This window comes from Chenopodium album, chromosome 18 (assembly GCF_948465745.1).
Source record: "Chenopodium album chromosome 18, dcCheAlbu1.1, whole genome shotgun sequence".
Classification (NCBI taxonomy): domain Eukaryota; kingdom Viridiplantae; phylum Streptophyta; class Magnoliopsida; order Caryophyllales; family Amaranthaceae; genus Chenopodium; species Chenopodium album.
Window position 1 is genome coordinate 35,133,152 of NC_137851.1, and position 71,293 is coordinate 35,204,444.

Consider the following 71,293-nt stretch of genomic DNA (forward strand, 5'->3'; position numbering starts at 1 on the left):
TAAATTATTTAAGTATTTATAAAATGTATTTTTAAGGGCTCAAGTATTTTAAACAAATATGTTAAAGGGCTAAAGTATTTTAATTATAAAATAATAAAAGTAAATTATATTTTGGGCCAAACGTTTATTAATTATATGGGCTCAATTAAATAATCGTATGTAAACTCTTCCTACATACTCTTATTGGACCTACCCATTTTATTTAACTAAGCCCAATTCTTTATTTGAACCCTTTGGGTCAAATATTCCATAATCAAGCCCATTTATTTATTGAGCCCAAACTTAAACCCTATTCTCTACTCTATAAATGCCTCTCAAAACCCCAAAATTTTCCCACACAAAGAGGCTCAAGAATCATATTGGGGTATGTATTATTTCTTTTCTTTTTCCTTTATTTCTTTTCTTATTTTTCTTTCTCTTTTCCTTTCTTTTCTTTCTTTCCCTTATTTCTTTTTTTTTTCTTTTCCTTTCATGCGTGGGATTGCTGCCACCCACCTCACGTCCACCGTGAGTTGCTGCCACGTCACCCAACGCTGCCGGCCACCTTTGGCCGCCCAGGCACCGCCGGCGAATCACGACCAGCCTAGCCACCATGTATGGTGTTGCTTTCCTCCCTCTCTCTCTTTTAATTTAACTTGTTTTTAATCATACAATTTCATGTTTTAGTTTTGATTTTTAATGATAAAATATGATTAATATGTTTTATAATTATGTTTTGATGATTAAAGATTGTAAATTTTAGAGTATAAAGTGTTTTAATTTCTGATTTTATAAGGTATTAAAAGTTAGTGTTTTAATTATAAAAGGATTGAGTTTTAGGGTTCTAACTTGCAATTGATTTGGGAGTTTTATATACCTATTAATTGTAAGTGGCTATAAAACTTAAAGATTGTATCTTTATGAAGTTTTAATGGATTTTTGTTATAATAATAATGCTGCAATTTTATTATAAGTACTACTTTTGTGTTTTAATAAAAAGGGGTTTACTACCCATAAGTAGAGAAGGTTTTAATTGGTTTTAATGGATTTTTCAGATTATTGTAAGGGTTTAAAGCTTAAAAAGTATGCTGGAAATTTTATATAAACACTATAATTCAGATTTTACTTGGGGGTTTTAATTACCCACTTAAAGAAAGAGTTTTAAAGGTTTTAAACCAAAATTTAAACTAATTAAAGAGGTTTTTAAGTGTTTAAAAGTTGGTTTGTGTAATCAAGGGATTAATTGAGTTTATGTGTTTGGCATTGTAGGAAACTTTAAGTTGAGTAATTTCTAGCATTGTGGCTAGTTGGAAAGACAAATTGTGATACGTATGCGCGTAGGATATATTAATTGTGCATAGTACCATGTTAGGAAGTTAAATTGGTATCAAGTATGAGATTAGTATCATGTTAAGTTATATTGTGATACTTGAATTGATTGATTGGTTATCCATGTCTTAAATGTGAGCATGTGAATATATTGGAATAATTATTATGAGCTTGATACAAGTTGAAAGTAATTGAACCATGTTATATTATTTATTGTTCATTATCAAGAAGGCATGTAATTAATAAGCAAGGCTTATGTTTATTGAAAAGAGCTAAACTTATATTTACTGAGTATGATTCATGATTTTATTCTCACCCATTTATTATTGGAGTTGAGTCAAGAAAATTAGTTTATTTATTTACTCACCCATAAAAGTTGAGGTCAAGTCAAGAAGTTAGTTTATTACTCACTCACATAAGTTGAGATTGAGTCAAGGAAGTTATTAGTGCATTTTATGCACCAAGGTAGTAATCGTGCAATTTTGTTCACAAAACTAGGCAGGGAACCTTAATTAAAATGAATAGTATGTGCTCACTAATTAATTCAAGAATGAATTGGAAGTATGTATTGAATGTTGTTATGTTTGTTCTTGATTGATTGGTTGGAGTCATCACAAGTTAAATTGGTAAATCACGTAAATTGTAAGAGGATACGCACAAAAATTCTTGGAAAGTATATACCTTGAGTATGAACATATGGGGGGAGTTATGGGGTTTTATATTTAACCATACCTTCTACAGGGGTACATGACGCTGTACTTTCTTTATTTATTATTATGCACTGGAATTCAGTCAAAAGGTGACACTTATTGGTAATCTCTTGGTTAGCTCCAAAGTGAGGGTTACCTTATTATTTTAAGGGATATGATAGTTAAGGCAAGGAAACTCGTTCGATGCGTAATCCAAAACTATTATTTAATAATTAATATTGTTAGTTATGAGTCAAAGGTAAGTTGACTTGTGTTGTATGACAAGCATGTTTTATTTATTTATTGTCTATTGCTAGGATATTCATGTTAGTGTGATCATTCCTATTGGTGCATATGTACCCAGCTTTTGCTGATTCGTACTTTGTTGTTTGTGTTTGGCTTTTCTTTGGATTAACCCTACTATGACCCATTTTATATGGCGAGTAGTGAGGTTAAATTAAAGAGAAGAACATGTAGAAGGAGTATATCAAGCATGATGGGATTGAGCGAAGAGGGTTATATGTTTCATTGTATATTATTTATTGTATCGGATTATCTATGTAATTGTTGACACTAACTTTAATTATTGTTTTAATATTTTAGTTTGATTTTAAAAAAGGGCCTCTAATGGTTCCAATTTATTTGTTTAATGTAAGTTGATTTTAAAGTTGAGTTTGTTTTATTAAACTTTATTTTATTCGAGTTTTTGAAAGTTAGTTTTCCGTTGTGTGACTTTGAAAATAGTCTTATCCGTTATCACGGTGGCGGTAATACTTTGGACATTTTCTAAAAATGAGTTTTATTTAGAGTAAGAAGGTATTTTAAAGGAAGGGAATTTCCAAGGTATTACATACTTATTGATTATGCTTTATTTGGAGATGTAGTTGCCTTTGATACTACCTTTGGTACAAATAAAGAGCATAGAACACTTAGTGTATTTGTCAGTTTTAAGTTTTTAACCATTTCAGGAGACAACAATTTTTGGTACAGGTCTTCTATACGACGAAACAACTGAATCTTTTCAATGGTTGTTCGAAACATTTCTAGCAACACATGGCAACAAGAAGCCGAAGACTATTTTCACCGATAAAGACATTGTTATGGGAAAGGCCATTTAAGAGGTGATGCCTGATGTGTGGCATAGATTATGTACTTGTCATATTACAGAAAATGCAACCAAGCACATATTACGTGCTGGATAAGATGTTCTTCGTGCATTCAAAGCTTGCATGTATGATTACAATGAAGAAGCGCAGTTTAATAAGGTATTCAAAGCATTGCGTGGCAAAGTCACCAAAGGTACTGCAAAACAACACCACAAAGATGATGAAAAATGGATTATAACACTAGGAGGGAAAAAACCTTTTTGGTTTGAAGCATTTAAGCTCCTCATTGTTGGTTTGCAAAGTTGACCACGACTTTGAAAAGTTATGGCTTTAAATAGTCATATTTCGTTCGATCATTCCCTAACAAAAAGGGAAAATGAAGCTTAATGTGCTAGTTTATGTTGATGATTTAATTATTGCACGAAACGATCAGTCTGCCATGATTAATTTTAAGGCATATTTTGGGAACTGTTTCAAGATGAAAGACTTGGGCGTTCTAAAGTATTTTTTGGGGCTAGAGGTAGCCCGAAACAAACAAGAAAATTTCATGTGTCAGAAAAAATATGCATAGGATATTAGGGCTGTTAAAAAATATTCGATCCGAATAATCCGACCCAAAAATCCGCCGATCCGATCCGAAAATTTGGATATCTGATCCTAAATTTTGGTTTCGGATATTTCGGATCGAATATCCGAAAAAAATACCGGATATTCGGATCGGATCCAGATTGACTTTTTTCCCAATCGGATATCCGAAATTATCCGAAACTAATTTGTCTTTTTAAAAAAAAATACTTTTGCACGTGCTTTAATTTAGCCTGCTCTTTCCTTTAGGATTTAGTTTCTCAGATTCTCGTTTCCTCTTACTGCGTCACTCTCTTCTCAAAGACTCAAAGGTCTCAAACCCTAATCATCGCACCGTTCACTCCCAAACGCAGCACCGCGAAGTCGCCCACGGCCACCAGCCCTCTAGCCGTTGTCGACACCATACAAGCCGCCACACCACCAATTGGTGCCCAGACCAGCCGCATAAGTGCCCTCTCAAGTTTTAGCCCTGAATATGGAATCAAAAGTGATTTTCAACCTTTGATTCTTGTAATTGTTCCATTAATTTACTAGATGATCTGAATTTCAGTAATTTTCTTTACTTACTAGTTAGTAGTTACTAGTCTTACTACTTAGTTAAGGTGAATTTGGGGTATTTTTTTAGTTTTAAAAATTCCGAAATTTCTCACTCCTTTGTGTTAGAATTTCTGAAATTATGCTCCTTTGTGTTATTGTGTTCATATTTTTTATGGGTTTTGTCTTGTAGGTTGTCCCATCAAGTATTGATGAGAATGAAGACCATCAAAATATACATACTACTGAAAGTCTTGAAATTGGCGATGAAAATGACGATGATTCAAATAGAAAAGGAATCCCAAACAAAAAAAAAACAAGAAAAAAAATTCGGATTCGGATATTTTGGATATCCAATCCGAAAATTTCGAATAGGATTCAGATCGCAAAATCCCTTATCCGAAATTTCGGATCGGATTGGATCCGATATCCGACATTGAATAGCCCTATAGGATATTATTACAAAAACAGGTTTGCTAGAAGCGAAATCCACATATTTTCCTGATGTGTCTATTTTATATAATGGTTCACCCCCATTTCTTGGTCATAATTAGGAGTATTTTTGGCTCTTTAGGTCCGCTTTTATTACTAATTTGTGTTTTCTAGTGTTTTCGTAGTCTTGGTTATGTTTTATAGGAAATTGCGTATTTGGAGCTTTTCTCGGGTTTATTTGGAGCAACTATTAGCATTGAGGGAGCACAACCATTTTTCGTAGCCCAAGGTCGGTTGGAGTCATCAAACCGGTGATTAAAGGCTCGGCATATGAAAAGCCGAGCCTATGGGCCGAGCGATTCAAGCCCCAAGGAGGAAATTAGCGTTTGGGCCAAGATAATAGCCCAAACGGAAGTCCAAAGAAGAGCCTAAGGTTTCGCCCGTGCGGATGAGGCCTCGCCCAAAGGAGCGCCAGGGCGGGGCGGAAGGATAATGAAGCACTCTTCGCCCTGTCTCGCGCCCGGTCGGGCAAAAGAGATGCATTGAGGATCGAAAAGGTGGGCCTGGCCGGGCGAACTGGCGCCCAACCGAGCGCGTGTCATGGAGCTATTTTCCGGCGATTTTTACTTAGGTTTTAATGAGGATTTTTATGTTGTATAAATACGTTTTAGTTGCTTTTGATACGGGATCTGCTTTTCATTAGTTTAATCTTCTCTTAAGCCTAAACTTCTCTCTTATTTTCACTCTCTACAACTCTTGGTTTAATTCAACCCATTATTTCTGTTAACTTTGGTAACAATTTCTTTTCTTTTTTATTTCAGTAATTTATTTGCCTTGGTCTATCATGTTTTGCTTAATTGCTTTGATTTGTTTAGATTTAATTATGCGTGAGTAGATTATTTTCTAGAGTTGTGGAGATCCATAAATAATATAAATGGGTAATTTATTATTGTTGATTGTCAATGCTTGATTAATTTCCTATTGATTGATTTAATGTTATGCAATTAAATTAGGTTTGGTTTAATTGCATGAGTTTTACAATATTGATTCGAGATTCGACATATGAGAATTGATGTTTAGGCTTAGTTTTAATAGGCAGGTTAATTTATAAATAGTTAAGTCAAGATTCGAAAAATGCGATTTAATACCGATAGATTAATTCTGTGATTGTAATACGTAATGAAAGCCCTTTATGATCTGATTAATTAATGCATTGATGATTGATTATTATGTTTTACCCTTAAATATTATTTATTGGTGAACCTATACCCTAGGCTTTTATTATTTGATTTCTCCTTAAACTTTAATCTCTGTATTCTAATTCTTTTCATATTACTAATTTGGTTACTTAATAATTTAAATTATTTAATTTAATTAGGAATAAATTGATTCGTTTTCCTGTGGTTCGACCCTTATTCGCTATCTACATAGTTAGGAGATTTAGGAATTATTTTGACTAGATGATACGACTTTATCCTGGCATTTCCCATGGAGCAAAACCATAGGCTAGCTCTGGCAGATGATGAAGATTGATGTGGAGAGGTATCAACGCCTTATAGGGAGTTTGATTTATTCTTTTTCAAATATCTGACAACCCGCAACATGGCATCCCAATCATCAATGTCGTGGAAAACCAAGAAGCAACATATTGTTTCCCATTCCTCTACAGAAGCGAAATATCGTTCGATGGCAGCAATGACCTGCAAATTGAAGTGGCTAAAGAGCTTCTAGAAGACTTAGGTGTCAAACATGAGAGTGGCATGCACCTATATTGTGACAGTCAGTCGGTGTTATATATTGCTCAGAATCCTGTTTTTCATGAACGAACGAAGCATATTGAAACTAAGTGTCATTTTGTGAGAGATGCGATTAATAAAACGGGCACTATCAAACCTTCCTATGTGTCCACAAGAGTTTAGTTGGTCGATGTTTTTACCAAGGCTTTGGGAGTTTGATTTCTTACTCTGCAAGTTGGGCGTTTTGTAACCTATATGCTCCAACTTGAGGGGGGTATTGGAGATATACTAGGATATTATTTTGATGTGTTGAGATAATATTTTGGTAAATATCTTATATGAAGATATGCTAGGATATTTTGAATATTAGGGTTATGTTGATCCTATATATATATATATATATATATATATATATATATATATATATATATATATATATATATATATATATATATATATATATATATATATATATATATATATTGTATCGTAACTGTGAAGATAAATGGGAAATATAGTGAATATTTTGGAGACTTTGTGATTAAATTTAACATAATTCCTTAATTAAGTGATGTACAAATTTAAAAATGTACATATTTTAAAATACGTTGTATAACAAGTTTTATAGCAAAGATTTTTACATAATTTGTTTTAGAGAGAACTTATATTTGTGTAATTTTTTAATAATAAAAGATAAAAGTTAACCAACGCCCCACGGGTGTTGGATAAGATTACCAAAAGTAGAATAATTAACTTGAAATCAATCGACGCGTGATTTTGACATGCATTTTCAAATTAATACCATTTTAAAGGTTATCCAATGCCCTAGGAGCGTTAGTTAGTGGGCTAGCCTCACTTATTCATTTTGAGTATCAATATTTGTTACTTAAATGGCACAAATTGTAAATAATTGCTTCTTCCTTCTTCTTCATTCCCATCATCACAACCACCACCATCATCACAACCACCATCTCTCCACTTAACACATCACAACAACTACCACGAAGTCCTCTTCTCCGATCTTTCTCAAGCCCGGGCGTCAACCTCTGAGCTTTATCAAGCCCGTCGACCTCCAATCTTCTCCGTCCTTTCTCAAGCCCGTCGACCTCCGTCCTTTCTCAAGCCCGTTTGACCTCCGATCTTCTTCTTCCCTGTCGACCTCCTTTTCTTCGTCCTTTCTCAAGCCCACAAAGCCGCTTCGCGGTGGAACAAAACGAAACCCTAGAAATAAAGAGTATCAAGTAGGGCCATATCAACCTTTTAGGGGAAGCATCTAGTTCGCGGCAACAATTTTAACAACCTTAGGTGGTGGAAATGGAGGAGGCATTGATGGAGGAAGCTAGACTATGAAGAATGGAGGAGGAAAAAATGGAGAAAATTTGAGATGGGGAAGATGAAGAAGAAAGCATTTAAAGTAGCCTGACTATTTTACCTCCTACTTAAGTAGGTAAATTGACAACCGTGCCCCTTGAGTAACACGAATTATGTTACTCATCTTGAGTAACTTGGATTTTTTTCCCCTTAGTTAGCAAGATCCATAATAAAAAATCAATTCGTGCAATGGGATGAATGCTTGTTTTAAAAAAACATCAAAGAATTTGAAATGAGATATTAATGAACAAGAGCATAATTCGGAGTATAAATTATTGAGCCACACTAAATTATTGAGTCCATATAAATCAAAATACGGAGTGTAAATTTAATTTTTCATATTATTTTAAAATGGGTAAATTTTTAACATAAAAAACTGATTCCATAACATTAACTTTTAACATCAGCATTTAAAAAAAAAAAAAAATAGCATCTCGTACATCAATACATGTACATTCAAGTAGAGGTGTCAATTCGGATAACCAGATAGAGTTAGGGTCGGGTCTTTTCGGGTCGGGTCTGTTCGGGTCAAAATTATTCTTTTAATTCGGATCGGGTCGGGTCGGGTCAAATTCGGGTCATGGTTTGTAACACCCTAGAAATTCCTTTCTTTAAAAATACCTGTTTAAAACTTTAATTAGGAATATCTAAGACATTACCGCCACCGTGATAACGGCTAAGACAACTATCAAAGACACACAGCGGAAGACTAATTTCAAACCCTTTCAAAACAAGTCAACTTAAAAAGTAAATCAACGAAAGTAAAGTCAAACCAAAGTCAAATGAAGTAAAATAAAATCAACCTACAACTTGGAACCATTATAGGCCCTTATTAAAACCAAACCAAATTCAAAACCTTTTCGTTAGTTGCGCATAATAGTATTATTATAAATAATTAAAGCGATAAACACATCATAAACTTATGGAAACTAGCATGATACGCTCTTCACTCATGCCCATTCATGAATATGCTTCAACACCTGAAAAGCTTATCTCTACCTATTTCCACTACTCTCCATTATAAATGGGTCATCATAGGGCCAAGATAAAGACAAGGCCAACAAACACACAAAACACACAATCAGCAAAGCTGAGTACATAAGCGTAATTAACACACTAACATACAATTTCCTATCAACACACTACTTACCTTGTTGCACCTGTTTTTCAAGCATACCACATTCAATAAAAATTCTCACTAGACACTAAATAATTTATTTAGCATTGATTACGCATCGAACGGGTTTCCCCCTAGCCTCCCCCAATAAATTGAGGTTACTGACACGGGAGCTAACCGTGCCAGCATCAAAAACCGCACATAGGTGGCGGAATTCCAGCGCATAATAATAATAAAAAGGAATATACAGCGTCCTGTACTCCATTAGAAGTTATGGTTAAATATAAAACCCCATAACTCCCCCCATATGTTCATACTCAAGTTATGTACGTTCCAAGAGTTTTGGTGCGTAATCTCTTTCACTTTACGTTATTTACAGATTATTAAACTTGGTGATGACTCTCAAACCATAATCATTCAATCAACAATAATTATTCAAACAATCAAATATATCAATTTAATTCTTGAATAATTAGTGACCACATAATATTTAATGTTGAACCCTTTTTAATTCTATCTCGGTGCCAATGACACCTTAAACGCATAAAGCGCCACAAATCCTATCCATCGGTGTTAAAAACACCTTAAGTGCACTAAGGCACCAACATACAATTTATTCCTCGTGTACATAGACACTTATATAGCTCCTTTCCTCATGCTTAAAGCATCAATAAAAATTATATGAACCATAATAAAATTCCTTTTCAATATTCCAAACCAAATTAAACATTTAGTTTAATTAAACATGCTCTCTATCATGCCATAAATAAATATGTGGTTCATAAATAATATTCCAAGCTATTATTTTCCATTCAATAATCCATCACAAATAAATCATGCTTCATAATCCAATCACCAATAACATCTAAATCATAATTTCCAATCCAAACCTAGCATGATACTACTTGTAATCAATCAAACACATTTAGCATTCTATTACATCAACATAATTATGCTAAGTACGCGAACGTACCTCAAATAAGCCCTTAAAATAGCCGATTACACTACAACAATTCCCGAATCAAGTCTCCTACATAAAGGGACAATAATACTATATTAATTCTCCTTGTATACACAATTTCCAGCAACTTAAATTTATTTTAGGCTACTTAAAAAAAATCTGAAAATTATTTAAAAACCCCTAATTAAACTCCTTTTTAATGGGTAATTACACCCTTTCATTAAAATCACAATTCTACTACTTTAAATAAAATTCCAGCATTTTAAACTAATCAAAAACCCTTTAAAACTCAAGGATAAAATTTAAAGCATAAAAAAAACTTGGTTAAAAATCAAAAACTGCCCGAAAATCATATTTAGAGGTTGAATTTGGCCACGAGAGGGTGGTGCTCATTACCAAAGGTAGTAAGTCTTTCTTAAAACATTGTTTCCACATGGAAAACACTACTTTTTTTTTATCAAAATCGGATGAGTTCAGAACCTAATCGGGATTAAAACGGGATTAATATTAACGAATGGAAATCTAAGAATTAAAACACAAATTTACGTGTTCAAAATATTCTGGGATTAAGTTAAACTAATCAGTAGTTATAATCACCAAAATTTCAAACATCATTACTATAAAAGCCCTAAATCAATTGTTCGTAAAAACCCTAAAATCGTGATTTTCAATAATTAAAAACGCTAGGTTATAAAATTTATAAAATCTGAAAATTATGACATTTATAAAATCTGAAATTATAAAGTTTTATCATCAAAATACAACTTGATACTAATTAAATTAATTTCAAACAATAAAATCAAAACCCATAAATCAATAATTATAATTACACAAATTAATAAAACAAAGGAGAAAATAAGACCAACCTTTTTGAGTGGGAAATTTTTGGGGATTCATGGTGTATTTATAGAGTAGAGAGTGTAGGATTAAATTTGGGCTTATAAAGATGTGGGCTTAAGTTATGGGTTTTGGGATAGGTTATTCCAATAAGAGTATGTAGGAATAATTTACATTGCCCAATAATTAATAAACGTTTGCCCAAAATATATTTTACTTTTATAAAACCTTATATTTAAAATACTTTAACCCTTTAAAATATTTAATTAAAATACTTGAGCCCTTAACAATACATTTTATTAATACTTAAATACTTTATAAAAATACATAAAAATACGGGGTATTACATGGTTTATCGAGTCCGAGTCGGATATGGATCAGGTCAACTTCAGATCGGTTCATGTTCGGTTCGGATAAATTCGGATTTGGTTCAAAACAGGTTTAACCGGGTTAATTTCAGGTCTGATGAATTTGGGTCGGGTTGATTTCGGTTCGGTCAAGTTCGGTTTGATTTAGATAAGGTTGATCTGTTAATTCATTAATTGGTCAATTTCAATTCAATTCCTTTCTGTGTTTGGCTCGATTTTAATCGAGTTGACCCAATTTATATCCAAATAAGGTTATTTTTAAACTAAAGTTATTATTGAGTTTTTACCTTATTATTGGGTCAATATCAAGTCATTTATGTATCATATTTTTTATCGAGTTGAAAAAAAAGGTTTTAATGTTGAAGTATTACAAATTATTTTAGATGAGACGAATATAAACTTGTTACTCCGCATTATTTATTTGTAGTAAAAAACGTTAACTTATTAATAATTAGTAAATGTAGTACTCTTATAAGAACTTGAATAAAAAGGTCAATAATTAATTATGGTCGGGTTAATTCGGATCGGGTAAAAATCAAATCGAGTTAAAATAGGATCAGGTTAATATCAGTTCGGGTCAAAACAGATCGGATTAGATCAATTATTTGCAGGGTCAATTTTCAGATCGGGTTGAGCTCGGGTCGGATCAAAACGATTTGGTTTGAGTTCAGGTCGGGTTTAATCGGATTCGGGTTGAGTTCAAGTCGGATCAAATCGGTGTCGGGTTAAGTTCAGATTGAGTCAAGTTTGGATTCGAATTGAGTTCACTTCGGCTACTGATCGAATTTGGGAGTTGAATTTCTCAAATCAAATCAGATCGATTACAGTTAAAAATGAATAATTTTTTTTAGTCGGTTCAGTTTTAACACCTCTACATTCAACTATTCAAATTGAGAATTGAAAAATACAAGTACATTCAAGTATTCAACGTGTCTGGAAGTCGTGACTTACAATCTGACTGACTGCTTCATCTTTTTACCTTAAAAACTAACACGACACCACGTGTAGTTTGTACATTCCTAAATCAACAATCCTGCACTTTCGTGTACCTTATCACCACTCACTTCTAAAATTACCATTTTACCCCTTTACTCTTCAACTAGATTCGCATAGCTAAGGCACAAAATACAGGATCTTCCTCCTGAAAACAATCAGCAATTCAGCAACATTCATTTCTTTTCTCTCTTCCTCAAATACCAACCACAATTTAATTCACAAATTTCAACATTGAACTCAAACATTTTAACTTCATCACCTAATCGGTTAAATAAAAAAAAGCCAGATCAAAATATCAAATTCCTCGTTTTTGGATAAAAATGGCGAATTGCAGTGAGATGTCTGCATTTACATTCTCAGACTTCCCAGTAGATGTGCAACTTTGCATCTTATCATTCTTAACACCAACTGAAATCTCCGCCTTTGCCTGCACCTCGAAACGTTTCGTATCGCTGTTTCGAAACGGCGGCGTTTGGTACGCCATGTGTGACCGAAGGTGGGGTTCGAAGACCCAGATCAGAAAATGGGGCGACGGCAAAATCGGGTTCAAACTCCTCTACAAGACGTTGTCGGAGTACGAGAATCTTGTCGGATTTTGGCGGAGAAGCGGCGGAATTGCCGGCGGAGGAATCTTCGGCGACGCCCCTCTTGTGTTCTTCGAGTGGGGCGAATCCTGTGTAACAGGGTCTAGGTTAACACCTTCCAAAGATGGTTCTTACAATGTCATCAAGTCGCCCTTCATTCGCTTGAGTTTATCTGCTGATGGGCAGCCCTTGAATTACCTCATAAATTATACCCAATACAATGAGAAGGAATTGGGTTTCTGTTCGAGTTCGAGGTCGGGGATGGATTTGATTCAAGTGAATGTTAATTTTATGGGGAAAGGTCATGTGGTGTTAGAGGAAAGTAATTGGAATTGTGGAAATTCAGGGGGTTCTCCAAATGGTAATGGTAATGGGAATAAGAATTTTGACAATGTTATAGTAGGGAGTCCAGAGGTGGAGATTGGGTCGCCGCCGGACCGGATGATGTCGGAGATGTATCAGTATTTTGCTAATAGGACGAGTCCTGGGGCAGGCGGGGAGCGGGCTTGGAGGCGGCAGAGGAGGAGGGAGAAAGAGAGGCAAGGGAGGAGGAAGTGGGAGCCTGAACATCTTGTTAAGATAGTTAATTGCTCCCCTTCTCCTTCGCGCCCTTTGCAGGGCCTTTGGAAGGTTTGTATTTTGATTTATTTCTGTAGCTTTGTTTTGCTTTGTTACATTTTATGATGTTTCAATTTGTTCCATTTTCTGTTCATGTTTATTTTTTTTATTTTTTCATTTTTTATTTGATGCTGAAGGTGCATTGAGACTGGGAACATTGTTGACTAATTACTATATTAGAATTGATAAGTTCAGCATTCCAATTACTATGATGGGTAGTTTTTGGTAATACAAGTAGTTTAGTTTTCGGGTGTCCTGTCGAATTACATGTTTCAAGTGATATTTAGTACTCTGTAGCATCTTTTTCAAATGCTATCAGTTTGATTTCTGATTTTAATTTGTGTTTGCCGCCTACTCTTTTAAAATTTAAATGTTGGACGTTTTAACCATGACTTACAGCTTCATTTCACTATGTTTTTCCTGTCAGTTTGTTCTGATATTGAAGAAAACTCATGGTGAAGTTTAGGTTACCTCATTGTTGCTCCTTTTTTAGTTAAGGTGTTACTTGATGAGTTAATATGCCTTTCATTCTAAAAGGTTTACTGCTTTTTCCCTTCCCCATCTTTGAAGTATACTTCCCTTGGCCCAGTAAGTATTTGTGGTTATTTCCCTTTTGACTTGATGTTGTATTGTTGTATTGTTTAAGTCCCGACAAAATTTTATAATAATGGCATGGAATATAGTATTGATAGGAAATCTTGTTTAAAACCAGTTCATGTATAGTAAGTCTTTGAAAATATGTACTTCTATAAGCCTATATAGAGCTTTTTAAAAGGACTACTATGTATTTTGTAATAGCGTTTCATCAGTTTAAACATGACCTAAATCTCTGTTTTAAGTGACGTTTTAAAGAGATTGTTCCAGGAGGTGGCTACTTGTTTGTAATTTTAGTTGGATAATATGCACTTGCTCTTCTATTCGGTAACATATAAGGTAGGGCTGCCCTTTATCAGATTACTAAGAAGTACATTATTAATTTGAAAAGGAAAAGCAAAAGATGAAAAAACCCTTTTATAAAATATAATAAGTGGGTAAATTGTAGAGTAAAAACTGGGAAAAAGTGGCATGAAGGCTTAGAAGAAAGGCGGCATCTCATCAGCCAAAATCTTGTCAGTGCCGCCACCAATACTACTTTGTACTTCGTATTAGATTATTCTTGGTCATTCTTTCAATACTCAATCATGCGGAGTTCTGTTGAATTAGCTAGAACCGTAGTGTTTTGGAGTAATATGTTTGTCAATGGATGAAGTCATGAAGTTACTGATGAAGATAACCTCGAGAATGATAATGGAAAACCCAGATCTTATTTGATTTCAGTAGTTTTTGTGGGTTTGATTTAATTGTTTGTAGTACTCCGCATATTATTTAATAGTATTTGGATTTTGGATTTTGCTCTCTTTTTAGCAGTTTTGATGATTTATGCATTGTCTGTGCATAAAAATTGAATTTTAATTCAGAAACTGAACTCGAAAATTACAGTAGAATTTTTGTGAGTTTGCTATAACTGCTATTGTTCTAAAAAACTCAGCCTTTGTTTATGAAAATACTGTTGATTAATGTACTGTTATTGTTGAATTAGCTAGTAAATGTGTATCATGAATGTTATTAGCCTTTATTGTTGAATACTCTGTATGAAGTCATCGCTATAGAAAAGTCGGATTTTGTTGATGATATACTGTTCTTGTTTCTTCTCTCTTCTTCTGCAAGTATAATTCATCTCATTTGTACTAAGCAGCTCCTTCTCCAACTGGCAAAAATAAAAATGCCAGATCCTTCTCTAACTGTCCTGTCCAGCGCACACGACTATGGTTCCCACGATCACGATGATGGGAACTGGAAAGAGGGGATTTCAAGGAGGAGAATTTTTACAATCAAGGGAAGTGCATTAACTTTTCAGAACCCATATCCTATTATGCTTCCCGATTAATATTTAATAGGATGTAAGATCCATTTTACCCCCAGTATATATAGGGCAGGGTGCCCACTGCCTGGTATTGGTCATCACATCTCCAAAGACAATAAGTGGATCCCTTTGGTCCCTTTTGCATAGGAGTTAAAGTATACGTAAAAAAAAGCGAGGGATCTGAGTTTCATGGGGGAAGTAGTGAAGTACAGGTGAATTAAGTATTTTCTTTGCCAAAACAGGAACTAAGCAAATGAGGGTAGAATTTTATGGAAATAACTAAAACATAAAGACTAATGATATACTACCTCCGTTTTTTTTTTAGTTGACACGTTTGATTTTAGCATTATTCACACACTCCCCTTTGGCCGTATTTTGTGATTTATACGTAATATAAAATATGGTCATGTGGGGCCTTGTTAGATTCGTCACGGTATATATTTTCTAAATATCAACTTTTTATAATTTTTGCTTATCGGTAACCTAAGATTAATGTTTGGATTTGTGCATTGGCAAACGTGACTAAAGAAACGTGTCAACTAAAAAGAAACAGAGGAAGTATATTTTTTTTTTTCGGAACAGAGTAGTAGTTGTTTTAAAAAAAAAAATTTATGTACAATATTGTGCAAAGATGTTCAGTTTGGTTGATGGCTTAACATTCCTCTTTCAGGCAATTGGAAAAAAGGACAAAGCTTTTTTTTTTTTTTTTTTTTTTTTTTTTTGGTGGGGGGGGGGGGGGGATTGAAAGAAAAATTAAGATACATTTTGTAGAAAATGACTTCCGTTCTATAAATTTTGCTTCGCTCTTCACCCTTAATGGGGCTCCGCCCTCCTGACCGTAGTGCCGTTCACTCGACTTCTTAAGCGGGAAGTTAACAATGAATTCTCGGATGAGCATTTGTGTACGACCAATACCGATTCGTGGGTCCTAATTCTGGGACGGAGCCGTATGACGCGAGAGTGTCACGCTCGTCGCTTCCGAGCTTGATGCTTAAGAAGAAGACGGAAGAGTAATAAAAAAAAGGACTCTTAAAAAAAGCTAACCAGCTCGTGTGGTTCACCGGTTCCACCGACTAGACCCACCCAAGGGGAGAGAGTAACTGCCACATTAAAAAAATCCCTCCATAGAGCTCTCCTAGTCTCAATTGTATGCAGCCCATAAACAACAGTGAGATGAATAGGGACGCTTACCTAGCCAATGCTTAGACCCGGCTCTACCCAACCTTTTCTGGTTTACTCCCAACATTCCCCTATCCGCCCTTGCCATTTCTGGTATGAAATGGGATTCGGGCGTTCCTTTCCAAGTGCAGTTGCCTCAATAGAAATGTTTTCCCGGGGATCAAAGACGGAATCTTTCTCATTAGACCGGTGAGGATGCCTGACCAGGGTTTAGATCTTTGGTCAATCCATCATTGGCTAAGCTGCTAAGCCATTTCTTTCTATTTCTTTCGGACTTGGCCGATGAACTTTTCTAATACTAATGTTTTTCTTTTTCCTAATATGCGGCCTCCCCTAATTCTCATTACTTTTAATTTATGTGGATTTGCATTGCTTATTCAATTTCATAGAAGGAAGCAAACTTAGTTTTTACGCTTGGTGATAGAGTGCATGCTATAGTTTGACTACCATAACTTGTGTTGTCTACAATTTGCCTGCATACATGTATGAATTTTGCCGACTTTTTGAGATAATGGTGGGCTTGACAAATGATTTGTCCTCACCTTTTCGAACAGATGGAAAGAGGAAATGTGATTATTTCTCCACAAATTATATTGTAAGAAACCAAGGGAAGATTTGTGAAATCTCTGTGGAACTGGAATGCATTATCTGTGCTTTTTATGACCGCTGGATTGCTCCTTGCTTGGATTACTCTTTTTGCATTGCCAAATATTTAAGTACAAGATAAAGTTATTGTGTCAATATTTTTCTTTTATTAAAGAAACCAAGGGAAATTTTGAGAAATCTTTTCTACAGAACTGGAATGCATTTTTTGTCCTTTAAAATACAGCTTAGAATTCTCCTTGCTCGAACACATATATGTATGTCTCTGCTTCTGCATCAAGTTTGAGATGATAAATTGTAAGAAAATAGCATTCAGAAGCATCATCTGTAAGCTTTTGTGTAGTGTTCGCCCGTTTTGGCTTTCAGTATTATATTAATTGTGAAAATGATTTTATGAACATTCATCTGCTGAACATTTCTCTGAAGTGATTTATGTTACAAATCCATTTTGACATGTTGCTTTTATACCGAATTTTATTATTTCATTGTGGGCTTTGGCCTGTCAGATAAAGCTGTGATAATAAATTTTGTTTTTTTGTATTCCAGTGTGTCAAGGAAGGCGAAACAAAAATTTTATTTGTTTCTTTGCTTTGATTTTCTTTATCCTGTTTAAATCTTTTGGATGCCTTGAAGAGCTTCTTAGTTGACATTATCCCTGATGCTGCAGGGTATAAACGATGACATGAGTCTTGATTTCTATCTTGTGGCATACGATGACATTGGAGGTGTCGCCTGTCGAAGAGTTGGGGACTCTTTGCAACCCCTCTCTGGTTATGCACCTGTATTTTGGACTTCAAATGCAACATTTATTGAATCCCCACTATCTCATGAAGAAGATTATGTATACAATACCCGGATGCATCTTCGGCCTACAGCTGAAGTAGAAGATGATATTTATGAGTATTCGCCTTCACGTGTTATGTACATCAACTCAAGTTACGACCTTATTATTCCCGATTCTACTGGGAGTTCAACAAATCCTCGTCATGTTGAAGGAAGGATTTGGCAATATGTTGATGGGTCATTTGGGTTTGGATTTCTTCGTAACAATTTTATCGTGGACATGAAGCATATTGCCCAAGATCACTATCTTTTGGATGCTGCTGAAGTTTATTGTGGCTGATCCATTCTTTGGATCCATTTATGTGCAGAGTTCAGAGACAAGTCTAATGATTTTAGATATCGCAGCTTGTGATTCTAGATGTTTTAATTCATTCCATCTTTTTTTAGTAACTTGTAAGTGACCAGGTCCATATTTGGTGTGGGGCAACCGATGAACCGAGGTACCCACCCTAGGCCCTAAATCACTTGTAGTGTTGTAACATATTCTTGTACGATATCCCAGGGTTATTTTCTAGTTGGGCTAGTTCTATTTAACCCTAACCATTCTTTCTTTTAATTTTTTGCATTTACTGGATCATACTGTAATATTCAATGATCCTTAAACCCTGCAATTTGTAATAAAAGTTTCAAATTTTAATAATGTTTCAGGACAGAATTTAGATCATATTGTTGGGCAAATAACTTTGTTTGTTTTTACAAAGTACTTCATCTATAATTATATACTATGATAGCAAAAAATTATCTTTACCCAAGAGAATTAATGTCAGTGTTCATGGTATTGGCATTATCTCCAAGTAACCCTAAAGAGGTGGTATTTACAATTAAGTACTCATTATAATTTGTAAACGGAATTCTTCTTTGATTGGTGGAAAATCATTATCATGGACATCGTGGTAAGACTTTCATCACAAAATCACATATAGAAGTTCGTTATCATAATAGTAATTCAATGTTGTTTATCTAACAGAAGATGTCATTTTTTATTTTATTTTTTAAGTTGCCAAAATTTTCAGCATGTGGAGAAAACTAAACTTCGAAGAACATAGACAGAGCCCAGACAGGAGCACAAAGGAAACAAAATCTGGTATGTGATCTCGGCCAATTTTCTGTTTGTCTATCTTTTGTGTCAAATACTGAAGATCTTCATGAGTTATGGAAGAAGTTTTAATCCAATATGAGTTTACAAGTCACCATCTACACACACGTCTGATTTTCTGACTTGATGACAATCTTAATTTACTGCATGTGTAACCTGTACTTTTGGAAAGTCCCATGTTTTTTTAAGGTGACATACAGAAACAGTTCTTTAGTGTTTCCTATGCAGGGCAGTACATTGAAGGCCTGCACTGGTAGTTGGAGCCTAGCAGTTTTCAAATTAAGTAATGAAAATGTAGCTGTTATATCACTATCAGATAGCTGCTGCATTTATCCGCATTGCTGGCATCTTTCTAGTGGATCTTTTTGGTTATTTGATGCTTGAAAAGACTATATTTTCAAAATTCAAACAACAATAACTGTAATATACTTTCCGAATTATTAAAGTACCCTTACAAGTTACAAGCACATGATCTCAAATTCTCAATTCTTATGTAATGACAACGTTTTAGGGATCAATAGAATGGCACCTTTTTTTTTTTTTTTTTTTTTTTGTAACTAGTTTGGCCCTTCGATTGTTGTCACTTTGCTACATCACGTGAAATAGTTGCTCCTAGAAGCACTTAATAACTTCACTACGGACCCTAGAACAACCAAGCGGCATTAGGGTCTCAAGAAATGTATAGGGATTAATCTCCCACAGTTTGTTTATGCTCGGTCTCAGTTTACTCTTTGAGAGAGAGTAAAAGATGTATTTGAAAAAAAAAATTGTGGGGAAAAAAAAATTTGTGTAATGCAAAAAGGATTGAACTTTTTACAAAACTGGATTCAAATTGCACATTATTGCTTCAGCATATTGCATGGTACAACATCACAATACAACACCACTCAACATATCATAACCAAAATCTACAACCACAACAAACAGCAAATTTGGAGGTTTAGTTCTCTATTGGAGTGAACACCAATAATCTAAACTTAGAGAAAATGGGTGTTCTCTTATCTGACGTACAAGGCATGAACAACAGACAGAGAGACATGAAGAAGACACAAAAATCAGCGTTGTTAGGACTCTGCGGCAACTTCTCTGATCTTTGTTGAGTTCTCCAGGTCACCCTCAAGCTGGCTAAGGTTTCCCTTCTCCTTGATGAGTTGAGTATGGTGGTGTTTGCAGTACAGCCGCCCCTCATGGCCAATGTAGTTTGAGGGGCTTATTGTGCATCCTCCTTGGAAGCACTTGAAGCAGCTCTTATGATAGGCACTGCCATTCACCGTCACCTTCAAAAAGATTTAACATTTTTTTAGTGCACTTCACTTTGAGCCCTTAAAAAGTACTTTCATAAATCGACTTCTTACAAAATTTGAAAACATTTACCAGGATTAGCCCAGTTGCAGCAAGTATTGTGTATGTTTTAAAACAATGAAACAAAAGGAGTACTATTTTTTTTCCCTTTGCATAGTCATGTCTTTTAGGAAAGATCATAGATTCATGGTGAAGATATAAGCCAGTCTAATCTCTTTGACATACAATATAGATTTGAAGACCTAGAATAAAACAGAAAATGAATACATTCGAACAGTGAGGAGTACCTTTTCAGTTGGATAAGCAGTCTTGGAGCAACCCGCACATTTATCTCTAGTTCCACCAAACATGGAAGAGACTTTGCTAGGAGGTTTCTGAGCAAAGTAATTTATTATCCCAAAATGAGAAATCGAATATTATAACAAACTCTCAGAATTAACAGAGTAATTGTGTATGTTCACTTATATTATGTCAAAGCCTATAAGATATACCTCACTATCAACGAGTCTATCTGGTTTTGTTTTAGGTGTACCTGAAACCAAAATTCGGAATTTGATAAATAATAATTCACCAGAAATCACAGCTATACTGTATTTGTATTTTAAGATTGAGGATCTTAAATCGGTAAACCTTCAAAGCTTTTATCTAAGCTGCCAGTTAGCTTGAACAGCTGATCAAAATGCGGCCTGCAGTACAACACCCCTTCAAAGGAGTTGTAATTGCTAAGCTGCAAAAACAAATTTCATTTCTCAGCAAAGCATTCTAAATTTCGCAAATGGCGCGGTCTGTTTTCAGATCTGCCAGATTTAAGCATTGTTACAATATCCATGCTTAAAGGTCTAGAAGTTGCACAATCACTTGAATGTTGACGCATCAAACTAGAATCTGTTTGCTTACACAGAATGATGGACTCAAAACTTGACTCATAAAATACAAAATTTATAGACTCAAAACTAAAATCTGAAATATTTTTTCCCTCCAATTCAATTCAATACACAAGTCCACATAGAAATTTCCACACATACTGATAAATTAGTCTAATTGATGATATTGTAACACAGCTTTAATAGTTATTGTCAAAAGGCCTATGATGTTACATAGATAATGTAACTTTATACCAAGCTAATAATCAATATTGTATTCATCCGCTAAAAAGATCTAGATCCAAGATGGAGATATCTGCATTAGAGAAATCCGTACAATCAAACCCTATAGTTATAGTTATGTATTGCGTAAATGGTTTCAGGTAATGAAAATATAAATGTAACAACGAAAAATACAAAGTAGGGGCAATACCTTGAGGGTGCCTTTGCAATGATGGCAACGAAAACAGGCTTTGTGATAGACCTTATTGTCGGCGGTGAGCTTATCAACAAGATAGACAGTTTTATCACAGGCCTTGCATTTGGGGTTAGTGCTTGTGATTGTAGCCATTTTTCTCCAGAAAGAAAGATGGGGTTTACAATCACAAAAGCAATAGGAAGGAAAATGCAAGAACCTGTTATGTTATGTTAGAGCTAACAATGGCTGTTTGAAAAATATGCGAGGAAGAATAGATGAGGGAGAGGAGTGGTGGTGGGGCTGGCAGGAGATTGCGGAGACCAAAAGCAGAAGTTAGAAGTTGGATAATTGAAAGCAGAGGTCTATTGGCAATCATTTTGTCCGATTTTTAAGCACCTAACTAGTAACCACCGCTGTCTTTTCCGTTTTTCTCCCCAATTTTATTATTTATTTACTTCCTCCTTTTCTTTTTAGTTGTTACATTTTCCTAATTTGAAAATTGTTAATTAGTTGTTACCCTTATTATTTTAGACATTTCTTTCTCTCTATCTTTTTCCAACCCACATGGGTTCCTCTTATTTTTCTCTCTATCTCTCTCCTCTAAAAAAATTGTCTAGGAGACTGTGAATTAAAAATGTAGCAACTAAAAAAAAAAAACGGAGGTAGTGTTATTTTTTTAAAAAAGTACTTTCATTGTTTTAATATAAAACGGGTTGTTTACCAGATATCTCGAATTTTCAAATAATAATAAAAAAAAACCCAAAACAGAGTTAACTGATTATACTTAGTAAATTACCTTTACGCCCCTCCCTTCCTTCTCTGCTTCTCTAACCATAATCACCCACTCCATTGTCATAAACTCCAAACTACTTCCATCCCACGCCGCCCATTACCACCATATTAGACCACAGCTATTAAGCGTGTCGGGTCAAAGAGAGTCACATTTTATAGGGCCAAGACTAGGTAGGCCGATGCGAGTCACAGGTTAATTATCTATTTTCTTTGTCTATTATTTTATCTATCATATTGGACAAACATTTTCGTCTTACATTGAATTTGCCAATGACAGTATTGTTCATTAAAGACCTTATCCACTAAGGACCCTTTAACCTTGGCCGTGACCCTATTATCAATGGGCTATCCTACCTCTAAATTGGACCCTCAATTTATAAGTAAAAGAGTAAAAAGTAAAAAATAGAATCCAATGGGATTCAAACTTTGGTTTAGAGAGTATAATTAATAAAGTATATAACCATTGATCCATTTGTAATATACGAAATATGTAATTATTATTGAAACAAATTATATATAGTATATATACTAATTTTCAGGGCCCTTTTTTCAGGGGGGGGGGGGGCCTGAGCCGTTGCCCACCCTGCACTGGCCTAGCCTCGCCACTGCCACCAACATGAAACCCTTCCCCCACCGACTTTAAAACCCCTTTCCTTTTCTTCGTTTGTTGGCTTCTCTTAATCAAGGGGAGATGAAAACCTCCTTCTTCACATCATTGATCAATGGTTGTTGTGGACTTGGATGAATTGAAATACAACCGATCAATAATTTTAGTAAACCCTACAAAGCTCTCCCGCAAATGAAGATTGGTTGTTGAGCTCTCGAAGCATCCGCTCCACGTACTGCTTCTTCCTTGTATTGAATTTTGTTGCGCTCTCGGTGGCTTTTGGTGGAGGTTGAGTGAATTTTTGTGAAGATTAGGGTCGGTTTTCGCGTAGGGTGGGGCATTTTTAGGTGGTTGTGGGTTAATATCGAATGGTTACTGGTAGTTTTCGAGAAAGGTGAGGTGGTTTTCAAATGATTGTGGGTGATGTTTGGGTGGGTAGGGTAGATTTCGGGTGGTTGGAGTGGATTTTGAGTGGGTGGGGTTTATTTTCAGGTGGAGGGGTAATTTCGGGTGGTGGATAAGGTGGATTTCATAGCTGTTGGTGGATTCTAAGGTGGATGGTGGGTGGTGCATTGGTAGTTTGGAAAGTAGGTCCAGGGATGGCATTGGGTCTAGAACCCTACCCAACTATCAATCCTACCCTAAAATATTAGTATGGGTTATAGTTTTCTAGACCTTATTTGGGTCCAAGTAGGGTATAGGTTTAGGTGGTATCGAGTAGGGTAAAGGTTCGAGTATAATGTTTTCAGACCCAAACCCTAACCATAAAACCTTAAGATCCATACCCTACTCAGACCCTTACATAGACCCACATAATATATTAACTTAAAAAATAGTTTCAAAATAAATAAAAAAAATGTAGGAATCTTGATGATGAAATGGTGCGTGTAAGATATGAAATTATGAGTGAGTTTGGGCGCATAGTCCCTATTAGTTTGGGGAGTAAATTGGAGGGTAAGCTGGTAATTTTCACAAGCTTAGTTGTACAATGTGTGGACCTGACCTTTGGTTTACCCCGTTATAATTTGAAATGTAACGGAGCCTAGATTTTTTTTTTTGTGTATTTTTTTTTATTCCCTTTTGTCATATATATTCTCATTTTTATGTTCTTTTCTTCTCTCTCCTTCGATTAGCTCAGTTCTTTAATTGTCTGAGTTCTCTTCATCTTCTTTAGTAGATCTATTGCCTACGCTGGTTAGCTCTTGAGCTGTGGTCGGGACTACCTTGGCCGTGCTGAAGAAAGCGTTTGTGGTTAGAAATTGTGACATTGAAGGCTCTGTGGGTTTGAAGGTACGGTTTATAATTATGTAGTGATGAAAAAACGAATTCCTTTTTGCGTTGTATGGTTGTATGATGTTGTTTGATTTGGTAGTGAAGAATTGTTGTTAGTTGTTCATTTTTTTTTTGAAAATTAAGTTTTGCGCTGATGTTAGGGCCTCAACATGACTCTGTGTATTATAGTTGAGGTTAATTATTCATGTAGTTCCTAAAATGTGTACGAAATGCAATAATAAGTTTGGTTGTTGTGTTTAATTTCAGAATTTGACTTGGAGAGTTAGGGTTTTAACGATAATCTGTATAAATAGAACTTAAAATTGGTAAAATGATTACGAAATGCAGAAATTGGGTGTTGAGTGTTAAATTTCGGAATTTGATTTACTGAGTTTGGGGTTTGACTATTAGCTTCAGAAATTGAAGTATAAATTCGTTTTGGTAGTGCAATTGTAATTAAGCAATGCAATTGTATACCTCGTAGCATTTTGGTGTTGTTGTTTATAAAAAAAATGGACGAATAAGCGTAGAGTTTTCTGGAATTATGGGAGATGTTTTGGGTGGTGAGTGGAGCGTTTTGTGTAGGATGATAGATAGTAAATTTGTAAAATTACTGTGCTGGTTTAATTTGTTGTGTTTGGTATTGAAATTTTTTTAAGAAGCTGTTGGTTGTTCAATGAATTTTTTTTGTTTTGATTGCCAAAAAGATCGTGGTAATTGAGATAAGATGGAGTGTGGAATTTGCAGGACGGTCTAATGAAGACTAACAAGAAGGGTTTTGTTATGGTGCCCCCTAAGAACGTGGTGGTGAGTAATGTGTTGTATAATCATTGTTTTTCCCTGGCATGGTGTATGAAATATATTAAGATAATATGTATTGCTGTAGGGGAGTTCAAAAGCTGCAAATAATGGGGCTTCTAATGTGTCTAAAAAGAAAGCTGAGGATAAGAAGAAGAAGAAAGTGAGAGGTGGCCCTGTTTTTGAGGAAGATTCATTGGATGATACCGCTGAAGAGAGTGAAGCTGATGATGATATTTCAAATACAGATTTTGAATCAAAAAGAAAATCTAATCCGGAGGATGATGAGGAGGATGATGACAATGATGATGCAGACGAAGAGTCAGAGTCTGAAGAGGAGGTTAAAGAAGTTGAAGAAGCACAAGAGGAACAGAGTGAGCTGGATAATCTTCTTGTCAAGTTGTTGAGTGAGAGGTTTAAAAGTGGAAAGCAGAAGGGTGCGCCGGTTGAGAAACCAGTAGTTAAAAAGGCAAGAAAGGTGAAGGTTTGGGTTTAGAACTTGTGTGAATATTTTTAATATTTATGTAGAAAGAAACATGAATGTGGTATGATTTGTTTGAAATGTGTTTGTCCAGGCTGAGAAGACAAAGGGTGAGAAGGTGAGGGTTAAAGGGGTTGTGGTAAAAACACAGTCAAGAAAAACGCAAAAGGTAATCAGCTGCCTGGCTTTGTGTTGTGTGTTGTTGCTGCACTGGAGGATCTTATTATGTTATTTGTTAAATATGAGGGATTGAATATGTATGTTAGTAATTGATCTGGGTTGTTACGATTTTGAGCTTGATTTGTTGTAGTGATGTTTGAACTTGTTTGGTATGATGTTAGGACTTGCGTTGTTGTGTTTGTTTAGTTGTTTAAAAGTATTGGTTATGTGAGGTGATGTCATGGTCTAGTTTTGTGTGAATGTGGAGGGGATTGGAGTGAATACTGTGGCATGAAGTTGACATTTTAATGTTGTTTATCATTGTAACTGAGGTAGTAGTTAAAGAAAATAAAAGTTTTTAGGGGAGGATGATTGAATATTGGAATGAGAATCACTGTTGCTGTTGTGTTAATATGGTCTGGTGACTGAAATATATTTTAACCTAATGGTGTAGGCCCCTAATTTGAATGGTGTGAAGGCATTTGGTAATAGTTCATACGTTTGATGACTCTAGGAAGAAGGTGGTGACAGAAATGGGTTTTGGTGGATTGTTAAAGATTCCACTGAGTAACTTACCTCGTAAATTTGCGTACCGGCTACTGACTAGGGTAGAGGGGGATGGATACTTTTTGTTTGGTGATCAATATGTTATTGCACTAAGCCCTGTTCAGGTGGAGTATGTGCTTGGGATTCCAATGGTTTCTAAGGAAATTCCAGCTAAGATTTCGGAGGACAATGAAGAGATGCTGATAGAGTCAAGAAGAATAGTGCAATGGTATTCAAAGGACGGTGGTAAAGAGATCTCGCTATCGGTAGCTGCCGAGCGAGTCATCAAGACTAACAGTGAGGGGAAGGTGTTATCTCTTGCTAGCGATGCTGAGAAGGCTGAATTCAAGATTGGGTTTCTTATTCTTGACTTGGGGTACTTGTTATGCGCTACTATAAATACTATCCATCTGGATGTGGCACTCACCCCGGCGCTGCTTTTGTTTGAAGAAATGATGGAGTATGACTGGTGCACAATGGTGTATAAGTGGTTGTGCACCGCAACAAGGAAGTTCCAAAAGAAGTTTCAAGATAAAGGATATGTTGTTGGTTCTGGCGGATGTATCTTGTTTGTGTTGGTAGGTAGCTAGTGGAATTAATTTTACTTTTGGTTTTTTGTTAGTATTATTGGTGTGTGGATATTTATATTACATCTTGAAGTTAATGGTTTATTTATTTGCATTTGTGTGCACATATATTTTACCTTGATCATCTGAATCGTGTTCCCATGTCATGGGGACTTATGCCGAGATTGCAAGCATGGTGTCAAGAAAAAATAAACCAAGCAGTGGCAGATGACAAAAATGAAGTTGGTGATGGTGGACAGCTTCCGGTGAGAGACCTGTTTTTGTAGTTGTATTTTTGAAAGACCTTATAGATGCTGTTTTTAGTGATTAGTTTATGGTTATGTGTTGCTGTAGTCTTTGAATATAGCGTACAGTGAGTCACATCCATTGTCGCCTTGTGAAGAGAGGATGAACTCAAGTGTAGATGGTCGGATTATAGACAAGGTACTCAGCAGTTTGTTAAATTTTCACTTAATTTTGAACTGTAGGTGGATTGTGTTGGTCGATTTCTGATTTCAAATAAATTGATGTGTTTGTTTTCAACCGTAGTGATGGAGAGGTTGGCTCTTATGTTGTTATCTGTTATAGATAAAAAAAAGTCAATCATGTATTTCAGTCATTTACTAAGTTGATGGGAAGCTGTATTGACACAACTACTGCAAACAGAGTGACAGCAATGTCAGTTGCTCATCCAGTTGTTGCTAACAAAAAACCAACTGAGGTTGTTAACAGAAAACCAGTTGAGGTAGTTAACAAAAAACCAGCTGAGTTTCTTTCCAAAAACCTGTTGAAGCATATGGTGGGCTAGCAGTTGTGGCAGATGGTAGGCAAGCATTTGGGACGGATGTTAGGCAAGCAATGTTAGCAAAAATGGCTGGATTTGTAGCAGTTTCTGGCTTAGGTGGATTAGGAATAAACACTGTAGATAATCAGGGTATAAAGACTGTGGTGGATGGGGTTATTTTTTAAGGTGTTGGGAACAAAGAAATTAGTGAGGTTGAGGATGTTCTTGGTAACAACGGGGTGAGTGAGGATGAGCCTGTTGGAAAGGATTGTCAAGTACATTCAAGTTCCATAGTGGAGGGCGAGGAAGAAGACTTGAATGTGCTTATTGAAAAAATTGGAGAAGACGTAGGTGTGAAAGAAAATAACACTGGTGCTGAAGGTAATGGTGTTGAAATGAATGATTTCCTTAGCCGTGATTCTAAAACCAATGAGGACAATCACTATCCACGGTCAGGTGCTCAGGTAGTGCAGGGACTGCTTGGGACTAGGGGTACCACTGTGTTGTTTGATGCTGCGAGTACTGGGGGGATTTACTCTTCATCTGATGGGGAAGATGAGATAATTTGTGGAAGGGATGGCACTGCAGAAAAGAGGGTAGTTAAACCAACTGAGAAGCTTTGATCGCAGTATCAGCAAAGTCTCAAAGATCCGAAGGCATACGACACTCGAGACACGTTTGCTTCAGTTTGTTCGGGGTTGGAAGGAATTAAATGACCCATTGAGCTAATTATTTGTGTATCATTTAGTTATTTATCTGTTGCATGAAGATGTAGATGATGTTTCGGGGATTTTTTGGATAACCCGAAAGGGGGGTATGGATTCCCGCGGGAGACAGATCCGGGATGTAACACTCGTACGGCTTGAACACCTGCAAAACAACGGATCTCCGGTTTACCGGAGATCCGCCTCCGACGATCAAGTTAGTGACCGGAAAATGGAATTTTAGAGAGAGAAAGTAGAGAGAAGTGAGAGCATATTTTGGGTATTGTGCCTTTGGGAATTGTGTAATCTCCCTCTCCATCATGAAATGATGGGGTATTTATAGGAAAGTGGGAGATCATGCTCCTAGGGTTTCATAACCTAGGAAGATTGGCTGCCCTATACGTGGTTGACACGTGTATTAGGGTTTCCTTCATGCTAGGCATGTTTCCTTAATGGGCTTTGAGCCCTTCATTTTCAGATATCTCTCTTTTGGCCACGTTTCATGCTCTTATTGGCCTATATTAGCTGAGCAGGATGCCACGTGTCGGCTTATAATCGGACCACTTATTGGCCTCTCATTTGTCTATAAAAGGGGGTAAAAATTCCCCTAAATAGATGATGTTCTTGATCTGTTTTATTTATTATGTTTTTTTTTTATGTAAAATTTTATTTACTATGCTGATGTTCTCGTGGTTTGTGTTTGCTTTATAGCCTTGGCATTGTTTTTATTAAATGTGACGATATGGAAGCAAGTTGGAGAGATTTCTTTGGCGTAGTGCACCCTAGATTAAGGGTCTCTTCTGATTATGCGAGGATGGCAAGTGTGCTGTACAGTAAGCAGTGGGCAATGAAAGACTTTGTTAACCGAAGCAAGCGTATTTTGCTAGATCCAAGCTTCTCGTTTAGCAATCCAGTGTGCACTGAGTAAATTACGTTATGTATTTGGTCACAGAAAACTGATGATATTTGTGCTCATGTAGAATTACATTTTGTAGGATGAAGGGCAGGAAGAATATGTTGCTAGGAAGTATGGGAAATGCGTTTTACGCTACAAGCTTTCAGAGAGTCGAACGGTCTATCACATACATCCATTTATTTGTGCTTTAAATTTCTTCTGGAATTTGTTTCAATTTGGTGAAGTACTGATGATATGGGCTTTTTGTTCTTGTGTGCGTCACTAAACAGCTGTCCGTCCCCGTTCTTAACGTACCAAAGGATAAGACTGAGGACTCCCATTGGTGGTGCATAGCTCTGGATGTAAAGGCATGAAAGGTGTGGCTAATCGATTCCCTGTACATTAACCCGTTCAACAAACATGCTGATAAAGTTGATCTCTGGTATATTAATGTATGGTTGTTGGATAAGTAAAGGAATTCATCTTATGATGTGGTGTTTAAATCGATTATTTTTAACACGATACGCAGATGCGATGCATTGATGTACTTTTTGGGTTGAGTGACCCACAATGGAAGACTGGTATGATAAGTGGTTGGACTCAATGCACCGTGGAGTGCTTGGATCTCGGCGACCAGTTAGTGGATCTGAACGTTTGTTACTTGGTTGAATCTGTATTGTTTTAACTCATTTTATTGACATTGAGTAACCCATTTGCAGCTGATATTGTGGTATTCTTATGCAAGCCTGTATCAAGTTTTTTGTAAGGAGGTTTACTTTTAAATTTAGTGTGGTAAGTGGCACATGTGTTGTCCCCAATTCCAATTTCATTTGTACCACTTTAATCACATCTTCACTATGGTTGTGTGATTCTTTGTAGGGAAAGATTCATAATGCAAGAAATAATTTGTTCTTGGATGATGTACAATGCATGTCAACGAATTAAGAGATTTCTTGGATGTGCTTGTTCCAAGTACTAGGACCTCTGCCAGAAATAAGTGAGGAAGAATATGGTTGGTAGTGTGGGAGGAGTGGTGCTCTGATTTGGTCCCTGTTATGTGAACAATGTGATTTCAGTGTATTTTATGGCTATGTAACCCTTAAAACTGTTATTTTGTCTAAAGTATTTGGTAGACTGGTAGTATAATGTGGTGCTGACTATATTTTTGGGTCAGGTGGGACATTACCACTTGTTCAGGCAATTAGTCTCATTACTATGTTATTGATTGATTTGGTTGAGGTGGAGATTTAGATTATTTTGGGGTTTAACTTGGGCAATCAGTTTGAGGGACTATATTTTGCTACAAATGTTTAGACAATCAAACACTTAATTTGTGTACTTCATTAAAGGGTTTAGTTTAACATTTTGCTCAGCATGACTGTATATTCCATTTTCATAATTTAGCAACATTTGCGTAGTATGTCCTGCCTTGCATAATATCTTGTTTAGTGGTGCAATTTTTGGTCATGTTTTTGTAAAGATTGTACCCTTTGACCACAGTAGAACATTTTGCAAGCTACATTTCCCATTTTTACCATAGTGGCACATTTTGCACGCTATATCTCCCATTTTTATCACAGTAGCATATTTTTCTTAGCTTTATTTCCCATTTTTAACCCTATAGCACATTTTGTTTAGCTTTATTTCCCATTTTTACCATAGTAGCACATTTTGCAAGCTATATTTCCCATTTTTATCACAGTAGCACATTTTGCTTAGCTAAAATGTTTAATTTTTAGATAGTGGTACATATGTGGGTTGATCCTCCCTTAGTGGTATCATATAGCACTTGGTTTAATTAATACATGTACCACTTAGTAGATGACCATTTTACATCACAGTTGCAACATAAAAGAGTTACTACACATCGGGAATAACCAAAGTCTTCTTCTAAAACATCATAACTCCTCCTGGGCTCCCTTCCTCACCGAAATGCTCGACTTCATATTCACCAGGAAGATTACGCGCAACCCAACTCCTGGAATGGTGAGTACCAAAACGAGCTTCCAAAATGATTAGTAAGATGGGACTGAACTTATGGTGTAGAGTAGTGAAGTGATTTGCAAAGGATGGCCTTGTGCAGCCTTGGGCATTCCAACAGAGAACAACTGATCCAATATCGAATATACCATAGCCACGGCTCGACACCTGATGCTCTCCTTTGTAACTAACTTGATGGTAGTGCTTTCGAATTGGCATAGAGTGGTAGACCTTTGGCTTTAATGTGCAACCCTAAATTTGGACTCTCATATGGGTATTGGTAGTATCAAGCATCATGACGTGGACTGTATCCGTTAACAATCCTACAAACATGTGGTGCCATAAAATAGGGAAGCTATAAACTTGAACGGAATCGATGTTCAAAGTTGGCTTCAAGTCAATTAATTCTGTCAACTCAGTTGGTATTTTGTTAACCGAACAAGACAAAACAAGAACACACAAGCTCCTTCAGCCCGTGTGTAATCCAAAATAAGAACACACAAGCTCCTTCATTGTAGCATCCTACCAAGTCTTCTAAAAGGGGAAGATGTCCCAGAACAGGGGTACCATCTTCGAGTAGCATGTAATTAGTTGGGCAATACTCTGATTGTAGGAGATGTGCTCTGATGATGCTCACAGTTTCATAAATTTATTCAACAACTGGTAGTTGCTCCTAAAATAATGCACTAAGGTGATGTCGATTTCATTGTTTTCCGTTGTATTTTTTAAAAGTATATTAATGGTTTTTCTAGGTGCCTAACAATATGGTGGGCTGAGATAGGAAATTCACCATATTTCAACATGGTGTGGGTTTGGTTTCCAGCCATTATTTACAGATTTGTTTGAGTTTGGGGGTGGGTAATGTTTGGGTTTGGTTGTTGGGGATGTTGAGGATGAATTGTTAAAAGGGGAGGGTAAATTCAAATTTGAATTTGCGGTTCAATTTTTTACTACGACTTACCAACTAACCACAGTGAAAGTTGTTCTTTACGGATCTACAAGCTGTAGGGTGCAGAGGTAGGCCAACGACCTTGTCTTGTCAATAGAAGCACAATTCAATGACAATGAGATTATTTTGTACCATTCATGCAGGAAATATGATAAAAAAGGGATAATTTAATTCCATTAAATGCTTAATTACTTTGTAACTACTAAATGGTATTACTAGCATTAATCACCAGTTTTACTTGTGTAATTCATCCACAACACTAGACGTACTTTTATTTAGGTCTTATGTACCATGTCTATATTTTCCCCTTGTTATGGTTAGACCTCAAATGTTCAATGGTACATTATACAACAGTCAAGTTACCACTCCTCAAGTAATGAACCTGTAATAACCGAGATTTTAAAACTTGATTTTTATACTCTAATTTTATATTATTAGCTTAATTAATTTTTAATCTGTATTTAATCAATACGAATGTTTTAGTCTTAAATTTTATTATAAGATTAGATTATTTCGGAAGCTAATTTTACGAAGAAAAGTTATTTATTTGAAAATGTATTTCGGGTGAAGTAATATTTTTTTATGTTTGGTCAAATATTTAAAGATTTACATCAAAATATATATTTTTACCCGAGATAGTGAAATGACCATTATGCCCTTGCTCGCAAAATGACAAAACTTGCCTCTTCATTTCACTTCCTATCTTCACGGCTAAGGAATGAACTAGCCTAGTCTAATTTTGCTTCCTTGCCATTGTTGCCCAAAATCCATGATTATCTCTAGAAAAGCTTGATCTTTTTCCTTTCATTCTTTCATGTTCTAGCAACCATACTACTCTATAAATATAAAACGCCATCACCCCTACCGGAACCACCTCTACCGTCCTTTGCTCTAGGCGACCAAGTTAATGGTTGCCGTCAGCCTTCCCCTCCCTCCCTAGCCATGTTCTTTCCAAGCCTCTTGTTTTTGTCTAAAGCCCAAGTAAGTCTACCGTTTTGTGGGATTAATAATCCCTAACTTTCCTTATTGATCATAAAATATAGTAGTATGATTGAAATGATGAAATCTAAATCTATTTTCGTAGCTTTGTTATAGTTGCTAATCAAACTAAGCTTTACTTTGATGTTCACTTTTGCACTTTGATTAATAGAAGTTGCTTTTATTTTTATATGTAAAAAGGAATAGTGATAGTACTTGTTTTACTCTTCATAGTGATATATACTACTAGTTTTACTCATATTAAGTAGTAATTGTTTTCACAAGTTACGTTTACTAATTTCTATAAAAGAGTTTTGATGATTTCATGTTAAATAATTAAAGTATTTGTAGTTTTATTATTTTTCTCCATTAATATGATAGTAGAAGTATCTATTTTCAAAATATGCTTGTTTTAATCTAATAGAGGTAATACTTGTTTTATTCTATAAAAATAAGTTCATACTTGTTTTATCAAAGGTTTTGAATTGAGATGTTACTAATGAGTGTTTATTATAATGGCTATGATCGAATGAGTCATGGCAATGAGAAACTAATGACAGAGGTTGAGAGTTCGGATGATGACTATGGGAGAATAAGCTAAGTGAGATGATTAAGGATGATCTAATGAGGTAATCATTATGTCTAGCAACTGTTTTTGGTCCCGTATGTGTGACAATTATGTCTGATTATTATAAGTGCACGTGTGTAATCTTAATGCAATGGCATGTTATTGTATTACATGTATACTCATATGATATGTTTGATATTTTGTTTTGTGATTTAATAGTATGCTATGTGTAAATGACATGATATGATCTTCTATATCCTTGTATATATATTAATGACTTGCGAGATGATAAACATGTTTATTGATGTATTTCAACCTTATGATTTATATGAATGATTTTATATATACACAATGTTCTATTGATTTGTGGATCTCTCAAAAGTATGTTAATAATCTACGAATAACTTATTAAAAGATACATAACTTAATAAATGAAAGTGAAAGACCTAAATGAAAGTGAAAGACCTAGTCCGCCTGGCAGTATATGTTATGTTTCGGTCATGCAACGCATGTACCCATGGGGCACCAGCCCAACTATGTCGAGCACCTTCTCTATGTTATGGGCACCGAACCATCGTGGAAGACGTTCTGCCATGTCATACTGTCCAGCGACTAGCATGTCCACCAAAAAGATTACGAATTCCTGAATTCTATTAAAGGACTTATGAGAACTCACAAGGATACTCTATTGATGAGTTGTACGATATACTGATATGTACGATCGTTCATAAAGATGTATTACCATCATACAAGGTGATAAGAATGCTATGAACGACAAGTATTTCTAGTTATTTTATTAATTTATAAATTATGTGTACGTGATCTGTTATGCTATGCCCCTGTTAAATGTTTAACGCTAATGATTATTTTATTCAATTAAGTGTTACGAATGAATGATTATGAAATGTGTCAATGTGCTATGAATTTTTATTAAGTATAAAGTTGTTCTGAAATGATTTAATATGATACGATAGATGTAACTTTTGTCAGCATTGGAAAGTGAACTGAACGTGGAAAATAGGCGAATTACAGGTGGAGGAAAGTATGTTAATGAAAGGGGGAAACATTCCCACACGAATGAAAGTTATGTTATGTCCAAAACCTGTACTTACCTATGATCTTACGTAAAGGGAATGATCCTTGCCGACACAACTTTTAAAAATAATGATGTTAGATTATTTCTGAACAACTATGTATGTATGATATATACTCAAATGATTTTGAAAGAAAAACTGTTTTTACGGGCTAGAGTAATGTTACTGAGTTTTTCACTCATTTTTGGATTTGTTCCTATGTTTTCTATTTTATGGATAGTTACAGGGATATTGATGACGGAGCTCAAGTTAATTAAATGCAAAAGGATTAAAGGAATTAACAGTGTTGAGGAATTATGGAATTAAGGCTTATGTATTATAGATCAACGTGAGCTAAGATAGATTGATTATTTTTATTTCTGGAAGTTTATAGCCTGAAAGTTGTATTATTTTAAAGGAATATTTTTTTATCAAGGAGTATGTTTATTTGTGGGCCCATAACCCACGGGTGGTTATGAGATTATCTATATGATTGATTCCGCTGCGTATGATGATTGAAAATGGTTTATCTATGGTTAATTCATTCCGCTACGAATGACGAGTAAAGTACGGTCCGATGACGCCGATTACAAGTCGGGGCGTTACAGACCCCTAGTGGGTGAAAATTGTGCCATGTCATTACATTGTTGACTCTTATTAGAATTATTTGATTTTAATAGCAAAAAAAAATTATGTTTACATTGAATGAAAAATCCCATAGTGCGAAAATAATAATACGGGGAAAGAATAAGTCAATAAACAATGGTATTCATTATCGGTACGTAGATAGTGATAAGTACGTATATAACAACACTGAAAACATACAACCACGAACAACTCCCACAATAACACTAATATAAAGACACAAAGATTATGTACTCAAAATTTTAACAATTATGTAAGGATAGGTACAATAATGTATTAAGAAAGGTCCAATATTCAAATAGATGCATAACAAAACAAAATTTAAGCACATGACTACCTTCTACTTGATACAAACACACATGTATCAAAATAAAAATGAACTAGGGTATGTAGGCGGTACCCTAACCTAACACAGTAGAACCCTTTTTATTTGTAAACTATGCCATTACATATACCAGAATGGTTTAATTCAAAAACTATAGTACCATTTCATTCTAAATAGTACAATTTCATAACAGGTAATTTAACCGTGTCCCTATGATAATATACCACTATATACACAAAGGGATATACATAACTATAATTTGTACCACTAAAACTGAAGATAGTACATTCACACAATCAAAGACAAATGACAAAAGGGAGGTTCATTATTTATGTATTTATATGCCAAATTCAAACTACATGACAATGTAATATGGATGTTCAATTGGTTTGTGGTTTATCGATGTTACGTATATAACGCATATAATTATAGTGAATAAGTCTTATGAATGTTACTCATACAAACTAATCCATCACAATCACTTATACATATGAGGTGTTATGAATCAATGAATCTAGCCAACCATGACTACAATAATAATTAATAACGTATACTATGTCCCATTTAACAGTCGTAATCTTTTCAAATTGATAAAAAAACCCATTAGTTATGGTTAAATATCATCCCATTTATGACTTGATGGTACCCTCCACATAATGTTAACAAGTGAGACCCTGAATTTAACAAGTGGTACCCTTCAAGTTAATTATCATACCACTGGAGTTCATAATGTGACATATTATGGTGTGTCAAATGGTATCACTACAATACACGGTGTAAACAGTACTAATTGTTATTCATATGTCATTAAAATGTACCATTTCTTTAACAGTAGTACATATATTGGTGTATAAGTTGCCAATGCAACTTTCCTGTTTTGAAACAAAAAAGCACAATAAATATTTTCAAAATAATAATTTTCAAACATAGCTGCGTAAATCCTCATGAATGATTCCTCATGAATCACCCCTAATTACGGTCTGAAATAAGACAATGTGACACTCTAACATAGCTACAAATACATGTCTCAAATGGTAAAAAAAAAAACCCACCGATACTGAGAGTTAAATTGGACATGTTTAATTGAGATTGGATCCTGATGTACCAGGAGTCAAGCCAAGGAAAGAAACAAACACTCCACTAGAGTGTCCTCCCCTTACTAAGTAAAGTATCCTAAGGACCCATCCAGATCCCTCATTTGTATTCCACTAACGGATCGAATATATTCATTCGTTCCCAATGATATGCTGGTTAGGGCCTCGGCAGCTTGCTTCCTCATAGCATTTTTCGCCTTATTAGCAGCCTTTTCTTTTCCTTTTTTTCAGTACACGACGGATATCTAACACTTATAGTACGATGTGCCTTCTTCTTCGGTAAGGGTAGATCTTTTATCCCTTCCGGGGCAGATCCTTCGTAATTACCTTATAATCCACTGAATGGAGTGGTGTTTTTATGCACCCTGGATGCTGTAGACACCTACTTTTGGCCTCTTATCCCGAAAGGAAGTGCGATGATGTTACAAAAACCCGTTCTTCATGCTAGATCAAAGTTGAAGTGTTTATGGACTACGAAATGCAATATGAAGTAAGTTAAAACTCATATTTGAGACCAAGTTATCTTAGATCCTTATTTGATTACTAATTAGGCCTAAAACGTGCTCATACATGTTTAAACTTGATTAATAACGGTCCCAAATGCGTCAAATGCAATGATTGGATCCAACTGATCTTACATTGTTGAAAACCGAGCCAAACAGATAAACCAACCATCAAATTTCGGTGCATGGAATATATAGATGGATATCCCTTTAAAAGAGCTTTCCAACGGCATATTATAAGCCCAATTTCGAGCTAAAACGAAGAAGTTATGATCAAAACACTAAACCGGGCCCTAAAATCGACACCCTTTCACTCCAACGGCCATATCTTTTGATCCATAACAGATTTTAACCTAATTCTAACGGCATTGGAAAGTAGACATTGAGAGATTTCCAATGATATCTCACACGCCTAAATCCAACTTTACAATCAAAAGTTTTGGAAGTTTTAAAAATGCGTTTTTGTATAAGACAAACCGCATTCCAGGGCATCTCAGTAAGTTGCGCGCGCGTGGCGCGCACGAGTCATTGAGATGCGCGCGACACCCAGCGCGACACAGAGAGTTGCGCGCGCCACCTGACGCTGCGGCTTTAAAACTCCTACGCCTATAAATAGGGGTCTTCGTTCAGCATTACGGGGACCGAAAAATCAGAATTCTAACCCTAGCATTCTCAAAACCCTAATCTCTCAAGTTCTCTTACTATCATACTACTTTTATTCTTTCTTCCCAAATAATTTCCAACCCTAATTGAATCCATTGAATTCCTTGGAAGTACGAAGAAGAAAGAAGGCCCATAAACACATTAAACGGAGATTTAACATAAAAGAACAGTTAGTTTCCTGAGCACTTAGATAAATCACTTTTCTTTTATTGTTTAAACAACTTTAATTGAATAAATAGTGTTGTTTGATCACTTTAAACAAAATTTTAATTAATTTAATTCACATAGGATTCTTGTGTTAATCAAGACTAGAATTTGAATAATTAATTGATTGTTTTATCACCTAAGTTAAGGCAAACATTGTTTATTTCTTGTTCTTTTTACGAATTTGAATAACAAAAGAATAACGAATTTTGCAATGTAATTCCTACGTGATTCACGCTTGTAAATAAAATCAACTAAATTAGTTTTTAGGAGCCACGTTGCATATATTGTTTGGTGATGAAATTGTGAAAAAGGAAGAGCTAGTAGAGGCCGTAACTAGGGCTAGAATAGTGATTCCTCCCTAAAAGAAACGTTATTTTAGTACCCTCGCTACCGAACTCATTTCTGATACACGTAGACCAATTTAGGCAAGGGTAAACTTACGATTCGTGCTAATTTTCCCTTGAACTCTACTTGGGAGAAAGGCATGAACGAGGTTTATGAGTTTTCCTAAAACTCATTGGCGACTCCTACTTGTTTCTTACAAAAAAGTGTGATGACAGGATCATTTCTAATTCAAGGTCCCCCAAACAGTTAGGAATTCAAATCCTAATACACCCTAACAAGTGTAAAGTCCTAGGCTTTTAAAGGGCCATGGGCATCTAAGGAGAAGGATCCCCTACGATGGGAACACCCTCCTTACATATGCCACTGTGATTGGTGTGTTTGCTTCCTTAGGCCCCTTATTCTGTGCTACAGAAGAAAGCGTACGGACGACACCGTGTACAACTTCATCCTAACCAAGATTATTTCCATTCTCATTCTCTGCCGCAAGCTGCCTTTTTGCAACCATTGCTAGTACTTCATCCACTCTCAGGTCCATGAGTTACAACAACTCTATGACAACTGGCACTCCCTCCTTACAAGCAGATGCCTTAGAGCAAATCGGTTCGTAAATCCCCATAATATTGTGATAATGCCTCACTTCATCAGTTTTCAATGGATCATGTTAAGCAACTTTTACTCGTGTGTGTTTCCGTTGTATTTCCTCCAACGATGAAGTATATATTTCTCAAGAACAACAGTTATACCATTAAGGTCATACACAAGAATCATATGTCGACAAATGATTCTATGACACTCAAAGTGTTTACAGTCACATGTAGCTTCAAACGTAGTTCTGTTATATGTAAACCTGCAGCATCTACGAATCTTTGTCACAGACTCCTTTGCATATTTAGGCTTGATCCAAACATGGTCTTCAATAATAACTCAATTACATCTGAACTAATTTCAAATTGGTCTAGACGACGCACATACAAAATCTTCTTGCACTGCCCTGGAACTTCTTTGAATTTGGCATCTGTATTTTACTTCTAGAACACCACCTTTGCTGGGAAATCAGTCACTAAATGCCTCACATAACACAATGTGTTCAAGTCTACAATTCTTTCAGCCTTGGCCATTATTTGCATAGCATCACAATACCGAACCATAAACTCAGACAACGTTGTATTCTTATCAACATACCCTTTGAAGTAATGATTGAAACTCTCGGACCGTTGCGTCGTTTTCATCCCGGCCCAGAATGAATGTTTCAAATACGCGGGAATCCACATATGTCTTTGCTCATACAACCCTATTTGACAAAACAACATTTATTAGTTTCCATTTGAAATACAGAACTTTAAAATAGGACAAATAGCTCTGACATAAACAAACACATGTTTTGCTACCTGCACGTACTAAGTTTAGTAGTACAAAAAAATACCACTGGGTGTCAAGAAATGCTACTGACAGACAAAGTGGTACAAAGATTTTCCATTTCATCAGACCAACCAACTAGCTAATTCAATAGCTATCATGAACATACAACTATCAACAGCGGCTATGCTTTACTAGCAACAACTAATCAGATCATCAACTCCACACTCCACAAATGTATTTACAAATCATAAGTTCAGTGAGAGAACCTAAATTTTAAAGCATCGGGTGGAATAAACTAACCTTCAAGCCAAGTGTTGTCTTGTAGTTTGTAATGATCAACTGCATCACACCACCGATCTTCAAATTCATCAGGGTCTAAACTACCATAAATGATGCTCTCAAAGTCATCCTTAACATCTTCGTAGTCCTCATGCTTAACGTACCTCCCAAACTTCTGAAGGATGTGCCATATACACCACCTATGGCAAATTTCACTCATAGTACAATGCGAAGCTTTCCTAATTGCCGGATCTTGATCCGTTAGAATCAATTTAGGAGCTTTACCGCCCATGCAATGTAGCCATGTCCTCATCACCCACTCGTACGTCTCTGCGGTCTCTCGAGATATCCATGCACACCTAAACAATATACTCTGTCCGTGATGGTTCACACCAATAAATACAGCAAAGGGCAAGTACGTACTGTCAAAACAAACATCGCCAAACTCCTCATAGGCAGCTCTACTCCTCACATCAACCCATACAACATCTTGTAATGAACCATCCTTCCCAAATCTATAAAGATGGAAAAAATTTTGATTATCCGCACTCATTTTGTTGAAGTACTCTATCATCCCATTTGCATTACCCTCGGTAAGCTCCAGCCTCTTTTGCTCAACCTCAGCCACTGCATTCTGCAAGTCTTTTTGAGTTAATGCCATATGATCCACTCTATTCCGCTCCCTAGCAAAAAAACTGTATATCTGGGGAACCTTTACCCTTGACTTCTTCGCCGTAACCATATGTTTCACCAAGTGCTTATTTTTAACAACCAAATCATGCTTCCGGTACATGGAAACATCCTTGGACTTTCCCGGTGAAACTATGTGACCATCGTGCTCCAACTTTACCCTACGAACAACCTAATTCCCTTCTGCATTAACACTAGCATACAACTCCACATGACATCCACACTTTTATTTTGGTCTTCCGTTGTGTAACTGTCTCCTCATCCTGCAACAATCCTTCCTTTAGTGGATCAACTTTATGCTTCCTAGAAGGTCTTCCATAACAATCACACGTCCACTTAGCATTCCTTCGCTACTTACAACATTTCTACAACCCAATTCCTTCTTCACCTTCACCCACCCAGAAGCAGCTCTCACTATACCAAACCCCTTTTGCCTAGAATAGCTCCAAAAATAAGTATCCAACTCATCCCAGCTAGCAAATACCATGCCCATAATTAGGGGGTGGTACTTCCTCTTCCACACCAATTACAGTTTGCACCATTTCCCTGCCCTTCTTTGGTGTTATGAATCTGACCCCTCTTTTTCTCCATCATCTCTTACTCCCTCTTCCTCCTCCTCCTCCTCATCCCAACTCTCTAACCCCTCCAAATAAACATATCCATCATCCTCAATGGCTTCTCCAAATTGTTCACTAACACCCACCTAGAACACATATACATCCACAACTCATTCCTGTGGATCATCATAAACCTAAACAACAAAATAACAACACAATATAACCAACAAACACATCAGAACATGTATTATGCTGATTTTCAATGACTGCACATACCATTAATCCAATATTTGAACACAAACGCCATCACTAATTACACCCCATATTGACCATCAATTGTTAGAATTCATTAACCGAGCATCAATTACAAACAACAACAACATCGACTGTAAAGATAGAAATACCAACTTACCCCAAATCCATTAACCAATCATCAATCAAAATTCAACCATTATACACAATAATTACTTAATTAAACACTACCATTTTACCCAACATCATTACTCAATTACAAATTCTCAACATGTACTAATACTTACAACAATGTGTGCTATGGAGTCACTAAACCCTAACCTCTTACCCAACCTTTAATTATTAATATCTGTATTGCTTTAGTTCATTACCAACCGCCAAAGACAGAAACCAGAACGCAATAAATTACACAACTTACCATCTTAAAGTCGAATCGCAGCTCCCTTGTGCAACCATGCCCGCCTTCTCCATCTTCCCCAATTGTTTCCGCTAGATCGACCCCCAAAATATGTGCTAGCTGATTACTCATTCTACTACTTTACTTCTTCAGTATTGCAATTACGAGTTTACAATTGATGAAAAAATTGGTTTCCAGACCTACATTCTTCGTCACCATTGAAGAGCTTCTTCAAAATTTTTTTAAAGACACTAGTGACAAATTACTTTTAATGGAGGAGTGAGAATTATTTTAGTTTCCCGCTTATATTTTTCAATCCTTGTTATACTTCACTGCACCGTTACACACCTGCCAGCTAAATGGCCCACATGCATGTTACAAAGTTCCAAGTAATTGCAAAATTGCCATCCCATAGCTTTCGAAATTAATAGCAACTATGCGCCGAGAGTAAACCTGAAAAAGATAACTACACAACGTAAGCCTATTAACTTTAGGGTTGTGCATTAAATTTTACAGAACTTTTAATTGTAATATGCTTATAGTTAATAATGATAATGATAATTCTTCGTACTGTCAGCTTCGAATTCTCTATGTTGGATTTCATCTCGGCGTTAATGATCCTTGATGATTACTTAAGTTTAGATCGGGTGGTTGGTTTTAGTCCTAGTCTTCTTGCTTCCTTTCTTTGGTTGTTTGTTTGGTTTTTTTTTTTTTTTTTTTTTTTTTTTTGGAGTTAAGTTCGTTTAAATATATGTTTTGTATCTTCTTTGGTTCTTTTCCAAGAGGTTGTTCTTATATGCTTTTGTAGTTGTTTTTTTTGGGGTTATTTGTGTGTAAACTGATTTTACAGGATGTATGGGGGACTAGGAGGTGTGTAAAGCTCCTCTTTTGGTGGTTTAGTGTTGGAGTTCGTGTAATTTTGGGCGCGGTCCTTCTCTGTGGTCTGTTTTGGTTTTCAAGGTTAAATTCGGCTTGTTTTTTGTCTGTTGTTACTCCTTTTTGCCTGTTAGGTTGAAAGAGTGGTAGAGAATTAGGTACTATATTGTAGAACTTCACAAATCATATTCGTTCGCACCTAATCAACATCAACATGCATAACACATAAGAATCACATAATAATATCTTTGAAGCGTGAATTCCAAACTACGATTAGCTACGAATTCAGGGAGAAATAAAGCCCCAAAAGCGCTACTCCTCTACTTGGCACACGAGATATGATTGAACGTCCACCAATACTGAATTGGTCGAGTGAGAGAGGCAAACCACCATGACCACCACACACATACATACACCATGCACACAAAAGAGGATGAGGGGATAGAGAGAGTAAGCTAGGTTTCATGTTTGCTAATTAGGGTTTGTTGAGTTATCAACTTTTATTCCATCCCTAGGCAACTTATATATTTTTAATATTATTATAACTAGATTAGGAGCAAGCCTAAAAGCCCTAAAAAACTCCTCATGGCCGATGACGGAGGGTGGATTCTAGGTCGTTGGAAACTAAAATTCCTCCAATCAAACTAAATTTATAACCAAACCTACACCTAGTAATAGGGCAAGTTCGGGTCGAACCACTAGGAAGGGGGGAAGTTTGCTACGGCCAATGTCAAGCTACTTCGAAAGGTAAGATGGTAGTGTAGGTTATCTAATTCTTACTAATCAAACCAAGTAAATCAATATATCAAGACACTAGGGATTTAGGATCCACATGTACTTGCAATGGACACACACTAATCGGGTTGGAGATTGATTAATTCGAGTATTGCGAGGGAAGATAGACAATGCAATCAAAAGAGCTCGACAAGCTATTTCCTAGAGGTCTAGCTAGTGCCAACTACGAAAGACTCTAACTAGGAACGTCACTAACCAACCTCAATCGACAAATGCGAGCTACAAATAAATTGTCCGTATCAAAGTAGATTCACAATGCAATCTAGTATGACAATTAAAGTTAGCTACTCTTTAACTAATCACACACATGCACAAAATCAATCAACCAATTTAATCTCAATGCTAAATTAATCAGAAACCCCCAATTAGCTATGATCCATCACTCAAACATGCTTCACCACATCCCTAGTAAGTAAACTACTCACAATCCATGGAAGAAGTCAAGATCAAAACTAAGCAATTCAACAAATTCATCATCATCATTTCAATCAAACAAATTCAATCAACTAATCAATAAACTTGAACAATCAACAAAATAATTGAAATTAAAAGCTAAAGATTGCATTAAAGTAAAATAAATCCTTACAAACTTTGATGAAATCAAAGGAAATGTGCTTAGAATCATCAATTATCAATCATGAGTTTCTCTCTCTAAAATATGATCTAAACTATTCTCCAATTCTTCTCTAATGAAAATCTCTAATCCCCAAAATTCTCTAATGAATTCTTTCTTGAAAAATCTCTCATCTAAAGATTCTCTCTCTAAAAATAGAAGAAAAATCTATATATAGTAAAGCTAACAAAGAGAAGTTAGTTAGATCGTCCAAAATAGACCCGTACAGGCGCGACCTTCTTCAAGAAGATGTGCGGCCGCGCAAAAGAGGGTACGAAACAGGGGGAGCAACAAGCGCGGTCGCGCCACCACACTGCACGGTCGCGCCATTGTCGCGCACGCCCGCACCTGGGAGCATGGCAGCTCTCTTCCCCTTCAACTTGACGCTCCTCATGCGCTCCACTTGGTGTGCTTGATGAACACGGAGCATGGCAGATTCTAAATACCTTGACGGTGGGTTCAACACCAAAATTGGTGTCCCCACGGCTTGAATGCACGACCTAAGGAAACTGGGAACTTGCACATCTCCATACTTGGGCTTCAAATGGAAGACACTAAGCATCCCAATCAATGCAAAACCCGGGAAGAAACCTCGGGAATCCTTGGAAAACGATCTTAACCTGAAAATGAAAGAAAACAAACAAATAAAAGGGAAAAAGACAAAATGAACCAAGAAATACACGAAAATGAAAATCAACTAAGGAAAGTGTAAACTAAAGAAATAAAGAGCAAAACTAAGGAAAAAGGAATGAAAAGTGCTATAAAAGCAATCTAAAATCACCCTAAAAGAGAACAAGTGAGTGCCATAAATGACACTCATCAGCTGGCCACCTAGAGGGAGGGCCCATTATGGGCCTTTCCTTTTGTGTTCAATCTAGGCTTCATAGTGCGACATTATAGGATTTATTCTAATGGGCTTTGGCCTATTTTACTAGCCCAAAATATCGTTATGCCTCTAGTTATGATTAGGGCTGGCAAATGGATCAGGTTGGGTCGGGTTCGTGTTCGGGTCAGCTACCCATCAACCCGAACCTGATCCATTTAAGTTTTCGGGTTGAGAACCCCAACCTGAACCTGATATTTTCGGGTTTGGGTCAACCCGAAAGTAACCTGAATTGACCTGATTTTTTATCTAGGTTTAAATCAGGTCATTTTGACCTGAAAATGACCTGATAGTAGCCGAGTTTGGGTCAACCTGAATGTAACCTGAATTTTAAATTAAGTTATTTAGCAAGTCTAATTAAAGATTAGATACAAAAATATAGTATACTAAATAAATTACAAACCAGAATTTAAAAGCAATCAATGTTTTTTAATTTTTTATACAGACTTTATACAACATAGTTCTCAAATAATGTACAATGTTGGAGACTTGAAGCAAGTTGAAGTAGGGGCTATGTTTGTGGCGTGTGAGGATCCAAATTGCTAAAAACAATTAAAGCAAACATCAATCATAAAGGACTCAATCCCTACAATACAATAATATAAAACACAAACAACAATTAAAACAAAAAATACAATATCATATAAATTATGGTTTGAATAACAATCAAAACAACAAACAACGTCAAAATTAGGCTTTGAATAACAAAGAAAAACAACAACAACAGACATGCAAGATTCGTATTTAAACAAAAAAAAAATCGTATAAAAGCAAAATTCAAAATAGCAATTACCTTGAAGGTTGAAGTGGTGAATCTTTAAACACTTAAATTATGAAGGGGAGGAAGATCTAAGGATGGAAAAACCGAGAATGATTGATTTAGATTGGAGGTTTGAAGAGTTGAGAGTTGAAGAGAGAGAGAGAGAGAGAGAGCCTAAACGACTGATTGTGTCAGGAGGAGGCATTTAGGATTTTATGGGTTTTAGATACTAGTTACATATTTGGGCTTGGGCTGAATTTTAATCAGGTTTGTTCTTCTTTTTTTTTTTTTTTAATTTTTTTTTACCTTATAATATTCAGGTTATCAGGTCGGGTTCAGGTTGACCCAACCTGATTTTGACCTGAAATTTATTTCGGGTTAAGTGGGTCGTTTTCGGGTTGAGATTTTCATCCTTAACCTAACCCATTTAATTTCGGGTTCGGGTTCATGTCGACCCATTTAAGTTTTCGGGTCGAAAAAACTCAACTCTAACCCGCTTTTTTCGGGTCGGGTTCGTATTGGGTTTTCGGGTTGGGTCAGTTTTTGCCAGCCCTAGTTATGATATAACGACGATCTAAAAGAACGAACTTAATTATCTCCATAATTTGATCCATTATATATCTTGTAGTTGTATTTGACAAAGACACATTTTCTTCAAGAGCAATGGAAAATAAACTTCGTTTTAGCTTAGCCATGAATTCTCAATCCATTGCTTTGAAAATCCTTTATCGTCGCACTGCTCTCCAATATGAGGGCCTCCTAAACAATCACTAAGGGTTTTTAGCATGTTAATTGTTAATTCTTAGGGTATTGATGTCAATATCTATGTGTTATCTGATTTTCCATTCTTTCCCCGAGCTCAACGAATATGGAGATTTAAAGTCAACAAAGGCTTTAGCTCCCAAGGCATGTTCGAAGGCAAGTTAGGGGTGAGCATAATAGAGTGTGCTGTTAAAATTCTTGAAACCCAAATCGGAACCTAAACCAGCCACCTGGCTGGTGACGAGACCAGCTAATAGTCTAATAGTAATTGTCTCAAGTATATCAAACCAGCCCAATACAAAAATGATAAGCCCCAATTAAAGCCTCTACAAAATGGGCTAACAATCTTGTCAAATTGGACTCTCCCAAAAAAATAGAAACCGATTTCCTTCTCCATTGTTTTCATTGTTAGAGAGAGAGAAGTTGAAGGAAGAAGGTACAACAATGGCGACCTCTCTACAAAGAGCTGGTCTGAGACTAACTCATCTTAGCCGATCTGCTCTCATTTTAACTAAGTCCTTCTCATCTCAAGCCGATGCTTTAGTCGAATCTCGCCCTGGTGAGATCGGCGTCGTCGCTGGAATCCCCGAAGAACATCTTCGTCGTCGAGTATGATTTATTGCGTTTTTATTTTATTTTATGAATTCGTCGATTATTATTCGTTTTGAACTGTTTTATGCTCGTATTGATTGTTAATTAAGGTTATGGTTGGAATTTGGTATTTTGTGACATTGTTTGAAGGTTGTCATATTGGTTTTTGGTTGAAAATTAGTGATTTTGGATTGAAATGATTAGAATTAATGGAGATGCATATTCTTTTGTCATTGATGATGAGAATAAAAGGAATGTTATCGGGTTTTGTATGTGGTTCCGAATGCTGAGTTTGCTGTTCAACGTGTATTGATTTTGATGAAAGGTTAGGTTAATTGATCATGATAAAACAGCAATTCGCTATTGAGGACTGAGCTATGGTTTAAAGTTAGAGGAGTACGATTTCCATTATACACCATTGTAGGTACTCCTAAGGGCATCCGTGGAATCCCAACAGCCACCTTGACAGAGGTCAAATGGACACCACCTTGGGCATCACATTTCTGGAAGCTTTAACAGCCCTTAATTTTCGTTCATCTATCTCTTCAATTGATGACTCCAATTTGATATCATTGCTATTGATTATTGTGGAACGGAAACGCTTCTCAACTCCGTTGGCTTTGGCGGCCGCTGTATGTTTCTATGGAGTAGTTGTGTTGTCGTCTAGCTTCTTCTGTTGAGAGGACGTGTATCGAGATGGAGGAAGTGAAACGTAGCAGGGAGAATGGAGGGTATAATGGAGAGAAGAGAGTTATATTTGTGGGGAGAATAATCACACTAGGGGGGGATGTGGGTAACTATTAACCCTATTTTTAAGGGAACAAGCTAGCCCTAATAACCAATTACTCCAAAAATTGACTAAAAAAAAGTCAAAATTATTTTTCCATTATATTTTCCCTTCCCTTTACACCTATTCCAGACAGGGAGTAATATTTTCTTTTCTATGGATTTGCAACAATCTTGGGTTAGGACAAACTACTTTTGATCTTTGTAACAAGACAACCAACTTTTGGCCATAAACATGCATCGCCCTTCTGGAAGGATCAGAACCTAAGCCCTATACTTTCTTTCAAATAAAATCATCAATTAATGGCTCCAGTTTCAGATCATTGTTTATGTGAGCCCAAATCGGTCAGCTTGTCAGTTCCATTGGATGCCTTTGGTAGCAGAAAATGCTTCTGTATTGGATGTTGGGTGGGGGGAGCGGGAGATACGGAGGTGAAGGAAAAAGAAAAAAGTTGAAGAGAAGGGAGAGTATAGCAGAGATGAGAGCTAATATTCAGGGGAATAATTACTTTATTTGGGAGGGGGGGGGGGGGGGTATTGGTAACTATTACTAATACCCCACCAACTAGTTACTTAAATCCAATCTTTAAAAAAAGTTAAAATCATTGTATCATTACTCTCCCCGCTCCCCCCGCCCCAATACCCGTTCAAGGCATGCCCTAAGAGATTTTTCTGATTTGGAGTGCTCTACCCCCCCGCTCCCCCCCCCAAATACCCGTTCAAGGCATGCCCTAAGAGATTTTTCTAATTAGGAGTGCTCTACCCCCCCCCCCCCCCCCCCCAAATACCCGTTGAAGGCATGCCCTAAGAGATTTTTCTAATTTGGAGTGCTCTAATTAGCAAAATTAAATCTCCTATTGAATAAATGAGTAGATAAACATACCTTTTTGTATAATGGCTGTGAAGTGAGGAATTTTTGGGGTTTTGACTTTTGGTATGTGGTTTTGAATTTTGAAGTTTGCTATTTTAATGCTTTGTCAAGGAGGTTTAAGTTTGTTGTTCTTGAAGACCACAGTTAAATGGTGACCCCAAAATTATCATGGGATTGTGTTACTCTCATTTTTTCTACTTGGAAGAATTGGTTAACATTTATGGATTTCTTGAAAGCTACTATGGTCCTTTTACTTGGGCATGGTAAAAGTGGTGCCTTGTTTGAAGAAGCTTTTGATGTCTTAGGACTTTTTGGTTGGTTTGGGAATTAACTTCGCATAGGAATCTCCATTCCTAGGAATTACACTTATGTGTTTGGTTGTTATGTGGGAAATTGTAAATCCTAGGAATAGTGAATAATGACCAAGGGTGGGGTGGGTGAATATATTCCCATGAATTATAACTTCCATTTTTGCTTTTTAGTGTCACTAGTGTTTGAAATAGCGGGCGCATGGCACTACGGGGTAAGCGTTTAACTTGGTCGGGGTGAGGCGTGTGTGGTTAGGTGCTAGTTAGGCGCATATGCGGCACATTTGAAGCAAATATCAGCCAAAATTCTTAATTGTTCATATAGTGCGCCTCACTTCAAAGAGGTGCACGTAGGCGCTGCTGGACCCCTCTTGCTTTAGTGTGCCTTGAGCTTTTTTATACATTGATGTCAACGAACACAACATGGACAAAAAGAAATTCATGGGAAATTTGGGTGTCTATGGAACTTAAGGGCAACTAATCAGCACCTTATAGAATAAAAAAGCTAAGGGATATGTTGCCTTTCATCAATAGCAGATTGTTCATGTTATATCATACCTATACTAGTTTTATCTTCTAAGGTGTTTTTTAGTTGGCTTAATTTCTTATGGGTATTCAAAATTCCCATGAATTTCATTTTAGACTTGTTGTTTGGTTGACACAAAAAAGTAAAAAGTAAAAATGAGGACAATGACAATTCATGGGAATTTTGACTTCCCTTTAAACAGGGGAATTAACTTACCCAACCACCCCTTGGTAAGTTAAAATTCTTATGGGAATTTACTTCCTCCATTTTCAACCTAACAAATTTGGTGAAATCCCATGATTTTGATAAAGGAATCCAATTCCTACAAATTGAAATTTCATGGGAATTTTCACTTCCCTAATGAACTAAATGACCCCTAAGTACAATATGGGTATATTCACTTAAGGTTGAATTTTGAAAAAAAGTGTGAGTCTAGATGAAGATGTTGTTTTCAACCTTAGATAAATCATATATGCTGCTGAGGCGTAAGTGGAGAAAGCATGGATTATTTGGATGTGTGCTACGACTCAGTTCTGTTTTTGGTTTTTTGTGATTATTTAGAAACTAATACCCTAATTAGACAGAAAACAAGATTATAAGGGTTGGCTTGGCTGTAATCATAGGAATTAATAAATTCAAGCTATTAATATCAGACTTACGGAGCGTTTAGTAGGAGGGATGAGATTAAGTGGGATAAGAAGGTGGGATAAGAAGGTGGAATTAATAGATGGGATAAGGATAAAAATAATGTATTCCATTGTTTGGATTGGGTTGGGATTAGATTGGAATAATTAATAAAGATACACAATTACCCTTACTATCCTTTCTTCACTCTCTTCTTCTTTTTCATTCATTAAGGGTACAAATGTCTTTTACTCCTTAAATTTAATCCCCATCCCTTATACCACCCCCCCTTAGTTATTAATTTGGAGGGATAACTCCCTTTTTTATCCCCATCCTAAACCCCCGCATAATCCCCATCCTTCTAAACAAACAAAAGACTTTTTAAATCCCTCCTCTTTTATCCTATCCCCCCTCTTTTATCCCTCTAAACAAACACCCTCTAAGGGTATGATTCCTCCGGATTGTGTTTCACTCAATACTTTCTCCAATTTTTACTTATTATTACAAGCCTTCCCCTATTAATACTCCTACTCCTTGCTGCTTACTCTCCATCATAACAGAATCCCCCGAATTTGCGGTAACCACCTAACAACTGATTTAACAACTTGCAAGTTGTGGTTAGTTATTGATTGTTGCTGGCTTCCTCCTCGAGTATGTGTGAATAATAGGGAGTCTGTTATAATTTCTTGCAATGTGTAATTTTGATGTGGCGCTGCTGTGTTTTTTTGTGTTAAAAGTTGCTTGGAAATGCACTGTACCTTACATCATTACCTTTTTAAACATGTGTACTTTGTGTATTTACTATTTTAGCTGGTTTCAGCAGAATTTGCCATCAATTTTATCCTGCATGTTATATATGGATATGGGTTGTGACTCATCTTTGTTGGACAATGCATTTGGCCCATGCTTGGAACTTACCGATCTCTATGTTCCAGCAATGCTGGTGATAGAGCAGGTTGACTAGAGCTTGTTGTTGCAGCTTAGCTGTTTAGGTGACAATTCTGCTCCTTTCTCATAACCTAAGCAAGAAATGGCTGGACACTATTAGTTTGTGGTTTGTCATATATGTCATTAATTGATCAAAACCAAATTGAATTTCAGATTATGATTGTCGGTGTTAGCAGATACATATGGTATTTCATATATTACTATAGTCTGGCTTGTTATCTGATGAAACTAACTTAATTGTCTCTTTGCTATTTGATGATAAACCTTCTGTATTTCCAATATAGTATCTGCTCTTTGGCAGCTATCTAATATAATTAAAGCTCACTGGTGATTAGAAAGCAACATGCTATTAGGTTTTGGTGCCTTTAGTTGCATCTGTCCATTTAAAGGATTTGAACCTATATATTCCATTGCTTATCCTTAGTTATAATCTTGTTTTTCCCCATGTTGTGCTTGTTGTAACCACGTACTTGTTTGAAAGTTAACATTTTCCTCTGGGTTACGTTAATTCTTCCTTAATCATTGTAAATTATGAGCGCAGGTTGTGATTTACTCACCTGCTCGCGTTGCAACACAGCAAGGTGCTGGCAAAGTTGGGAAGTGGAAGATCAACTTCCTTTCGACACAAAAGTAGGTCACTAGACTATAATTCTCCGATAAATAGTTATTCAGTAGTCAATTTTGAATTTTGCAGTGTCACAATGGGATTATAATTTACTTCTTTAATTTGTTAAGCTTGTAAACAAAAGTCTAGTCAGTCTAGTGTACTGTGTATGTTCCAGAAAATATGGTACATGGTGTGAAAGAATCATAGTGATGGTATAACTTAAAAGGTTCTTTGCTACTGGGTTTTTTTGTTTTCCAGTGACATTAAGCGTATAGTGTATAGTGTCTGGATACAACCTTAAAGGTCTTCTACGCCTGGTTTGGGTCTTAGAGAGTGAACTTCTTTGATATTGAGAGCCATGAGAGGTATTCATACTAAAGTTAGGGATTTTTGCTGTATGTTGAATTATGATGATTTTTTAGGGACCCAAAGACTTTTTGCATGTACATTCTGAGTTACTCTGATGGATGGTATTGTGTCTATTGTGTAGTTAGTTGCGTAGTTATCTTACTTCCTTGCATCTTTTTTATTGAACATTATCTTTGTCTTTGTAATATCCTTAAGGTGGGAGAATCCATTGATGGGATGGACATCCACTGGAGACCCTTATGCCAATGTTGGTGAATCAGCACTGACTTTCAACAGTGAAGAAGATGCAAAAGCCTTTGCTGAGAGACATGGATGGCAATATGAGGTGTGTTTTGTATTAATATTTGTAAACTGTCTTTGTCCATCCTTTTACTCATGCTTCTTTTTGCTTCTTTAAACATAAGTTGTACTTCACAATGGGCGGATCCCTCAAATAAAAAAAAAAAATCTCAGATGATGTGTGCTATTTATACAAGATAAATAAATTTCTCTGTTAATGTATGTATGCTATTTATTTAATTTAAAAATTATGTTGTTATCCATGTCTCTTCTCTTGAGGCTCTTTTATTTTAAGTTATATATGTAGGGTGTGCTCTTATCAATTTATTGAAACTGATTAGACCTTATTAGAACTTCTTTTAGTTCTAAATTAAACTTAGTTCTTATCAACCCTTATCACAACTTATTATGACTTATTTTTCCTAAATTTATCTTATTTAAACATTTTTTTTTCTTTCTGAAATTAGTGAAAATAAGGTGTACACATCAGGCCTGCAGTATGTATTAATTTAAATATGCTGTTATTTATTTCTCTTCTCTTGAGGTTCTTTTAGTTAAACTTATACATGTAGTATGTTAACCAAGTAGCTTCACACTAGGTCATAATCAGCAAAATTTGCTCTGACTTGCCAACTTGTGTAAGCTGTTATTTGAGAAAAGTGAGTAAGCAAATTTCCAAAAATGACTTTAACTTTCAGACCCATGGTTCTAGTGGATTCGTTGATCTATTAAATGAAAGCAAGATAAATCATAACAGGAAATAATAAAATGATGGGATTTACGAGGCTAAGGCAAGCTGAACTTTATGGTCATTGATCAGTCCACTTGGTTTACACACCATGACACAGTACTTATTTTAGGACTTCAAGTCTTCAACAGACCATAATCATTCCCTAGGTGATGATGTCTCAATAGTTACACATGGTAATTGAAGTTATTTATTTCATGTTTTTTTTTTGGGAGCTTACATACATATTTAGTTTGTTGGAGATAAAGCAAATTTTAAATGCATTGGACTTAAGGACTTAGTTTTTAATTCTTATGATTAACTTTTCTCTTTTCATTAGCATTAGATATTCGATTTTATGTCCCCTTAAATAAATGTTCCAGGGGGGCTAGGGTATTGGTGAAAGTCAACTGTTAATAATTGTGTTTATGGTTACTGCCTGTTGAATAGTTTTTGAAGTGTGTATGAAACTTACAATTTTGGGGAGTGTACCTTTAAAACACGAGTTTCTTGGAAAGACAAGGAGTCAAGGACTATAAGATTGTCGCAGGAATGCTTGTATCTTTGGACAGGTAGAAATGATTAAATTTGTTTGGGAGAAGTATATGCTTTAGTCATAGTTTACAACACCATTTGATCAATTCTTTTTATAGTAATGTAGATTGAAATTTTCCCAGAGTCGATTATTTCATTTTGGTAAAGACTTTAAACCTTAAGGCATTTGTGTTTACTTCATTCTTATAAAGGCAAAAGGGAAAAAAAAAAAAAAAAAAAAAAAAAAAAAAAAAAGTGAACTGAACACTATAAAGGACAATTCCCTATCCCTTTCTTGTGGACCTGCTTAAAAAGCCTAAATATCTAAATTCAGTCATCAATTAATTGGAAATTGTGATGTATATTTAGGGCTTTAGATCATGCTTATTGCATAGTGGAGTCTATAACATAATTTGTAGAAGGATTGTAGTTATAGATTGAATTTGTTATAGGTCTTCTACTTTAGGTTATATTATTTGTGTTACTACGTACTTCCTCCGTTTCTATTTACTTGACTTATAGCCCTTTGGCACGCAATTTAAGGAAGAGATTAAAGAAGATAATCATAAGCTAAATAAAAAAAAATTAATGTCATGAAGCCCCAATTTATCCCTTTTATTGGTGGTTTTATTTTTTTGTATTAAAAATATCGTTTGTCTTCTTTAATTAACTCCTTAAATTGCGTGCCATGGGACTATAGGTCAAGTAAATTGAAACGGAGGAAGTATATTATTTGTGCTCATGTACAATTTAAGGATTTGGCTACGATATGTGATCCTAATTTCTGTTCAACTTTCTGAATCTTTTTTGCTGCCAAGGTGAAATTGACAAATTCTACTCTGCTGGAAAAGTTGTATGTTCATGCCATTGTTACATTAGAAATGTGTTTTTGTTTTACTTCTTTTGGCTGGCTGAGATATTATTATATAGTCTTTCAAATAGTGACATGTTTGGCATACCGTGTCTTATCTTTGAATAAGTATAATTGGCCTTGAGGAGTGCATGTTCTTTTTATTTTTTCCCCCCTCCCCTGTTTCAATTTTCCTTTTCTCTTAATCTTTCTCTGCCTCTGGGTAATACTGGTTGTTGAACTTATCTGTGCAGGTAAAAAAGCGTCACACACCACTTCTGAAGGTGAGCTTGTTAATCTCATTTACAGCTTTTTTAATTTCCAGAGTTTGCAATCCATTCTTTTCCTTGATAAAGTCTGTCTTTAACTAATCAATTTATCAACTAATCGTATAATCAACCAAGATTTATGATTTTTATGTGAAGACTTTCTGAAAGTGTGCTGCGATTTCTATTCAAATATTGGAGCATCATGGAACTGGTTTTGAAATCTTTTTTACCTCGTTCTCTCATTTTAGGCCTACATATATGTCGGGAGGGGGGGAGGGAATGGGGATTGAAAGACATGAAGGTTCTAGAGTGAAACTAGAAACTACAAAGCACCCCTAGATCCTGGGAGAGCATGGGGACAATGGGGCGTCCTACCAAAAATGGTTTCGGCCATGTGATCTTGTATTCTTTATGGAGGCAGATTCTTCTTTCCTGCTTAACCTTAATTATTTAATCATCTCTGTTTAATTTATTAACTGTTATTTTGACTCTGGAGGCAGATCTGCATCTTAAAGTTTGAAAAGTAGACCAGAAATCTGTGCCTTACCTTCTTTGTTAAAGTTGCCTCTATTCTTCCCAGCTTCCCACGTGAATAGTAGATAGATAGGATGACGACATGGCGTGCTTTAGCTTCCTTTGGTCTTTAAATGCATTGGAATTCTTAAATTTGATTTAGCTAGCCAATTATGGTATTTCGATTGAACCTTTCTTAAGTGTGGTGCTGATAGCTCAGTTTAACCCCTTCAAACTTCTATAAAAATTGGGACTGTATAGAGAATGAAATGGTCGGTATTTTTGTTAAATTTACTTCCATGTGTTAAGTGTTTATAACTACTGAAGGAATATATCATTCTTATTGAAATTTCCTGTCATCATTTGCATGAGTAGACCTAATTTTGTTCTGCGCCCTTATTGCAGCCTAAAGCATACGCAGACAATTTCAAGTGGAAGGGTCCTCCGATGCAGGAAAGCTAGACTTCTTTCGTTGTTTTGAGGATGAAATGCTTTAATTCGTTGTTCGTCGATTGTGAATTTTCCTTTCTTTTGCTGGATAATAATTGTAATGCACCCATTGGCATTTGCATAGAGCTACGGCAGAAGAACACTGCCAATTTCTTGTACTGTCCAGTTGGAACTTTGTAGAATTTTCAAGAGCCATGAAATATACTTGTCTTTGAACTAGTTGTACAACATATCACTTGTATGAGGCTAATAGTTTATTCATATCATATACAGTACTTATAAAGTTACGGAGTATATGATATTATCTAGGAAAAATTGCAAATAATAATACAATCTTTGGCCGGTTCTTTTTTAATAATACAACCTTTCGATTATTTCTGAATATTACAAACTTTAGGGGTATTAATTTTAAACAAGACAAAAAACTTGTAACCTGTTAAACCGGTTGTACATGACGTGTTGTTATGTAATTGGTTTAAATATTAATTTTTTAAAAAAATAAAAAATTCTGATTTTTAATCATTGATAAAATTGTTTAACATTTAATTAGTACCTAAATATAACATTAATTATGATTTAGTATTTTTAAGCAAATTATTAAAAAAAAAAATGAAAATTTCATCCATCCCCCTCCCCCATCACCCAGCCACCACGTCTTCCACCACCAAGCCACCTCTTCTCCCCCTCCCCCACACGCAGCAACTTCTCGGCGACGCTACGACCGGCGCCCAGCTTCGCCGGCCGACCCACCATCTCCTCTTATCCCCTTACCCCGACCTCACCGCCCAACCAACAACAGCAGCACCGACCACCCCCGTATCTCCCTTTGCTGGTCCCAGACGCACCACCAGGAAGCCATAATCAGCACCACGCATCTTGCTCGCTTCGCTGCTCCCACACGCACCACCAGGCAGCAATTAATGCCACCACTGCAGCCCCTTTTCGGGTTTCGGGTTTAACCTAGAAAACCCATTTCCTAGGGTTTTGGTTTTATGGGTTAAATGGATTTTTGGTGGTTTTAGGTGAGGGAATAGGGTTTATCGTGGCCGGAAAATAGGGTAGGGGGTGGTTTCGGGGCTGCGGTGGTCAGTTTTCGCGGGTTAGGGTTTTGTTTGGATGGGTGATGCGACGGGTAAGGGGTGGTTGAGGTAACAGGGAGTGGGTCGCCGGCGGTAGGTGAGCTGGACACCGGCCGTCCGGTTTCTGGGCTGGGGGAGAGGGGAGCTGCGTGAAGGCAAGAAGGAGAGGGAATGGTGATGAAGGTGGTGGCAGCTTGGCAGGGGTGGTGGGTTTTTTTTTTTAATAATAATAATAATAATAATAATAACAATAATAAAAGTAATTATATTATTTTATATATTTTATAAATTAAAAATATTAAATAAATTTTAAATAATTAAATTAAATTGACAAAACCAATAACAAAGCGACATGGGTCTTGGTAACCTGTAAAAACAGGTTACCAACCGGGTTGCCTGTTAAAATTCAACACCCCCAAAGGTTGTAATATTCAGAAATAATGAAAGGTTGTATTATTAAAAAAGAACTGGCCAAAGGTTGTATTATTATTTGTAATTTTTCCTATTATCTATGCTTTCTAATGTTCCTTTCCAATTGGCATTGATTTTCGAATAAAATATGGAGTTGAAGCTGATGGTGGGACGGTATATACATTATAGGGTATCCGTTGAAAACTTCTGGAGCAAAAAAAAAAGAATTGGAAGAATATTAACCTCATGCTTTCGCAAACGGGCTATTTGGGTCGCGTCATTTCATATTATGTTATTATGTTCGGGTTGGGTTGTGTCTAGTGTCTACTATCTAGTGTAATGTTATGTCTTAAATGAGTAGTTTATTTTTTTATTTTTATTTTTGAATAAAAAATAGTAGTTTATTAGTATTCAATATTCAATTATTATTATTATTATTATTATTATTATTATTATTATTATTATTATTATTATTATTATTATATCATATCACTAATATATAAAGCCGGTCTCGCAACCAAGACACGAGACAACAACACTTAGCATTGCAGTTTTTTGCCAAATGTCGAGCCATGTAGGCGAAAAATAGGTATTATTATGTAGGATGCTAAGTAGCGAATTTTGGATAATTTTTTATAAGATAAAAAAATGTTGTATAATGTTTTATTATAGATATACTTTTAATATTTCATATATACAAAATTAATCAGAAATTTTAATTAAAAATCTTATAACTCAGTACTATTTTCATCATAAATTCATTTTAATTTTTTTTTTTTTAAAATGAGATCCGTTTATAATATATCTTTTTTTTTAAAAAAGAATAGAAAATCGGTAAAAACAAGTTTTAATCAGAAAAAGTAATTTAGTTTGGTAAAAATACTTTCAATTTATTAGAAATAGTTTAAGTACAATGGAAAAATTTAAGTTAATAGTAACATAAATATTTATTTACAAATAAAACTACAAAAAAGTACACTATTATATAAATAAGCGATATGATATTGTATGTTTAAATATTTTACATTATCAAAAGGGATTATATAATCGTATTTAACATTGAAGCTAAAACATTTAATTAGGACAATTCGGGCATCGCCTGGGCACAAAACTAGTAACTAATATATAAAGCTAAACTTTTAGTCATACCATGAGACGACACTCCAATATTCCGACCAGTGTCGCTCCATATAAGCAAAAATTAGTTATAAGTATGACACATAGGATATATTTGTTTTTTTTTTTTTTTAGTTATAAGCAAAAAGTTGGATATATTTTGTTAGATAAAAAAAGTTAATTTAGAGTTTTGTTTTAACAAAATTTAGATGGATCTTTAGGATAAAATTGTTATTTTAGAGTTTTAATTTCAAAAGAATACTACTCCGTAATTATTAGTTGATAATTGATAGGTAGTTGAAATAATGTAGAAGTCATCATACTAATACGGTGTACTAATTAAACTATAATAACATACACCGTTGTTTTTCACATACGGAGTGTATTTCTATAACTTTTATTAATAGTATCTTATCTCAAAATATCCTAAGTCGAAAAATATTATGTTTCTTATAAAATATGATTTGTGTCAAGTATATGTTTTTTTTTCTAACAAGATTGTATCAAGTATATGTTAAGAGTTGGTAGTGGGACAAAATATTTATCCTAAAATTCAATAAATTATTCGGGCATTATCCGGGCACAACACTAGTTTACTCATATATAATTAAAGATAGTTTTTGTTAAAGTAATACATTAGCAAACATATCCCTATCCCTATCCCTGTCCCTATCTCTTATAAAAAGTAGAAGTAATTCTTAGGAATAGTGTGCTACCAAATATACCGTCAAAAATATGTACAAAAATGTATATTTATTTTTTTACCCTCATTAATATGTTCGCTCTCATTAATATATTTAATATTTTTTTTTAAAAAAAGTAGAAGATAACTCTTAGGAATAGTGTGCTACCAAATATACCCTAAAAAATATGTACAAAAATATGTATTTACTTTTTTACCCTCATCAATTGATTCAAAGTTTTTTTTTTCAACAAAAAACTTGTAATGTCTTTTTTTTTTAATATAAAAATAATAATTCATATGTTATTATTATTATTTAAAAAGAAAAAAAAATGTATTTACGAAGAGACTGTTTATTTTTACTCCTTCGTGGTTGCTCTTCTTTATTTACAATCTTGTCATCCTTTAATTGCAACACTATTATTAAGGTTTATTAGCTTTTGAATTGTACATTGTTTGATGGCACATAAATAACGTTATGGAATTTGAATGGAAATTATATTAAATAGTGATATTTAAGTTGATGTTATCAAGAGGTGTAAAGAACTTAAAAATTTTTAAAATCAAGGGAAATCGATGGAAAAAAAAACCGGTACGGAGTATTAATTATGGAGAGAATTTACAAGGAAAAATATAACTAAGTAGTTATTGATTTAGTATTAGATATAGATATTAGATGGTCGTAGAACAATAAAGAACTTAGATTATTAAGTTTTTAGCTAAAACGAACATTTCACATATTATTACTCCTTATGACCAGAGTTCAAAAAAAATTCACTTGAAGAAAAACACACTAGGTATTATTGAATTATGCAAATCAAATAATAGTTCTAAACTAATAATAGTTTAAGATAAGAAGGGATGCAAATCAATTAACTATTATTTAATAATAATTTTGAAATAACAGTGTCAAACTTTTGAGGGTTTTAAAAAATAATTGTCATAGAAGATTTTGATGGCTTTTTTTATACTTTTACAAAGTCACCACATAGGCACATAAACCAAATACCACGTATTAAAACTAGCAGGTCTATCACCCAAATCAAAGGTGTAAATATACGCCAATACAACTTTTCTACAAGAGTAAACTCCTTCGCGCGCATCGCGTGCGTAGGCCACCCTAGTAAAGTTAAAATAGGAAAAAAGATTTAGGGATGGAGGGAATATCATATAGTAATTTAATGAAATCATCAACAAACATCATTACATACTATCAGCACACTAATTTACCTAGGTGAGATTCTCTAGGCAAGGAAGCCATAAAGTACTTTGATATTTGTCGTAAGTGCTGAATATAAACATAAAAAAAATTGTTTTGCACTTATTAGGTATCCTACTAATTGAGGGTGTTAGGAGGTATGAATTTTCTTAAGCTTGTTTAAAGGGAGTCCAGTTATGCATAAGGAAATGCATAAGGAAATGCATAACACAGGGTAGTTTAGTAATTTCACATGGTTTTTGATGGTTTGGGTGGAATTCCACATCATCCCCCGTTGTGCTTTTTGTAGACCCGTTATTGTATTTTTTGTATTTCTTGATTGTATTGTACACCTTTAGTTTTTATACTGTATTTCTATATTTTTAGCCCCACATAATTTTCACACTCTCTCTCTTCTTTTCTTGTCTCCTTTCTCTGTCCATTTTTTTTGAAACATCTTTTCTCTGTCCTCTCTCTCTTTTCTCCTCATTTCTAAGCTCATTCAACTGCAGCTCTCTCTTTATCTATTTGCTTCATTGTCACTAATTATCATTCTCGGTCTTGCGGAGCTGTTGGATTTTGTTAATTATTGTTCTGAAAATTTGAAGCATAAGGGTGGTGAATCGGGTTTGTGGGTAAGTTTGAAAATGCAAGTTTTTTAGGGTTTTATAATGCAAGTTTGTATCCCTTTCTTGGTTAATTTAGTTTTCGACTTTAAATTTTTGAAGGTGTTCAGTACTCAGTTTGTAAGGGGGTTTCAATTTTGGTTATTTGTAACTTACAAAAATTTTGTTGTTTTAAATTGAATTTATGGTTATCAATGTGGGTATTTTAATTGTTCTAATTGAAATTGATGTTGTGATTTACGTTCTGAACACTTGTGCTTATGTTGTTGTTTGATTTGACCGGGTTTATACATGTGGTATTAGTCAAAGTGCTGCTGGTCGGCCTTATATATTAATTGGATTATGTGAGTTTAGTTGGTATAGAGAGGAATATATTGGGTAGATTTAGGGATATAGTTACGTTTGATGCTACTGAATTACTGAACCTGCTGAATTACTCAACCTTTGCTGAATTTGGGATATAGAAAATATCCAACTTTTAAAAGAAAAAAATTCAGTATAGAATTTGCGTAGATTAGGGATATAGTTAGGTTTCATGAAGTTGGGTCTCTCTACTAGTGTACATGTAAAAACGTACATTTGATGTGAACTTTGGAAATCATGTGGTATGTCTTAGAATGTCTTTATTTTGTTCTGTTAATTCCCTTAGCACATTTCCTTCCTTAGCACATTCCCTTAGTTCTGTTAATAAAATGTCTTTACTTTGGCTTTGAAATAGGGTTAGCTTTAAAGCGAAGAGAACAATGAGGAATAAGAATAAGGCTGTAGTTTGTGGTTTTTCTTGGAAGAAGGCAATGGGGGTGAGTGTTCCTATGGATTTGAACTATTAAAATTGTGAATATTTTGTTTAATATGTAAAAGCTGATATGGTTATTTGTTTTCTTATGGTACATGGTAGTCATGTTCAAAGTCTGGAACATCGACAGGGGATGGTAATTCAAAAGAGGTTGCTGTGAAGGTTGGTAATTCAAAAGGTGTTGCTGTGAAGGCTAGTAATTCAAAAGGTGTTAAGCCTGTTAAGGAGAAGTCCAACCTCAAAAGAGGTAAATAGAAACAAAGTCAGTTGGAGCCTGTTACTGAAGGTTCAGGTTCTACGGAATCGGAATAGGATGATGAAGATTCTCAGTCTTTTAGCTCAGAATCCATTAAAACTCTGATAAAGGGTTACAAGAGTAAGAAAAGGAAGTTGGTTGCAGTCCTTAAAGGCGAATCGAGAAAGATGATCCCTAAAACAGAAGGGCAGAAGGTCCTTGCTAGAGGGGAAGTGTTGAAGCATCATTATGACAATGTTGGGAAGGTATTTCGACTTTAATCTTGCATGGTGTGGGCTTCTAATTTGTGTGTATTTACTTGATCAGTTTTTTTTTTTTTTTTGGAAAGTTGGAAACTAATAATTCTACCTTTACCTTTTCTGCTCAAAACAATCCCATCTTTTCGAATTCCCAGAATAATCCCACCTTTGACCCCTATCTGCTCAAAATGAGCCTTTTAACCTGTTTAGTTTTTATTTTATTTTATTTATTTATTTATTTTTATTTTTATTTTTTACATTTTCATTTTTATTTTTTTATTTTTTTTCAATCTCTCATCTCCACCTTAGCACACCACCATAACCATAACCACCACCATCTTTCCATAAGCACCACCACATCATCACCTTAACTTAACTCCACCCACCACCTTCATTCTCTCTCATAACCTCGACCACCCAACCATAGGTAACTACAACCCTAGCAACCAAACCACTCGCATCCACCCACAAAACCCTCGGCCCTAATACCAATCACCCTGACCCCGACCACCCCAGCTATAATTTAGAGAGATAAAGCAAATATTGATTTGGGTTATTGTGTAAAATTCTTCATAAATTTGATTTGGGGTTTATTTTTGATATGGGTTTTGTTTTTGTTCATAAATGAGCTGAAAATAATAAATCCTTATTTTTTTTGCCCAGAATTTATATTCATCTCAGCAAGTTTCTTTGATTTTTTTCCTGTTTAAATTTTCTACTCCCTTCTAGTATTTCACTTTTTATTCTCATTGTTGTGCTTCGTTTTTAGATTCTAAGTATGAATTTCTGAATGTGTTTTTCAGATTTTGATATGGAGATTTTGCTATTTTCTGGATTTTAATTTTTTGGTGATAAATTAAATTTCATGTGAATCATAAGAGTGATGATGATATAATTGTGGTGTTTCCGAATCTCGTAAAATTTTTTAAAGAAGGTGGGGAATGGGGATCGCCGGAGATGGCGGAAAGCAGGGAAAGGGAGGGGGGTGGGTCGACGCCAGAAGAGGAGGGAGGTGGGTCGATGCCGGAAGGTGAGGGAGGTGTGTTGGCCGGGGAACAGATTTGGCTACCGGTGGTGTGTGGAGAAAGCTGGTTGGTGGTTGTCGGCGTCGGTGGTGGGCTGGATTTCGTTGATTTTTTTTCCAAATTTTTTTTTATTTTTTTAATTTTCTGATATTCTTTTAAAAGCAAAAAATAAAGAAAACCAATAAGAAGGTGACACATGTCAAGTCACCTTTTTAAACAGGTTACTAATTTGTCAAACCGGTAAAAGACTCATTTTGAGCAGATGGGGGTCAAAGGTGGGATTATTTTGGGAATTCGACAAGGTAGGATTGTTTTGAGTAGAAAAGGTAAAGGTGGGATTGTTAATTTCCAATTTTTTAATTTTTATTTTTATTTTTATTTTTTTTTTCCAGTATACATGCTCTCCTGGTCTGAATTTGTGTGTACATGTTGATTGAAAAATAAATGTGTAGTTATATTTTTTAATAATACTTGTTGAGATTATAATATTAATTGCCCTGATATAGGCTGTTATACATGCTCTGCCCTCTATCTGAATTTATGTGTACATGGTGTGGACATGTTTGGTTGAAAAATAAGTGTATAGTTATATTTTTGAATAATACTTGTTGACAGAATTGTTGAATTCATGTCCCTTACAAAGAACCATTTATCAGAAACCTTGAATGTCTTGCTGTGTGTGTCCATCAAATATTGTAGTTGACATGTGTTTATGTTGTTTTCTTCAGCCGCCGAATATTGTTTGTAGAGTCGAATCATTTTGTGATGATATTGAAAATTTTGATGAGGACAAAACGAATTTAGTCAAAAGGATGGGTTTGGTAGTTTGTTGAGTCTGAATATGAAGAACATTCCTCGCCAATTGTGTTACTGGTTGATGACCCGAGTGCAAGGAGATGACACAATAGTGTTTGGGGATGGTGGAGTATTTCCATTGGGTCCTAATCAAGTGTCTTCAATTCTTGGTATACGAACGGGAGCAAAGAAAGTGCCTGATGGTGTAGATATGGAGGATGTAGAACAAACACAGAAGGTAGAAAGGATCATACAAAGGTATGGTGTTGGTGAGAAGAAGGAAAAAATATCTTTATCTGAAGCTTCAAAGGTCCTTTGTCCACTTGATAGTAATGAGGAACCAATAAAGCTTGAGTCGGAGGAGGACGAGGAGGAATTTATGACCGCGTTTTTGTTAATGGCACTTGGGAAATTGATTTGAACCACCACTGTAAACACCAAATTGTATCTCCCCAAAATCCAAACCCAGTGATGAGTACTTTTCACGTCATTGATATCGAGTAAGGTGAAATGTTGAAGAGTCTCGTGAATTCTTTTGTTTTCTAAAATGTTTAAATAAAAATAATTCATTTATGTTTTCAAAAATCATTCATTTCGTATCCTATTTATGAAAAACGTCCAATCTGGTTTATTTTGGTCCATATTACGAGTCTAATAATTGTGTAGTTGGATGGGGTTTGAAAAGACCTTTCAAACGATATATTATAAGCCCAATTCCGATGAATAATGAGGAAGTTATGGTCAAAATACTAAACTGGGTCTAAACGAGTTTGATGTGCGACCCAATGATCATGCGGAGGGTCCATTAATCTTAGTTATATTTCTAAACCAATTAGGATTAATTAGAAGATTCTACGAGTTTCTAAAAGATCTTAATTATCCTTTTTGAAAAGATAAGATTAAAGAATTTGAAATTGAATAAAACTCCTCTTTTTGAAAGTCCTAATTATATTCGAAATGAAAAACGTTCAAAGACGGTCAGATATTATTTTCGTGCCTAATAATTTTTATCCAAATCTTAGATGGTTGGATAGCCCTTGAAATTATATTTCCAATGATATATTATAATATTAAGTCCGAGCTATAACGAAAAAGATATGAAAGAAATACGAAACTCTATCCAAAACTGACACCGTCCAACTATTTCGGCCGTATATTTTATTCTACAAAATATTTTAGTCTGATTCAAATTGGGTTAGAAAGTATATTTCTAGGGCTTTCTAATGACATATTATAAGACTTATTTCGACTTTTGGATCAAAAGATATGATAAAAAAAAAATCCACAAAAAAACCGCTTTTATCGTGCCGCGATAATTCCATCGTGCCGCGATAATTCCATCGCGCCACGATCTTTTGATCTTGCTGCGTCGAAAGGAATTTTATTCCGATTCGAATTCTAACTCTTTTCTAATCATTTCCAGATGTTTTACTCTATAAATAGGGTCGCATTTCCCCGTTTTCAATGACCAACAATCATCTTTCTATTCTCTCTCTCAAAGCTAGAAGCTTATTCTTTCTTCCTCTTTCTAAATTTAGCCTTTTAAAAATACATCATTCCTCATTCACGAGATTCAGATACACCTAGCTAAGCTCGAAGTTGCCTTCGCCCTAGACGTGAAAGATTGATAATTTCTGAGGGTTTGGTCCCAAATCCCTATTTCAATTATTTAAACTAATTGTTTGATTTAATATTTTTATTGAAGTTACTAACGTGTGTATTGTTTTGATAGAAAGAGATACGAGGCATCAAAGTAAGTAATTAGATTACTTCTTAATTATTCTTTTGATATAGAAATCATGCTTAGATTGTTTTATTGATTCCTAGTATCATGTTTAGGGTATTAACTAATATTTCTAATTACTTAAGTTATCTAAATACTTTCATCATCGAGTTAAAATCGAGATAGTCTAGGATGCTACAATCCTTGCACCATGAGAGACAACATTAATGCATACACTTGATCGAGCTCATTCAACATGCACCATCAAATACTTTTACTTCTTTCTTTTCACGTCTTTCTTTTTCGGGAGAAAGTCTGTACCCTCCACAAAAATGACGGAATTTTTTTTTGTTATTTTGCATTTTCGAGTCACACGAGCACAGTCACGATACAATGCGCACACGATTCATGTACACATTGAGTCATGTCGTGTCATCACATCGAGTTAAGTCTACGAACACGAGTCATGTACACTTTAAGTCATGTCGGGTTACCCCATCGAGTCGATTTGAGTATGTTGAGTTGCACATCGAGTCGAGCAAAAAACATTAAGTCTTACACAATGAGTCGAATAAACACTTGAGTCAACCTTAAGCAAATCAACTGTCAAGGTCCTTTGGCAAAATTTGATCTCTTTTGCAGGACTAAAGAACATCTTCTTCAAATGACAATTTTTCCAAGATTGGATTGTCATCTCAAACTGACAATGTTTTCAAGAGTGGATTGTCGAGCATCTTCTTCAAACGATAAATTTTCCAAGATTGGGTTGTCACCTTTGGCAATGTTTCCAAGCATGGATTGTCGTGCTCCTTCTCTATTTGGCAAGTTTTTCCAAGATCGGATTGTTATACATTCATCAAATCTTCGACAATTTTTCCAAGATTGGATTTTCCTCTCAAACTGGAAATGTTTCCAAGCATGGATTGTCGTGCTCCTTCTTCGTTTGGCAAATTTTTCCAAAGTTCAGATTGTCATCAAATCCTTGGCAATGTTTCCGAGATTGGATTGTCATGCACTAAGTTCCGTATGGCAAAATTTCCCAAAGGATTGTCGTAGGTCTCTATTCATCTTAATATTTCGGCAAAGGTTCCTTAAATGTGGAATTTCATTCATTTCAGTAGTGGCAAATTTTCCCGAAGTGGATTGTCTATCGACTCTTTTTTGCAAATGTTCCAAGACACGGATTGTCAATTGTGGCAATATTCTCCTAAAAGGATTGTCGCATAGCATTGGCAAAATTCCAAGATGGATTGCTTTCAAGAGTTATGTTCCAAGGCATAGATTGTCGATTGTCTTCTTATGACAGATTGTTTCAAAGCATTGGCAACTTTTCCCAAATTGGATTTTGGCAAATTTTCCGAGATACAAATTGTCATTTCATCGTGACAACATGAGTTGTTACGCGACGTTAACAAATTTCCCTAAATAGGATTGTCGCTCATCATTCAAGGGTTGTGTTGGCAATTGTTCCTAAAGAAGAAGAGGATTGTCACCACCCCCAAAGTACGCATTGAACAAAACGAAGCAACAACAAAACTGAAGATCGTACAAGTAGAATGGTCTTCGACGACGTTCCCTAGGATGTGGAGGGTTGTCACAAACAACTGAAGATAACTACAAGCAAAGTCACCTTCGACGACGAAAGGTTGTCATAAAAATGAGAGATGGCTAGAAGCATAGTTATCTTCGACTATGTTTCCTAGCTTGCAGAAGATGGTCACAAAACAGCAAAAGATCGCTACAAGCGAAGAAATCTTCGATGGTGTACCCTGATTGCGGAGGACTGTCATAGCAAAAAATTAAAGACAGCTACAAGCGGAGCGGTCTTTGGCGATATCTCCTAGCTTGAGGAAGGTCGTCACAAATGCAGCAACAAAAATCGGTTACTCGAGAGACGTGTACTCGATGGAGCAAGATACACGTTTCTTAACTCTTTTATCTGATTAAACTAACGCTAGTTTGCAGGTATCGGCGTTAAAAGAATGATTTAGGATCGCAGAACGTTCTGAATCATTCTCCGTCCCTATCGCTTCTTTGACTTTTGTTTTCGAAACTTACGTTTCTCCAAACTCAGTCAAAGTGGGGGCTTCTGTAGACACCAAATTGTGTCTTCCCAAAAACCAAACCCAGTGATGAGTACTTTTCACGTCATTGATATCGAGTAAGGTGAAATGTTGAAGAGTCTCGTGAATTATTCTGTTTTCTAAAATGTTTTAAGAAAAATATTTCATTTATGTTTTCAAAAATCATTCATTTCGTATCCTATGTATGAAAAATGTCCAATACTTGTGTAGATGGATGGGGTTTGAAAAGACCTTTCCAACGATATATTATAAGCCAAATTCCGATGAATAATGAGGAAGTTATGGTCAAAATACTAAACTGGGTCTAAATGAGTTTGATGTGCGACCCAATGATCATGTGGAGGGTCCATTAATCTTAATTATATTTCTAAAAAAATTAGGATTAATTAGAAGATTCTACGAGTTTCTAAAAGATCTTAATTATCCTTTTTGAAAAGATAAGATTAAAGAATTTGAAATTGAATAAAACTCCTCTTTTTGAAAGTCCTAATTTTCTATTCGAAATGAAAAACGTTCAAAGACGGTCAGATATTATTTTCGTGCATATTATACGACTTTTGGACCAAAAGATATGATAAAAACAAAATCCGCAAAAAACTGCTTTAACCGCGATACTTTTTATCTTGTCACGTCGAAAGGAATTTTATTCCGATTCGAATTCTAACTCTTTTGCTAATCGTTTCCGGATGTTTTTCTCTTTAAATAGGGTAGTATTTCCCTGTTTTCAATGACCAACAATCATCTTTCTATTCTCTCTCTCAAAGCTAGAAGCTTATTTTTTCTCCCATTTTCTAAACCTAGCCTTTTTAAAATACATCATTCCTCATTCACGAGATTCGGATACACCTATCCAAGCTCGAAGTTGCCTTCGCCCTAGATGTGAAAGGTTGATAATTTCTGAGGGTTTGGTCCCAAATTCCTATTTCAATTATTTAAATTAATTGTTTGATTTAATATTTTTATTAAAGTTACTAACGTGTGTATTGTTTTGATAGAAAGAGATACGAGGCATCAAAGTAAGTAATTAGATTACTTCTTAATTATTCTTTTGATATTGAAATCATGCTTAGATTGTTTTATTGATTCCTAGTATCATGTTTAGGGTGTTAACTAATATTTCTAATATCATGTATGTTTCTGGTATCATGTTTAGGTTACTTCCTATTTCTTCTATCATGTTAGTATCATGGTACGGCTAAAGCTTTGATTTTTATGTTTAGTGACATGCTAGGATTTGTTATTAATCATGTTAGTATCATATCTAGGATCTTACTAATATTATGCTTTGATGAGAATATTATTATGATGATGATTTGTTGTATCAATATTATTATGTTGCTTGATATATTTATTGTTATTGCTTGATCACGCCCTCTGTTGCAGGTTTAAAGGGAATTTGTACTTAAAATCACGCTTAATAAGATAATTAATAATTTTTATTTAGGCTAATATGATTTTAATGCAAGTGATCGTCAATAATAGTTTTGTTTTTGCATTAATATTCAACCAATATAGGTTAAACAAGTTTAGGTTTAATATATTGATTGTATGTTGATCGAAAAGCGTACATGAATATGAGAAGAATAAAGTAGTGGCCTATTTTTAGGGCAGGTTCAATCTCTTTTAGGTTGGATTTGTACCCTCATCCCCGAATATCCAGTGATGGTTCAGGACCACTATGGAGTTAGCGATCTCATGGATCGTGAAGGGGTGTATCCTTCACCATGTGAATGGTTTACAAGTCCCTAAAACTTTTTGGCGACTCTTTTGCTTTAGCTTCCTTACCTTTGGACGCCACCATGCTTAAGTGTATGATCACAGTGGGGCTCAAGTGTGGGATGCCTGAAATATTCCTTACAACCACTAATTTATCTAACCTGTCTGTGTCTTTGGTGCCTGCCTTGACTGTTTCTTGTAAAGCAGCTGAGTATGATTAGTGTACGTTTACAATGACATGGCTGAAGGATACCGCAACACGATTTAAAAGGCGGTTTGACAAGTTTGGGTTCAGATCTGGATGTGGTGGCTGTATTGTTTTTGTTCTAGTAATTCTTCTACCTTGTTTATCACTGTGTGTTCTGACGTATTCAGTTTACTGACTCATTGTACATAATTTTAAACTTTGAATTCTGATCTTTTTGCAGATATTTTTCCTAGATCATTTGGAACACATACCTCTAGGGTGTGGTTCCTAGGCTCCTGGTGTGGGATACAGAGGAGATGAAGGTTGTTGTTGTGGAGGATTAGCTGTCCAAAGATTCTGATGAATACGGGCGGCTTTTGGTAAGGATGTAAGAAATTGTTATTATAAACATAATGGTTACATTATTTGCTTTCATATCTTAACTTACCTGTTTTTGTTTCATGTAGCCCATTGATGTTGCATATTGTGATCCTCATCCTCTTATTAAAAGGGTGGGAGGAGAAGTAAACACAACAGTTGATGATGCTGTGGAGAAGGTATATATCTTTGTGGGTTTTTGCAATATTAGAGCTAAACACATGAATGTTGGGTTGTTTGATTGTTCTGGAATAACTTGTATTGACTTTGTGATTGAACCATTGTTGGTGTAGGTTGGATGTGATTGTTGTTGTTTATATTGATTTTATGTTGGGTGTGGGTTAGTTTATGTGAACAGAATCTGCATATATATTATTTGCTGGTAGGGTTTTCTTAATTAATGCTGTTGTAATTTGCATTTGGTATCGTAGGTGTTAACTAAGTTGACCCCTAGGTGATGAGTGACATTTTTGGCACTCATTTGGTTCCTTTTTGGATGATTTTTATTTCATTTTATCTCTCTTTTCTTTAGTTTTCCTTAGTTTTATTCTTGTTTTCTTCATTTTATGCTTTTTGTAGTTAGTTTCTCTTTTTCATGTCTTTTTCTAGTTTACTTGTTATTTTTCTCTTTTACTTGCTTTCTATCTTTTGCTTGTAGGTGGTAATTGATTGTCCAAGAATTCCCGAGCCTCCTCTCTACGAGTTTTCATTGCTTTTATGCCTAAAGAAGGTGCAAGAAGTTCCAAGTCAAAGGTGGATCCAAGGGGCAAGCTTCAAGGCTTTGTTTATGCCTTATTCATGGCTTTTATTCTTCAAGAAATTCAAGAAAGTTTCTGCCCACTTTGTCCTCCATCATCATCCTCCTGGATGCGTGCACCACTTGAGCTAGGACGAAGAGAAGAAGGGGAGGAAACCCAGCTATGTGCGGGCGCACAAAGGGAGTGTGCGGCCGCACATTGGTCGTGTGCGGCCGCACACCAGGTGCGTGCGGGCGCACATTCCTGGGTGTGTCCCGTGCGCGCCTTTCTCCCTCCTCCGAGCGCCCGCACTTATGAGGGTCTATTTTTGGGCGTCATTACCGACCTCCTCCTTGTATATGTAGTTATTTCTACCTATTTTTAAAG

The 71,293-nt window shown here is 35.5% G+C and overlaps 5 protein-coding genes and 1 long non-coding RNA gene across 9 annotated transcripts in view; 4 read left to right on the plus strand and 2 right to left on the minus strand.

Annotated features, from left to right (window-relative positions):
- Positions 1–12,194: 12,194 nt before the first annotated feature.
- On the plus strand, positions 12,195–18,438 carry LOC145590805 (F-box protein At3g12350-like). The gene is made up of 2 exons (XM_081647202.1): positions 12,195–13,254; positions 17,595–18,438. Exons 1-2 carry the CDS (start codon positions 12,361–12,363, stop codon positions 18,048–18,050), a joined length of 1,350 nt encoding a protein of 449 aa, XP_081503328.1. The 5' UTR covers positions 12,195–12,360; the 3' UTR covers positions 18,051–18,438.
- Positions 18,439–19,646: 1,208 nt separating this feature from the next.
- On the minus strand, positions 19,647–21,802 carry LOC145590806 (LIM domain-containing protein WLIM1-like). Its single transcript, XM_081647203.1, has 5 exons — positions 21,465–21,802; positions 20,799–20,895; positions 20,660–20,700; positions 20,456–20,542; positions 19,647–20,143 (listed from the first exon to the last, which is right to left on the minus strand). The coding sequence occupies exons 1-5, from the start codon at positions 21,600–21,602 to the stop codon at positions 19,931–19,933; spliced, it is 576 nt and encodes a 191-aa protein (XP_081503329.1). The 5' UTR covers positions 21,603–21,802; the 3' UTR covers positions 19,647–19,930.
- Positions 21,803–23,749: 1,947 nt separating this feature from the next.
- LOC145592385 (uncharacterized) lies at positions 23,750–30,425 on the plus strand. 3 transcript variants are annotated; one of them, XM_081648830.1, is made up of 10 exons: positions 23,750–24,138; positions 24,828–24,927; positions 25,007–25,402; positions 25,494–25,568; positions 26,013–26,936; positions 27,025–29,231; positions 29,344–29,495; positions 29,583–29,689; positions 29,773–29,845; positions 29,933–30,425. In XM_081648830.1, exons 2-5 carry the CDS (start codon positions 24,877–24,879, stop codon positions 26,061–26,063), a joined length of 573 nt encoding a protein of 190 aa, XP_081504956.1. In that variant the 5' UTR covers positions 23,750–24,138; positions 24,828–24,876; the 3' UTR covers positions 26,064–26,936; positions 27,025–29,231; positions 29,344–29,495; positions 29,583–29,689; positions 29,773–29,845; positions 29,933–30,425. The 3 variants fall into 3 exon arrangements, with proteins under 3 accessions (XP_081504956.1, XP_081504955.1, XP_081504958.1); XM_081648829.1 differs by having other exon boundaries at positions 24,868–24,927; XM_081648832.1 differs by having other exon boundaries at positions 24,868–24,927; positions 25,007–25,396.
- Positions 30,426–39,411: 8,986 nt separating this feature from the next.
- Positions 39,412–41,204, minus strand: LOC145592083 (protein FAR-RED IMPAIRED RESPONSE 1-like). The gene is made up of 3 exons (XM_081648551.1): positions 41,005–41,204; positions 40,043–40,872; positions 39,412–39,674 (listed from the first exon to the last, which is right to left on the minus strand). Exons 1-3 carry the CDS (start codon positions 41,202–41,204, stop codon positions 39,412–39,414), a joined length of 1,293 nt encoding a protein of 430 aa, XP_081504677.1.
- Positions 41,205–46,977: 5,773 nt separating this feature from the next.
- On the plus strand, positions 46,978–56,119 carry LOC145592387 (NADH dehydrogenase [ubiquinone] iron-sulfur protein 4, mitochondrial-like). The gene is made up of 5 exons (XM_081648833.1): positions 46,978–47,215; positions 51,802–51,890; positions 52,432–52,561; positions 54,881–54,910; positions 55,814–56,119. Exons 1-5 carry the CDS (start codon positions 47,051–47,053, stop codon positions 55,868–55,870), a joined length of 471 nt encoding a protein of 156 aa, XP_081504959.1. The 5' UTR covers positions 46,978–47,050; the 3' UTR covers positions 55,871–56,119.
- Positions 56,120–60,777: 4,658 nt separating this feature from the next.
- Positions 60,778–71,293, plus strand: part of LOC145592388 (uncharacterized) — a 10,594-nt gene continuing 78 nt past the window's right edge. The window contains exons 1-7 of one of the 2 annotated variants that reach the window (XR_014102389.1): positions 60,778–60,979; positions 61,689–61,770; positions 61,869–62,267; positions 64,015–69,933; positions 70,033–70,171; positions 70,259–70,348; positions 70,828–71,293. The exon at positions 70,828–71,293 is cut by the window's right edge and continues 78 nt beyond it. This is a non-coding gene — a long non-coding RNA (uncharacterized LOC145592388). Of the gene's footprint in view, positions 60,980–61,688; positions 61,771–61,868; positions 62,268–64,014; positions 69,934–70,032; positions 70,172–70,258 lie in introns of both variants that reach the window. The other variant, XR_014102388.1, reaches the window with a different exon arrangement.

Coding starts and splice junctions, on each gene's coding strand:
- LOC145592385 (XM_081648830.1), top strand. CDS start 24,877: ATGAAGACTAACAAGAAGGGTTTTGTTATGGTGCCCCCTAAGAACGTG. Junction 24,928..25,006: donor TGCCCCCTAAGAACGTGGTG/GTGAGTAATGTG, acceptor GTATTGCTGTAG/GGGAGTTCAAAAGCTGCAAA. Junction 25,569..26,012: donor AGTCAAGAAAAACGCAAAAG/GTAATCAGCTGC, acceptor CTAATGGTGTAG/GCCCCTAATTTGAATGGTGT.
- LOC145590805 (XM_081647202.1), top strand. CDS start 12,361: ATGGCGAATTGCAGTGAGATGTCTGCATTTACATTCTCAGACTTCCCA. Junction 13,255..17,594: donor CTTTGCAGGGCCTTTGGAAG/GTTTGTATTTTG, acceptor CTGATGCTGCAG/GGTATAAACGATGACATGAG.
- LOC145592083 (XM_081648551.1), bottom strand. CDS start 41,204: ATGGGCATGGTATTTGCTAGCTGGGATGAGTTGGATACTTATTTTTGG. Junction 40,873..41,004: donor GACCTTCTAGGAAGCATAAA/GTTGATCCACTA, acceptor GGTTGTTCGTAG/GGTAAAGTTGGAGCACGATG. Junction 39,675..40,042: donor AGACAACACTTGGCTTGAAG/GTTAGTTTATTC, acceptor TTTGTCAAATAG/GGTTGTATGAGCAAAGACAT.
- LOC145590806 (XM_081647203.1), bottom strand. CDS start 21,602: ATGGCTACAATCACAAGCACTAACCCCAAATGCAAGGCCTGTGATAAA. Junction 20,896..21,464: donor ATTGCAAAGGCACCCTCAAG/GTATTGCCCCTA, acceptor TTGTTTTTGCAG/CTTAGCAATTACAACTCCTT. Junction 20,144..20,455: donor CTGCTTATCCAACTGAAAAG/GTACTCCTCACT, acceptor ATCTTTTTGAAG/GTGACGGTGAATGGCAGTGC.
- LOC145592387 (XM_081648833.1), top strand. CDS start 47,051: ATGGCGACCTCTCTACAAAGAGCTGGTCTGAGACTAACTCATCTTAGC. Junction 51,891..52,431: donor AACTTCCTTTCGACACAAAA/GTAGGTCACTAG, acceptor AATATCCTTAAG/GTGGGAGAATCCATTGATGG. Junction 52,562..54,880: donor GACATGGATGGCAATATGAG/GTGTGTTTTGTA, acceptor TTATCTGTGCAG/GTAAAAAAGCGTCACACACC.